The sequence below is a fragment of the Electrophorus electricus genome, chromosome 6 (genome assembly GCF_013358815.1).
Source record: "Electrophorus electricus isolate fEleEle1 chromosome 6, fEleEle1.pri, whole genome shotgun sequence".
NCBI lineage: Eukaryota > Metazoa > Chordata > Actinopteri > Gymnotiformes > Gymnotidae > Electrophorus > Electrophorus electricus.
This window is the reverse complement of record NC_049540.1, coordinates 11156490-11226494: the sequence shown is the minus strand read 5'-3', so window position 1 is coordinate 11226494 and position 70005 is coordinate 11156490. Positions and strand designations below refer to the sequence as shown.

Sequence of the window (70005 nt, the reverse complement as noted above, 5' to 3'; positions counted from 1 at the left end):
CACACACAAACACAAGTAACACACACACAAACACAAATAACACATGTTTATTTAGATTTTGTTTTAATCAAATGAGTAATATTAAAAGATACAAGGAGTTTTCTTCCCATGACTAACTTAAAGTGTTTATTCACTTATTATTAGACTCAAATACTCACTCATCCACCCACAGACAGGCTCAAACACGCACAAACACACATACTCATACCCGTCTCCTCTGCATATTAAATGTCAGTTCAGTTGTCCTTGGATGTCACCCATCTCTGACTGACTGTTCCACTTCCCTGTAACTCTAAACCAAAATTTATCTCTTGCATTCTTTCTGACCAAAAGGCAGAACCATGAGTCATCCAGCTCTCGCACCATTCCCACCTAACATTTGCAAGCCACAACTTGTTGTTTATCTATCTATCTATCTATCTATCTATCTATCTATCTATCTGAAGGTCCGCCTATCTATATTTCCATCCAACTATCTCTTTATCTTTTTATCTTTCTTACCCTTCTCTTTTCCACTGACTCTCTCACTCTCTCCCTCCCTACTTCACTCTTTCCCATCCTCTGAGTATGACCTGCCTCATCTAAAATATTCTATATTTCTCCATAGCTACCAGTTCAAGCCACAGTCTGCGTCCTCTTGTTCCCCTGGTTGCCGTCGGCGTCGGCGTCACACTCCTGATACATACACGCGTCTCTGTGCTCTTTTCCTAACACTCACTGAACCACGGCCACGCGGAGGAGATGGGAGAGGCGGCAACAAATACATTTTAAAATACGAGGGAGGTAAAGAGACAGTGACAGAGAGAGAAGAGGAGTGTATTCAATCACCGCACACTGCAGTCCAAAGAAGGGATACCCATCCCAGCAATTTCCGCCGTCTGCAGAGCACTACGATCGAACACCCCGACGCGTGGGAGTCTGCATGGATGCAGTCACAAAAAGAAAGACCGAAAAACGAGATTTCATCCTACAGTTTGTAAAATAGGTCCACCTTTGAGACGATCGTCCCAAAGAACCTTGCGGTTAACAGTGGCATGTGGTCAGTTACTTCACATGGGAACATGCGCAGCCAAAAAACAGTCAACCTGACATATTAGCAATAGAAAACCAGCTACCGAATATCATACATCTTAATAAGAGAATAAGAGACTAGCGACTTCAGTTTAGTAGTTTATGAACATTCTGTTAAACTCCATGTTGTGGAAGGTCATATTATGATGGGTGGTTAAAAATTATCAGTGCCAGCAATTATGTGTAATTCATTGTGTTTTTTAAATTGCTCCCTACTCTAATATTCACTTTGCCTTTTTGATGATTATTTAACTTCCCTCTTCCCAACAATGAAGTATTGTTCAGATTAATCTTGGTTCTACATTGAATATATGATGTATTTGGTGTGTTTTAAGTATTTGGAAATGCCACTGATGAGTGACAGATGGATGAAAGATTTCTGTAGACTACCTTTTGCAGACTACTATTTCAGAATCCTCAAATCCTCACGCCCCATAAACACAAGGAAATACAAAATCAACACAGGTATTTTGGATGTTCTCAAGCAGCCTGTTTTACATGGTTAGTAATTAAACTTGTATTGCCCATCTTTTTAAGTGAAGGTGATTCTATTAAATGCACTGTATGTAATACCCAGTAGTTTGGAAATATGACAATTTACCGGGATGCAGGAATGAGTGAATAATTTAAATGGATATGCAATTTAGCATTGACATATCAGAAGACCTGACCTGATGATGTGGAACTACAAAGGGAATGCTTGTAACCAGATGCATGGACACTGTACAAAGTATAGGTCTCCTGTACAATGGTAACGGTAACTTACATGCCAGATTAATGATTAATAACGAAAAGAGAAGCGTCTATACCATCCTTTAACGAGGATGTCTTAGGCTACTGTAGAATTTTTTTAATCGCATTTGTTTGAGAATAAAGAGAGCTCTTCACATCGACTAGCCACTTTGATTCTATTCAGTGAGCTTAGTTAGAAGTATTGCGTGCCAAAAATATATCACTCGCAATCATTGTGTGTGCGTGCGCGCGTTTCTGTGCGTGTGTGCGGGGGTTTGAAACGTCCGCGCCTACGTGTGTGTGTGTGTGTGTGTGTGTGTGTGTGTGTGTGTGTGTGTGTGAGAGAGAGAGAGAGAGAGAGAGAGAGAGCGTTTGAAACGTGCGCGCCTACGTGTGTGTGTGTGTGTGTGTGTGTGTGTGTGTGTGTGTGTGTGTGTGTGTGTGTGTGTGAGAGAGAGAGAGAGAGAGAGAGAGAGAGAGAGAGAGAGAGAGAGAGAGAGAGAGAGAGAGAGATCCACGTCGCTAAGGCGACCGCTTGGTAGGCGGTTCCTTAAATCCGGCTTAAAAAACGAAAATACCCAAGCTTGACGTTCCCATGGTATTCACTTCTGACAACTCTAGCAGCTTCGTGTGAAACTGAACAACCCTTACAATGAAATTTCTTGATTTTTCCGGAAAGACTAAACGTTAATGAAAATTCGTGAACATTCTGGTTAACGGGAAGATGAACTGGAACTCCACTGGTAAGAAAGAGTCTTTGAGCTATGCAGAGAGCTGAACTACTGCAGGATTAGCTGCGGCTGGCTGTAGGCATAAAGTGTGACATAACCGATTTATTTCCTCTAGCCAATAAGCTAACCTAGCTAGTATAATTAGCTAGCAACTTATTCTCAGCACATTTCAGCGCTAGTCAACTAGCGTTCGTAATATGAAAAAAAATAGCGAACTGCCTACCAAATCGGCTATGTCAGCTAACTTCCAAGCCAAATCAATGTTTATAGCAACGGCAGCCTTTAACTGTAGCTGGCTGTATGGTCAGAGGTTGTGTTTGGAAGTGTACAGAGGTTGCTGAGATTGGCGCTTCTTGTTGGCTCGCTCTGCTGGAATGACAGAGCACTAAGAAAACGTAGCAACGTTGTAGTCTTCCACCATAGCATTCGCTTTCTGTGAATTTTTCATTTCCTTCAGTGAAGTTAACTTGAACTTACATTAGAATGTAAGGATTTTCCTCACACATACATACGTGCACAAATTCTTTGTATGTAATGATGATGCATCTCTGCCTCTGAGTATCCGGGCGAGTTCCATATGATCGGTGGCAGCTAACGTTAGTTACCTGAAATGATAGGATACTTTTAGTAAGAGAGACAACTAACACTTGTAAATGTGTAGCTATGAAAGAATCTGTGTAAGAAAGAAAGAGGCCACTGCCTCGTAAGTGTGCCTTATAATAAGATGTTTTATGATAATTGTAATGTTTATTTCATAGAGAAAAGTCCAAAGTTTGGTGTTCTGAGTCGCTAGAGATCAATATGTCCACCCCATTTGTGTGTTCTGCTTCTAACAGTCTGGGTCTCTCTGCTGTGCGGCTGACTCGCTGTTTGCTCAACCTTGTCTACATCATGTCTCCAGTTTACTCATCTCCCAAATACACTACCGGCTCCACCCTGCTCAGCCCTTTCCGGCCCTATGAGCCGTACGACCCCACCCTGAGCTACATATCCCGAGGACAGCCCCAGCACTCCAGATACTCCCTCTCCACCTCCCGCTACATGACGCCCACCCCCTTTATCGCCCGTCCTGCCGTCTCCCTCCCCCAGGAGCCTGAGCGTGGGCGGCCCATCCCCCGTGGTGACCCTCGCTCTGCCCGACGCAGTGAGAGCTCCAATAGGATGCAGGTCAGAGGTCAAGCTACCTGGGTGAGTGGGGTGAGAGGTCGCTCACCCTCGAATGCTGGGCTCCCCACCACCTTACCCCTGTTTGGGTGGCGCCGGTCAGTCAGCCAATCGGATCTGGCACAGGAACTGGCCTCCTTGGAAGTCTGTGAGCAAGGGGAGGAGGAGAGAGGAGGATACCCTGGAAGAGAGAGCATCAGCAGGGCACACGGCAGCTGTTCAGGGCCGTTCTACTGGACCTCAGAGGTGAGGCTGGTCTGAGTCGCTTAAATTATAATTTAAATCTAATTATTGTAACTATACCAATACTTTGTCATGCTCATGCTCAATCACACAAACGGACACACACAAACACTTTTTCTCTCAATTTTGAAGGATTAATTGCACTGTGCTCTATAAAACATTCTGTAGAAGTGGACAATATCGCAAAAATATAATATGATGTATATCATGATATTTTGTTTTTTGGGGGGTTGTTGAATAGCAGTTGGAAGACACAATACTTCAGCCAAACAGGAGTGCCACATTTAAAAATGGCCAGGCAAAAAAATGTCTTTTTCCAACATTTAGAAAAAAAACTGTAAGAAGGAGCTGGAGAAAAATGTAAACAGTTGGTTGAAACTGAGTAAAGTAAGATAAAAAACTCACTTTTGGGCATTCAGACATTTGTATTTAATATTAATCCGATAGTGTGTCACCACTGTTTGTTAGCAACAGACTCACTATAGTTAATTTCCATTTCTGAAGTGAAATATACAGTCAGGCCTACTAACAGTATGAGCAGTAAAGAATATTGTGTCATTACTTATCGTGATAAAGATAGCATATTATATTGCCCACCTGTATTGTTTATTGCAGTGTAAGGAGAATGGGATAAACATATTTTTATCTCAAGGAGAGTTCTTCCTTTGTGGTGAGCATCACCTTATACAGTTAAAACTTAATTTAACTTGGCTCTTTATAGCATAAAAGTTATTGTACATTGTGTTTTACATACATGCATTCATATTTACATCTTTACTTTGTTTATGTGTTTTGAAAGAGTTTTAGAATAGAAACACAGCACAGCTAAATTAAGAGCAAGCTGACACTTGCAGCTGAAAAGCCACAGACACCTGCACATTTCACACTTACGGTTAACACATTTAAGCAAGTACACTTGGGGTTAAACCGTAATTAACACTCAGTGCCCTCAGGCTGTTTTCTGCATATTCAGTACAAAAACCCACAAACAAACACACGGGCACATTTTGAGTATAATAATATGATCTCATGCACTTGAATACGTTTTAATCTCTTATTACAATAAAGGAACATTTTTGTTGGTGCAAGGTGCAACCAAGGTTTTGATCAGGGTAACTGAATCTTGAACCTTGTAATGCTGGATTTTATCACTAGAGGGTGCCATTTCTTTATGAATTGTGGATTGAGTTGGTCTCGCAGCGCATTGTTGAATTACACCAGTTAAAACACACAAAAAAACTATTCTTCTGTATTTCTGCATGCTAAATCCAAATATGTCTTCATTATTTCTCTATTGCCCATAGTTTTTGGGTTTTTTTGTTACAGTATACTTATATGTCATTATGTACAGGAAGGAAATAGAAAGGAATGAAAAGGAAAGTGGAAAAGAAATTGGAGCCTCTCTGTGGTAGACACTACTGCTGGACACTGAAGAGGGATGTTCCTAATGCCAAAAATAGCCAAAAACCAAACACCAGTACATTTAAAAGTTTGTACATGTATATTTTAAGTGTAATAACAGCCTTATTTGTAAATAATATAAACCTTTTAAAAGTTGCGTCTCTGTCACTTAAAAAGATGCCTCATAAAATAATATATAGATTCAAATTTTCAAATTCATTATAAAACGTATTATAAGGTCCACCTGTTTTAGTTTGTGAGGCCAAAAAAAAATTTGTTTCCTAGTGTTAAGCGGCTGAGTACAACATGATGTGAGGGGAAGGGACTATGTGAGGGGAGATAACTATGTGAGGGAAGGGGACTATACAAGAGGAGGGGACAATGCGAGTGGAGGGAACTGGGTTGAACCCCCCTGCATGAAACGATTTGGGCAGCTTTGGCAGTTTTCAGTGCCAGGAGCTGTGCCCAACAGAATAAGCCCTCAGCGGGGCTAGGTCAGGGACACCACCCTTGAGATCAGTAGCTGGGAGTGCTCCCTTTAACCCTTCATTGTCTTTGCAAGCAATATTGTATTGGAGCATCCTTGTATTAATGCTCATTACCATTACCATTCTGCCTTTAAGCAGTACTTGCGCAGTATTGTAGCCTAACCACACAAATAGGTTCTCCCTTTAAAGCATAATACAATTGCTGTTACCTTGTAATCTATCCCTAATGTGGAGGTTAGTAAGAGGTCATGGCATTCTCACAAGACAGCTTGCCCAACTGTCACTGCATCATGGGGTACTAGCATGTTTTTACCTCACTATCACAGCTTAATTAGGTTTGCAGTTTGTTCACTTTGTTCTGTAGGCATTGGTTATGTAATCTGTTGAGGTGGTTCTGAAAACGTGGCTCTTATTGCCTTAATCATTTCACAAGTCAACATCAAACTTCAAAAGCAGAGTCAGCACTTCTTAGAATGGTGTCATTTTTAAATATGTTTTTTTGCTGGGTAATTTTGAACCTTCATCTGCTTAGACAAGATAATATAAGAAATGTCAATAAGCTCTGGCCCAAACCAGTCCTTGTACCTTCTACCATAATAGCCTCAGGAATGTGTAACTTTTGGCTTATGAAAGCAAGCTAGCAAACAAGCCCCCCCAAAACCAATCATTCAATGAATGGTAAAATACCGATGCATTCTGTAGGATCAGTAGAATTAGAGTTCATAGGTGAAAGCCTGTTAAGAGATGAGTTTTGGGTATTGTGCTACCATTTGTACTTCAGTGTTCCATCATTTTCATCTTTGTTTTGAAGCTTCTTGATGTTCATTTCTCTCAATAGGAATATTCTGCAATTTTTAACATTTACACTACGCTAAAATGGATTTTTGAACATTTACAGTAAACTGCAGTGGATTTTTGAACATTTGAACCTTTACAGTAATGGGACATTCCATATTGGTCCAAATTTCCTTTTGCACATACATAAGAGTCTTAGTCTGAGCCCTCCTGAACCTTACAGAAATCCCCAATGTAATTCTGGCCCAGAGAGGAAGTGATTTTTCCCCCAGAATCTCAGATTTTCAGGTTTACACCTGTGTGAGATTTCCTCATTCTGTGCTGTTTTTCTAGAGCTAAATCTTGAAGCATACTGTCAGCCTGAGATTTATTCTGGGTAGTAAACAAGGAACCCACTTTGATCTCATTCAAAAATATTACACTTGGACTTTATGGGATGTAAGTTAAAATATATCCAGTATCACCTTTCTATCGTGAAATGTTGGTCTAATTTTGTCAAGCTTTTGAAGGCTGTATTTTAGGTTGGCCTATTGTGTAGTTTTTAATGTTCTAATGTTTAAATATTTAATGTTGTATATAATATATCTTATTAACATTAATAGTATATATTTTTCACTTATAGTGATTAATATGTTAGGCTACACCTACCAGTTTGAAATGTTCAAACATTTTCATTTATATAATAATGCACAAAAATGGGCAAAATTATGTAAAATGTTCCCTAAAGTTTCACTGGGAAATATGGCATTTGAATATTAAAACATTGAATATTATTTTAATAGAAAGTAAGTGATGCACCAGCTTGAATAATGTGTGGTTCAACTCCCCTTACAATCATGACCATGGCTTAGAACATCCACAGTCCTGACCGTAATTAGAAAGGGCAGCAGTACCAGCTCCTCCAGGGCCTAAAATAAGGGTCGAAGTCCAAGCGCAATTTGTCAATGTTGAACCTTAAAATCAGCAAGACAGAATAGCGGTTTTACAGCTCTACACACACGTTCATTCCAACACTCACCCTTATAACAGGCACTTATTTACTTTACATTGTTTGAGGACTTCAGTGTGAGATACATGGCATAATTGGGTATAGTCAACGTTTTCATTTTCTTGCTCCTTTTTTTGTTTGTTTGGGGATTTTTTTACTTATTACACCTCCTCACTTGACATGGCCTTGGGAGCGTTGTGAAGAAGTGTCTGCTTTCGCTATGCCCGTGCTGTCTGCAAAGTTATGTTGTGTACACCCTGTTAACAGTCACTGTCCGTTCATTTTGTTCTGTCTGCGTTGATTATGTAATCCACACGTGTACCACAAAGCAATCCTGAGTAACTTTAGTCGACAGCTAGTAAAAACTGCTGCAAAAGACAGCTGTTACTATAAATCTGCATGTACCCTGCTCCAGGAATGTGATAGGGCTGGATACAGCTTTAGCAATGGGTTTGGCTATTTTTATTTAAAGGACGGGACTTTATGTACAACAGATGCCGTGTTGAGTGTTAAGAGCTATCACATTCATATAGCATAGAGTAGCATGTCCTCTCTTATAATGGCTCATCCTTAATCTGTTCCAAAAGGGTAATACAAGAAATGCAAATTAGCTCTGGTTCAAACAAGTCCTTCTACCTTGCAACATAATATCTTAAAGTGTATGAAACTTTAGCCTATGGAAAGCAAGCTAGCAAATTAGCATTTCCCAAATTATTCTTCATATAGTGAAATCTATACAGTTACCCAAGAAAAATGCCAGGAAGCCAGATTCCACAGGTGAAAGTCCATTAAGAGTTCTTGGTACCCTGTTACACTTTGTACACTCTGTACTTTACTGTTACATCATTATTTTTTTTTTATCTTTGTTTCAGAGCTGCTTGGCCTTATTTGTGGTTCTTTGGGCTGTGCAGTCCTTGTCTCCTGGCTTTTAGCAACTCCAGCATATCTGAAATGTCCAAAAAAAAAGCACATAGGATGCCTTAGCCATGGGTTATATGCTGTGGTCGTCTGTCCTTTGTCATTTAGTGTGCTGATACGATAGAGCTCCCACCTCGGGGCTCACTGGCAGAGTGTCAAAGGTCTGACCACCAGATCCTGAAGGCAGTGTACAGAGCAGGGCTTGGAGAAGCACGATGCCCAAGAAGGCATTGTAAGGACGAACACTCGGACAGGAAGTCAGGTGGGAAGCATGAGTCATCTTCAGGTTTATATTATCATGTTTGGTTGCTATTAGTAGCCGTAACATTGCTAATGAAATATCTTTAGAGAATGCAGTAAGACAGCCTACGTTGTGTTCTATTCCTCATAAATTAGCAGACTTGTGAGTCAGTAAACTTAAGCATACTGTAAAATTAGAGAAAAAGATATGGGTAGTAGAACCCTGTTATTTTGGTTTCTGCGTGTGTGTGTGTGTGTATGTACACAGAGAATGTGCACATTACTACATACCAGACTTGTTTTATACCTTAATCCAAAACATTAAGCAGTCTCACATATCTAGATATACAGTCCAGCCAAAAGAAATTATAGAGACTCATATCCAGGGGCCCAACTGCTCCCTTATTGTCAGGTCAAAATGTTTAAGGAGAGCTGACTCCGTTCTCCATTGTAAAAGTTTAGACACGCCAGAAGGTATTCTTTCCTCAGGATCCTCTGGGAATCACTTGGGGTAAACTAACAAGTTACTATGCCAACCAGCACATGTCCACACAAGCCAGCTGGCTGACTCAGACATATTTCTGAACTATAAGGGCTATTACTTCATATTGACAGCTGAGTATGTCATTCTTGGGAATGTAGGTGATCTGTCACTTATGATGTGGCGTGGCATTGCACCTTGCCCTGTCCATTATTGTGTAAATGTAGATGGGTGAAGTTCATGAAACTAATAAATCATTCATAGCAAAACCATGGACTGAGCTGCACAATTGTCTTGTCGAACATTCCAACCTCAGAACTCTATTCATGATGGAATTTGTTTAATCGATCTAAGTGCTTATAGGCTAATTGAGAGGCTGAAGGTCTAATACAGTGTAATTGTCCTGGCTCAGCTCTCCTTCAGTTCAGCACAGTTAGATCTCCAGGGATCACTGAGGCCCATGACAACTGCACCTGTATTGGTTGTAAACTTTACAGACCTTGCACCTGATTGGTGGAGGTTGGGGCCATAAAACTTTACAGTTCAAGAGACGGTGAGACCATAAAGGTTAAGGGCGCATTCTTGAAGGCTGAGATAAGATGGTTATCTTGGCTTAGGGACAGCCTATTCTGTGTCAAGGCTGATTGACGTGCTCCACCCCATGCTAAGAGCAGGCCTGAGGCCTGCCGAGCGTCGGAGGAGTGACCGGCTGTTTGAAGTGTAGGGTTCAGGGATTTCCTAGACAGCTTCCAGAGGCCACGCACCTCCATAGAGACTGCCCAGGCCAGAGGGCGACTGTGGCCCTAAACACGTATCTCGAATTAGGCGCCAGAGACACAAGTGCAGTGCTGCAACAGGACCAGAGAAAATGAAACAAGGATGCAAGACAAGGAAACCATGGAAACAGACCCCAGGGAGGGGCCAACTGTGACAATTATCAATCAAAGTCGATAAAAAGCCAACTGATAATGTCAACTATTGATGATGGAATTCATGACTGCAGTAACATCAGCCCACCACTGGTACCGGCCTCATCTATCATATTCTCATTGCTTCACTCCAATGGACAGTCCATTAAAGCAGAGCAGAATCAGCCCATGACCCAGCAGACTTCTCTTATGTCAATGCCAGTAGAAGATCCCCCTTCGTAGCTAATCTTAGACCCATGCTGGAGTATCCCCCAGATCAAGCCTTTCACAAGCAGGAGCTAGTAATAATCAGTCCTGAACATAAGGTTCTAACTGTTCTAATGGCTTTAGTTGGCTAAGCTGTAGCGTGAGTGCAGGGTGTGACGGGTATGACAAGGTAGTCAGGAGACTTCATAGCGTGTAAATGCCATTCTACTTCTCCCTTTCTCCAACATTCCATGCATACTTTTTGCAGTGGCGAGCTCTCTGGCCATCTGACGTTCATCAGCCATGGTTCAAGATGGAAGATTCCTGATGCTCGCATGCTCTTCAGCATGCTCGCATGCTCTTCAGTACATGTGGCTGATATTGATCTTATCATCATGCTGGCAGCTATTCAAGAACATCTCCAGGTTTATCTAACCCTAGTCCTTCTTTATTTTACGTCATGGCTGGTCTTTTCTGCTATTCAGTATGTGTAAAGCAATACATGTATGTTGAAACATGACACTGACATTGTGTAAAGTGAGAAAACAAAACATAAACATTATATGTGCATAACACAATAATAATGTTGTATGCACCCCACTAATGACATCTGGCTCGGGGCCCGATATACAAAAGCATGGTGCAAAATAAATGACCAGCCACTTTGGTATTCTTCTGTCACTAACTGAGGAGCAGAAATTCCATTTGCAAATTATGAATGTCCCATCCAAAGAGAAATATCTTGTTGCATGAGGCTGAAACAGTGTGGCTTATCTCTACTGAATGATCGTGCGGTCTCCTCTTTTAACCTATTGCATATCTTTTATAATGATGGTGAAACGTCTCATTGACCTATTTTATTGTCTCTTGCGTATGATCGCCCATTCATGACATTTGCACCCTTCTCCAGGTCATTATACATGCACGCTCAAGTGCCCTTGTATCCAGTTTCGTAGTGCTCTATGAGGTAGGAGAGAATCACCATGAGGCCACTGACTAATTAGTCCCTTTGAGTGCACACTTCCAATGAGTAAGCACAGGGGTGAGGGAGCCTTGGCTTGAGGGAGTGTACTCAAACTCTTCATTTATTTGGAAAAAAAGTGACTGCCTTAGGCCTGACCTCTTGAATAAATTGCAGTTTGCATCAGTGATCTCTGAGCCTTGGGTTCTTTCTCCAAGGAAATAAGAACATAGTTATGCAACAATCTGAGCTTCAGAAGCCAGAGTCTTTCTGATAACAACAGTACACAGTTCCTGTGATTCCTGTGCTCTTCTCTAAACCAAAACATTGACCACATTTACATCCATAACAATGTTAAGCTACCTGGAATGGTTCAGTATTCCTGGAAGGGCAAATGATATAAGGATGTGAATATCCCAGCTCATACAGTGAGGCCACGCTCCGTGTTAGCCATTCTAACATGCTGTCTTTAAGTGTTTAACTCTGCTATGCGGGCTTTGTCACGTTACAGGAACTTCATGGATTCCCATTTTTCATTAATAACATCAAAAAAAAACATTTTTTTTTTAAAGTTAATAAAAGTTAAATAAATGTTTAAAAAATGATAATAGAAATTATAATATATATTATACATCATATAATATAGTAAAAAATTAATAAAGTTAGATAAAGTTAATAAAGATGTTACCCTTAGCTGCAAGGTAATATTCATTGGTAGTAGACACATGCTGAGGGTGTGACTAGCTAGCTAGCAAGGTCTGGAGTCAACGCATGGTCCTTCTGAGAGTGGATACAGCTGGCCACATGTATAGGACAGTCTGGTGCTCCTTGGGGTTTGTGGGCTACTTAATTTTTTAGATACCTGTTCACATGTTTCTGTGCTGATGGAGTCTACAATTATTTAGGAGATAAATCAGAAGCTGGCAGCTGACATGTCTATAGGTATTTTTGCACATCCTGTGCCATCCTAAAAAAATAATTTCTGAAATTGCTGTTCTACACTCCTATAAATTACCTATATATTTTTTAAATGGCAGCGTCTTAATCATCAGAATACTGTCCTTATTGTGGATTATATTTGGCCTGATACATGTTCAAAAGACGAGAAGCGAAGGTGTTTCACCACCAGCGACCAATTTGTAAGAATACACACAGTACTAAGAATGAGCTTCAGGTGTGTTGTCACACCTCGTAACCCTTATTTTTTAGTCTCCCTGGAGGTTGTCACGAATGTGCCATCACCATCATCACATGCTTACCAGACGAGGGTGGAAGAAGCCACTGGGGTGAGCCAGAGTGGGCAAACAGGTTGCTTTTTCCTTTCTAGTCCCTCACATCACCCCACATGCCCTGCTGCGCTGCAGGGTATCCAGTGGGTGGGGTCCATCAGGGGACCGTACGTCCTGTCTGCTTGGTCGGTCTGTCTGTCTGCCTGTCCCTGTTTTGGTGCCTTGATGTCTAGAGATGCCACTGTGAAGGGACAGTTCGTATTTTTGGATTTGTATGTCTCACTGCTGTCCTCTATCTGACTCTCTTTTCTCTCGCTCTTTTATCTTTGTTCTGTTTCTCTCTCACACGTATACACAATATGCTCTGTAATCTCTGTACTAACAGCAACTCCAGCTGTCACTGTAATACCTCTGACCCTTATGAAATACACATACACACAGTCCAAGAATGGTGTAGAACACACTTCTTTAAGCCTGGATAAGGACAGCTCATCACAGCACCAATGGAACAGACAGACTCCTCTACGTGCTAATAATAGATGTTGCTGTTTGTTCAGGGCAGATGAGGAGTTCTCTACACTGTCTGTGGTCTGGTTATTCTCTGCCTCTGTGTGTGTGTGTGTGTGTGTGTGTGTGTGTGTGTGTGTGTGTGTGTGTGTGTGTGTGTGTGTGTGTGTGTGTGTGTTCGTGTTCATCATCAGGGTGACACAACCCACAGTAAGGTTGCTGACAGAGGGAAAAGGAAAGGTGTTGACTTTGGTTGTTTTTTTTTTTTCCTGAATCCACTGGCTCACCAGTTTTGAAAATCTTCATATCTACACTTTCAAGCCACTTGCCTGCTTCCTGCTCTTCTTCCTTGTCTTTGACAGACACTTATACTGCACACACACTAGAAATACACACAGGCTTCTGCGCAGAAGCAGATGTGGAGTCGGTTTCTGTTCCATTCATTCATTTGAAGCATTTAATCACAGGATACTGACTGATGTTATGCATCGCTGAACAGCTCGCGGCTGGACTTCTATCAGCACAGCTGAGGCTAAAGTACTCAAGGATTTCCACTTGCAGTGCTACCGCGAAATAGCTGATCATGTGACTGACACCATCAGCCTTGTGCATGCCACCTGGAGAACTTTTCCAGCTCTTCTGCACACTCTAATGCATTTTTGACTCAGGCTGTTTTTGCTTTTGTATGTTGGAACTCAAGCATGTTATGTGCATGTGTGCGTGTGTGTATGCATGCGCGTATGTGTGTGTGTGCGCGTATGTGTATGCGCGTCTGTGTGCTACGCTCGTGTGTGTGTGTGTGTGTGTGTGTGTGTGTGTGTGTGTGTGTGTGTGTGTGTGTGTGTATGGTTGTGTGTTTCAGACAACACTAGCATGATCAAGCTTTGGCACACTCTGTCCTGAAAAACTATAATGTGGCTTGTCAGAAGAGAAGCAGAGGGTTTTCCTAGAACCTGGATGCTATAGATTCTCAACTTGTCACATTTGGGTAACCTTATTTTTTCTTTTACCTTGACAACTGCTAGATGAAATCACCACACAAGACCATAGAGTCAGGTCCACAAAAAACCCCACAAAAAAACTGTTACCAGTAGCACTAGACCAAGCTAATATCATATTTCATACAGAATTAATGTGCAACTTCAATGACTGTAACTCTCTACATATATGGTTTTGGGGGTTTTTTTAGGTTTTTTTTTACATTTTTAGGCAATCTTATCTTTTTTTTTTTTTACTTTCTTCACCAGCTTGTGTAAATGCTGAACAAAATGCAACCCAATAAAAGCCACAGCAGTTTGTAAAGTTTACATTATCTATATATGGCACAAAGCAGAAGAATACCAAATACACCAAACAACAGCCCACCGATGTGTGCCTATGGACTAATGCTGTAACTTCAAGGGACTGTTTGCAGCAGCCAACAGCTCTGACTGCTCCGATTGCACTTTTGCATTCTGTTATTTGAGTACTTTGTGTACACATAAATCCTCTCTCCAGGTCTTTGTCTACCTGTATTTTAGTCTGTGCCTCTCTGTCTTTACCAGCTGTCAGATGACCTAGCAAGATAAATGAATTGAGTAGGTCAGGTTACACACAGTGCAAGTGCTGTCTGCTCAGGAATGTACAGAACAACCCCCTACCTTAAGAACCTCACTCTCCTTCCACCTCTTGGCAAAGCAAACAAACTTATTCCTTTGATGAAAGCTGTGAGTGTTGTTTTGTCATTTGATTGATTGTTTGTTTGTTTCAGGGAAAATAAGGACCTGTAAATGTTCACGAACGATAATTTAAGTCACAGTAATCAGGAATCTTACAAATTACTCCTAGCATGACATATCAGGTGTCTTTTCAAGTCTACCTGCATCACAAATTCCCCACAAGATTCAGTTATCTCAGCATTTGTACCTCTGTGGACTTCGATAAGCTAGTACAAATTGCTTTGTACATGCATAGAATTTGCCAGCTTTGCCAACTTGGTAGAGTACTGTCCTCACTGGATTTTTATGAGGCACAGTATTGAACATGGTTGTGCTATCCAACGGTAGTTTTAGGTAACATTGTTCCTGAAAATGCAAATTAATATTTTAAAACTGTAAAATTTAAGAAGCTGGGTTGCTTATAATATAACATTTGGTCATATTATTTATTTGAAAACAAACCTTGTCACTATTGGGCTATTAGTCATTTAGAATTTTGTTTTTAATTTGTTTAACTGCTTTTTGATAGACCTAATTGCAATGGTTAAAATATAACAGGTGTGCTGAAATTATAATATATAATATAACAGGTGTGCTAAAGCACACATTAACAAGTGTGAAAGTGTTAAGTAACTTATTGCAGACTACTCCACAAATACCATTTTGTCATTTTACCTCCACTCCTATTGAAGGGTTAGAGCGGAGTCCACCAGATCTTGGCCTCCGACAAAAAGCACATCTTAGCCTGTGGGAACATTTCACTGCAGGCTAAGATCTGCATGACACAGTGTGCATAACCCCACTCTTACAGAACATTAAAGGGAACAGTGAGATTCCAACTACCACTAAAGAACATTCAGAGCCAGCTTCTATAAAAGTCCCTAAAGGAGTCCTTTTTAAAACTGCGACCATTAAACAGTTTATTAGGCGCGCTTACCTTGAACTGACACTAGCTGGTTACTTTATTACAAACACTGAGTACTGACCGTGTACCTGTAAAAAGAAACTTTATAGGTATACAGTTATAGGTTGTAGTCCATGCGATTGCATGCAATTAACATATCTATTATCCTCATTCTTCACTTTCTGTCTACAGGGATGCTATTATTTAGTTTGAATGGAGGAACATAACTATATTCCTACAAGTAGGATGGTATAGCAATTTTTTAATTCATTTTGTGTACAGACAAACATTGGGTTTCTCTGTCCTATTATTTGTGGTGGCTTAAAATAAAGTGAGTATGTGCTAAACTTTCCAAATATTTATTAATGAGTATTTAAATTATTATAGTCACTACATCATTGCAAATCCAAAGTGCTTCAGAACAAAGAAAAAGTAAAGAGTGCTGTTATTCAAACATTCGCGGGTAAGGTTATTATGGTGTCACGGTTTCATGCTTAGTCACAGTGTATGACTGGACGATTCTTCTCCATCGAGGAGCTGACGTCAAACCACTGTGCGTGTGATCTTGGATGCTGGATAATTGCTTGGAGGCCTTGTCACATTTGCACGGTCACACTAATTGTGTCTGTAAAACACTGTCAGGGAGCAAGGCAGGCTGTGGTCCAGGTACGTGACTAGATACATGCACATGAAAAAAATCAACAATTCTATTTAAATTCCCAGTATGAATAGGGTTTTTCTTACTGTATTTAAGACCAATTAAAGAAATTAGATAAAGGTGTTTACATGACTTTTTGTGTATTGGTTTAATAGTCAGACTATTAAACCAATACAGTACAGTATTAATTACAGTACAGTATAATTACAGTATTAATACCAATACAGTATTAAGCTTGGGGTAAGATTTGTGTATTAGTGCATGGGTCCATGTACTTAGTGTCTCCACAGACACAGAACAGTCCTACATGTGTTCTACTAGCTAGCGCAGATCACACAGATCACATGTTGTATCACATGTTGTATCGGCTTTGTGTTCATTTTTTTCAGAAGGCCCAGCTGTACATCTGTAGCACAGGTCATTTACTTCAGCAGCTGTTGACTTATGTGTTGATTTTGGCACATAGTCAACCCCTTAGTTCACCACAGTCGGTACTGTAAAGTTATACACTAGAGAAATGTTGTAAAAAAACATTGTTATAAAGCAATTGATTTTCATTAAAGTACATCTAGAGTAAAAAGGCCAAAGATTTAAAGTCAGCAAGGATGACATTGCATTGTTTTATGTGATGTGTTGTGCTACTGCATATTGTGTATTTATAGGCCATGTTAGCCCAAGCAAGGCTACTGAATTTAGCTCTGAGCCATAATTGAGCTCTGCCCTATGGCTAAGGCGGCATAGGCTAAAAACAGTATGCTCAGAATTCGATAAGATAATACTGCCACAGATGATCTGAAACCTCAATATTCAGCTGTACAAGTAAAATCATCATTTTGTACTTCATAATTACTTTAACAAAATGGAATTGAAAACAATTCTCTCAATACCATAAATGTTTCAGTTAAAATGACCAATTACATTGCTGTCCTTTGCAGTATTAAAGGTGTAGGTACTCTTCTGTTTCAGGTGGGATCTCATAACCTTAGCCAGTATCTATAAGAATGTTGTTTCCAGTGGGGGGTGGGGGGTGTCTCTACCCTGTCGCTTTGCATGACATGCCACGGGGCTCAGTGCCAAGTGTGGGACACTGTGTTACATCACTGGAAGTGACTGAAATATTTGGCTCACTGCGTGATAGCCTGTGTAGGTGCGGGTGGCTGTTGTTGTTGTTTTGTGTGCTCCGCGACATGGGGTGGAGACACTGACATCGTGTTGATGCCGTGCAGGTATGCAGGTTGTTGTACAGCACACATTGAGAGGCTTCGCAGAGTCCTTTGGAGGTCAGCGTGATGTCACGCATCTATTTTGGACTGATGCGGCCAGACTGAGTCACTGCAGTGGTCCTGGTGACATCACTGCGTCTCTACCCGGGCTTAGAATAGATTGCGGACTCCTCACACACATACTCACACTCATTCTCACACTCATTCTCTCTCTTACTGTGTATTTGTTTGTTTTGTTGGGGTTTTTTTTGTTTGTGTGTGTGTGTGTGCGTTTTACATTGGCAGCATACAGGTGAAGAGACACTCTGCGTTTATGCCTAAATAAGGCATCCCCCTCTCACACTCACACTCCCTCTCTCCTTATGAATGGAGCAGCCCACACTTCCGAAGCCTAGTCAAGTAATGTAGCTGCTCCCTTACATAACACTTAATGGCACATGAAGCACAAAAGACCTCTGTGCCTGCAGAGACCAGCCTCTGCTTTGGAACAGCTGTTGCACTGAGAAGCCTGTGCAGAAACCAGCTCTCCCTCCCTTCTGCTCACCTGCATGCTGACTCAGCACTCATTTACCAACCCGACTGGGGTCGGTCAGCTATTACTGGGTTATAAAGGCTAAGTGAGATGTCATTTAGGACCCCCGCCCCCGCCCCCCCGCCTGTACCGGAGAAGGCCAAGATGCCCGATTTGCACACCGAGATTAATGAGTAGTAGTCCGCAAATCCCACAGAGGAAGTATGTTGTGAAACCTCCTGTGGCCCGGCATATAGATTAGCCCATTACATAAACTGGTCACACGGTTCCGCACTTCCTTTGGGAATAAATACTCGTGCGATACTCTAGCACTCCTGTAGAGGGAGAAAAATAGTTTTTTTTTCTCCTCTCATTCTGGTTTGTCCTTCTGTGTTTTCTCCTTCAAAGGGTCAGTAGATCGTTAGACGTAGGGAGGGCCGGATGGGAGGGAATCAGATGGTACTGCTCCGTCTTTTCTCCGCGGGGCCCTGGAGAACGTAACCTAGACAGTCAACAAGTGTACGAGCGACGACGGAGCTCAGTTATTCAACGCACAATTCGCTCTTGCGCTCTCGCTCCTTGTCTCTCACATGTCTTAGTAATCGCTGCGTGGTGTTTCGACGCGTCCATCACCAGTGAGGAGAGTATGGCTGCCGTTATCGTCAGGTTGATGGTCTTGACAGGCCTTACAAAAGCTTGATCCATAGCGAGGTTCTATAAAATTGATGCAATTATTCGGGACGCAGTTACCACTTCTCATGCTTCGTCTGTAATGAGGTGGTAGAGAACGCGATGGACTGAGCAAATGCTCTAGCATGACATTAACTAGGCTTTATAATGTAGATACGGTAGCACGGATCCCTTTTTGCTCGTTTTTCTATGTTGAACTTTACCATTTGGGACAGGATTAAATAGTTTATGAATTTTAGTTTTAAAATTCAGATATTCATAGGCACTATTTAGCAAACCACAAAAGCTTGGTAACAGCTGTAATATGTTTTTCCACACAGAGTGCCAGTGTATCTCAGGCACCTCTTAGTATCTGAAATACCTGAAACCCAGACAACCACCTCATAAATTTTGTCTCCTGGCCCAGCAAGGAGCAAATCGGCTTCTGATGTAGGCGCAATCACCGTGTCATTCATTATTCGCGCAGGTGACGCGAGATAGCTAAGAGTAAGACATAAGAGGACTAAATGTAATGAACCCTCTAGCTGATGCACTCAGATTCGAGTCATCATTTCAGATTTCTTGCCCGCAAGAGAGCAGTGGGCGCACTCTCCTCGACAGCCCTGAACAGTAATGGAGTTTAAGAAGCCCCTTAGTTTAGAGGCCATATAGATTACTTTAGCAGCCGTGCGGAAAAGTTCACCGCCGGCATTAAATCTTAGCCCACATTTCAGATTCTTCCCACGAATTATGGAAAGGATATGGATGTTATGTGTTGGGGATGACCTAGACCAAGAGTGGTGGTTAAAATCACTGCAAGGTTTTATGAGTAAAGGTGCGAATGGTGTCCTAAAACACAACATTAATTTCAGGGCTGCAAAAAAATGCAAAGAACCTAGAAAACTGGATTTTTCTTAAATTGTTGCATTTTAATCTGCTCTTATGATATGCGACTAGCAATTCTGTAAATTCTCTATAATTGTGAAGTAGAATCTTGGGAGTGTTACTTGTTACTTGTGTACCTCCTTAAAGACAGCGCACTCTTCAGTTTCATTCACAATTTAAATTAAAAAGAAGGCACATGATTCCTGTCCGACGACGGCGAGATGAGAGCATGTCGGTGCGCAGGAGAGAACGAGAACAGCGCGTTGCCATTTGAGGGCGTAGGCACTATGATGCACGAATATGAATTCGGGTAAATGCATACCCATTAAAATATAATATGCCCTCCTGTCAGCCGCACTAGTCTTCGAGGTGAATGTGAGAAGGGCTAGTCCTGCGCCGGCTGACGTCTGGGCGAGCGTCAGGCATTGCGTGACGTCTGTCCCAAGTGGAGGGGGCGTGTGCACGCAGTAGTAAAACCAAAATGAGCGTCGACTTTTCCGTTATTGCTAGACTGCTGCCCGGTAGCTGTGTATCGGCTTCTGAGCAGCGCTAGCGTTAGGCTGTTCTAAACCAGATCATAAGCTGTCCGGTATACTTGCTCAAGGACTGTTTCATAGTTAATCTCCGCTAGTGATATTTCGTGTCTTTTTTTACGTTATTTATTTTTTCATGCATTCGGCGTGATCGAGTCGCATGTTTGTTCGCCAATGTTAAACTGCCTCTGGATCAAGGACATTTACCGATCGCGGAAAGTAACTGAAGCGTCGTTATAGGAAACAACGACGGACTGCATCTACCTGAAACAGTGCCACGAGCAGAAGACATTTACCAAAACAGTAACAACGGGAATAGTGTTGACCTGCCGGCCTGACGAAGTTAATAGCATATCTTAAAAGAGGCGACGCGCTTTTTATTACTGTTTACATTTATCTGGTTGGGCATTCCCTCGTCGTTATGCCGAGTCTGCGACAGTCGTACACAGTTACCGTACCCGAGGACCCCCCGACGGCTGCTTTCCCCTTCATCAAGCAGGATGCGCGCAGGAAAAGTCCGCCGTTGTCGCGGTCTATGCTTGTATCTACGTTTTTAGGACTTCTCATCAACCAAGCGAAGGTGAGCCTCAACCGAACGACTTAGTGACTACAAATCTAAGAGTGAAAACTGATGGATTGTCATAGTAATGGCTGTACATTGTCTACTGGATAACAAGCGCAGTGTGCGTTTTCTCTCATCAACAGATACATGTTTACATCGAAGTCTGTTAATTTCTTTTCTCCTAGTGCATGTGTTGCTGAAATGTTGGCTACAACTCAAATCTGCAAAGTGCTTTTTGAGAGTTGCGCGTACAGAAATTGCACACAATTTTCGTGTAGCCAACTTTTCTGTCATTGAATATTTTCAGTGAAACGTTCGGTAGTAAATAAGATATTTACTGGGTAAAAGACCCGTTTGAATTGATGTATGGTTGACTTGTACTAGAGATGGTAAGATTGTGGGGAACACTGTACCATAACTTCACACTTTCGCCTCGTGCGGCTGACGCCATCTAGCGCATCCATCGGTGGTAATACAGAACATTCACAAAGTTGTTCCAGAAGTGCAAACCGTGTTCATTACATTGGCAAATGACGCACAACCTTAAAATGGACGTTCAGTATTTCTTCTCATTTCTACACCAGGTTATAAATTGAGTGACTAATGAATAATTACTGGATAGTTGTGATTTTTGTTTTGATCCTCTAAGCACCAAGGAGGGTTAGTTCTTGGTACATGCTCATTGACTATTCCGCAACGAAATCAGGTTTTACAGCAAATTTCACCTCAAGTGTTCCGTAGTATATCAGATACACCTGGCTAACATCCATATACCCATTAGAGCCAAAGGTCATTTCAGCGAGCTCGTGACCGGGATTTAATCTGCGCTACTTGGTCGCGGGGCTTTATCAAGCTTCGTTTTAGTTTGGTCTCTGACTGGAAGCTTAATATCAGTATCGGCACGGCAATCAGTCGGCTTTCCTTTGAGTGTGTAGTTATAAAAACGTTTAAAGTAACACAAAAGGTTACTGCACTTTCCCATGGGTCTGGAACAAAAAGCTTAGTGTGTTACATAATCTAGACCCCATCTGCAGGAATGTGCTTTATCAGTGTGTTGTGTGATAAGAGTCAGGTGGCAAGAATTGCTGAGGACTATTTTCTGCAGGACTTTCATGAACACTCCACCTCTCTTTATGCATCTTTATGCGAACTAAGGATTGTGCTTTGTCAATTTTGAAGCTTTTTTCCTCATGGATGACTATGTACATGTGTGTTTTTGTATGGGAGTGTGAGAATACATTACAGTATGTATTAATTATTTTAATTATACTACATAGTATTGTTTATTTATTTATTTCTTTTACTTTTTCCTCAGAAGAAAGAAAGTGTGTGTGAGTGAGAGAGAGAGAGAGAGAGAGAGAGAGAGAGAATACATTATTCTGTTATTCTTCAGTTGAGGTAAAGTGCTGGGCATAGCAGGTATACACGGTGTGATGAGCACTTCGGCAATCTTCACAGTGTGTGTGCATGTGATGGGGGGGGGGAGCGAGAGTATGTGTGTGTGTGTGTGTGTGTGTGTGTGTGTGTGTGCAGAAGAAGGAGACTGAGAGTGTGTGAAGCCTGCTAGCACCATAAACCCTCTTTTGCTTGTGCCTGAGCCTGTGGCATGTTCCAGAATCTAAGGTTAAGCACACAGTGTTCCTCCTTGCTTTCTTTCAACTCCTGCCAACCACTGCGCTTCTAGGATTCTGCCAATCAGACGTGCCACCGCTCTTACTCTTATGGCTTATACTCCCACCCACTTGCACTCACCGGCCAATGTCACAGCATAGCCAGATCTGTTTCAACGGTGGGCGTGAGAACTGGCGAGTGACCTGACAGGGGGAGGAGTGGCCCACACACACGCCCTGGGGTGACAAATGGCAAAATGCTCCCTGGCTCACCCTAATGGAGTTTGCGTATGAGAGTGAGTGTGACTTCAGTCGTGAGGCATCTGATTACTGCGTAGGTGTGAGGGCCTCGAGCCTTGCCTGTTGATTGTATGGAGTGACTCAGACGCAGGACCACACACTAGATTCACTCATTGGTAGCGGATTAACTCCTACAGGGCCGAATGGAATTTCAGTAGGAGTATATTTAACTCTGGCATCACGCCAGTTAATCTAACACGTGATTTTACTGGAGCAGGCTAGCCTGTCTGAAAGGTACAACTTCATTACAAGTTAATCGCTTTCTGTCCTGTGTAATGTTAATCTCTCTGGCTAAGAACTCACTGGCTGGTGTGTGTTCATGTATGTGCATGTGCCTGGGAGTGTGTGTGAGAACAATTGCCCACATTTGAGTCATTTGTTTCAACAGGTTACAAATGTGCTTTTGTGATCATTAGTCATTAATGGGTGGCCAGTGGCCTTCTTTCAGGATGGCCAATGTGCTGGATGAGACCCTGGCCCTGGATGGGGACGGTGTGCTGGATCTGACCCTGGCCCTGGATGGGGACGGTGTGCTTGGTCCAGTGTGCTGGATCAGACCCTGGCCTGCCACCCAAGATGCCCTGCCTCCCATCCAGTCACATCTGAACCTGACCCTGTTACTTTGCACTGACCTACAGTGCTCCATTGTTGCCAGGTGCAAGTTGTCCTAGATCTCATTGACAGGCACACATGCCGTGACTGGCATGCAGTCTGTGTCTGTCACCGACACCGCCATGATGTCATGGCGTGACAGTTGACACATGAGGGTTTATTTCTAAGAAGTAACAGTGTAGCAGTGCCATGGTTTAGGGGGAAGGGTGTGCATGCGTGCATGCGCGTGTGTGTGTGTGCGTGCATGTGTGTGTGTGTGTGTGTGTGTGTGCGTGCGTGCATGTGTATGTACGCATAAGAGTGACAAGAAAAGCTTGCCTGCTTTGTGTCTCTGTTTCGTGCTTTGCTCAAGTGACCAGTCACGGTCTTGCCCTCCCCCGAGTAAACGTTGGGAGCTTCACCACTTTGGACCGCATGTGCGGCAGGCCCTGCTTTAATAACAGCCGTGCTGTTGTTTTGTCATCACGCCCATTTGCCATGGCAGATGGAGCCCGTTTGCTTAGGTGCCATTCTGAGCAGCGGGGGTCTCTCTTCAAGTCTACCCACGTGCTGTTCAGAGAAAACCGAGCTCAGGCAAACCTTCCTCATAAATACCCATCACCATGACACCCACTGCTGCCCATGCAGTGATGCCCATACAGCACTGCTCTTTCAATATCTGCAGAATTGTCTTCACTGAACTATTTTATATCTGTATCCTTTGACTTGCACCCATTTATACGGTTTGATTTATGCAATATTATACATTATATTTACATTGAGATTTGCCTAACATCTTTGTTTTGTTTATTAACTGAGCAACACATTTTGTGTATATATTTGTCTACACATGTGAGTTCTCCCTATATAGTTCCTCAGAGTGATGCGGACACGCTGAATTTGGTACAACACCGGTTGTCCACTGCTGCCAAGGCATTTGAAAGTAGGTTGGTGTTTATCTCTTTCCTACCTACTAAACACTCTCTGTCTCTCTCTCCCTCCCAGAACTCTAAGAACACTCAGGGCCTGGTGGGTCTCAGGAACCTAGGCAACACCGTGAGTATCCACCACTCCAACGCCCTCATCATTGGTGATGTTGTTTATGCATGGCGTGGGCCACTCACAGCAGCTCACTCTTCCCACAGTGCTTCATGAACTCCATCCTTCAGTGCCTCAGCAACACACATGATCTGCGCGACTACTGCCTGCGCAACACACACCGCATTGATCTGAACAACAACTGCCGGGCTAAGGCAGCACTCATGGAGGGTAAGGCGCTCTCCTTTCCCATGGGGAGGGGGCAGGGCTGGGGGCGGGGCAGGCCGGGGAAGGGTGGGACAATCACCTTCTCCTATCAACTCGGTTTGGCATTTCATGTTTCAGAGTTCGCCAAGCTTACACAGACCCTGTGGACGACGGCAAGCAACGAAGCTGTGAGCCCCTCTGACTTCAAAACGCAGGTCCAGAAGTACGCGCCCCGCTTCATGGGCTACAAGTGAGTCCCAGCAGGTCCCCCTAATCAGATTCACTCTGCTCACCATGGCTCTGCCAAAATTAATCATTAACTGTCTAAACATTAGGTGCTCTCTCTCTCTCGCTCTCTCCATCTCTCTCCTCCAGTCAACAGGATGCCCAGGAATTCCTTCGCTTCCTCCTTGATGGACTCCATAATGAAGTTAACCGGGGCTCATTGAGGGCCAGAACACCTGTTGAGGATTTTGATCACCTTTCGTAAGCACATGCATCTCCCTACTCTGCAAGCACACTGTAAACACGCAATAAACACATCATAGACACATGACAAATATGCCACAAACATGGCACAACAAATCTGAGCGCCACACCCTGTCTGAAGCCTCACAGCAGTTTGTGTGTGTGCTTTCAGGGACGACGAGAAAGCTAAGAGAATGTGGAACAAGTACCTGGAGAGAGAAGACAGTAAAGTAGTTGGTGAGTTACCCTTCTATATTAACACGGGCTTGTGTGTGTGTTTGTGTGTGCAGGTGTATGCATGTGTGTGCCTATGCGTGTTTGTATACAGTCATGTATCTTTGTGTATGTGTGTGTGTATGTGTGAATATGTGTGTATGTACATATGTGTGTATGTGCGTACATGCAAGTGCATCTGCGTGTGCATGTGTATATGTGTTTATATGTGTATAGTTGGCTGTGAGGGTGGGTGTATTGGTGTGTGTGAGTGTAAGTAGCTCACTAAGCCTGTGTGCTTGTTTGGTCCCACAGATCTGTTTGTGGGGCAGCTGAAAAGTTCTCTGACGTGCAGCGAGTGTGGCTTTTGCTCGACCGTCTTTGATCCATTCTGGGACCTGTCTCTGCCCATCGCCAAGGTGCACACACACACACACACACACACACACACACACAAAATCCTCCAGTACTGTATGTTTTGAGGCTAAGTTGTAACTGCAGCGTTTTACCCCTGCAGAGCTCAGGAGAGGTAACTCTGAATGACTGCCTTCGGCTTTTTACTAAGGAAGATGTACTGGACGGGAATGAGAAACCAGTAGGTGCTTTAGCTTGTGTTTGTGTGCGTGCGTGTGTGTGTGCATGCACGTGTGTACAGTTCTATTACATATATGTATGTATTACACATACATGTATTCTTGTTGTAATATATTTCTCTCTCTCTCTGACCTTCTCATTTCGCAGACATGCCAAAGATGTAAAGCCAAGCGTAAATGCACGAAGAAATTCACCATCCAAAAATTCCCCAAAGTGCTTGTGCTTCGTATCCTTTCTGACATGACTCCGCTATCCAGGCCAAACCTCTTGGCCTACCAGTAGTTCCTCAACATTATAACATAAAACAGCACTGAAGACTCAGAGCTGGTTCAGTGTGTGTGTGTGTGTGTGTGTGTGTGTAAAACCAAGGTGTCGGAGCTTAGATCTGCATAAGCTTAGGGGTGTGTGTGTGTGTGTATGTTTGTGTGTAGGTGTGTGTGTGTGTGTGTGTGTGTGTGTGTGTGTGTTTATGTATGTGTGTCATTTGTTTGTATCTGCCCTTGACTCTTCCTCTGGCTCAGATCTGAAACGTTTCTCAGAGGCTCGTGTAAAGACCGCCAAACTGTCCACCTTCGTCAACTTCCCCATCAAAGAGCTGGACCTGCGCCAGTTCGCCTCAGACAACAGTGGTGAGAAGCACCTGGCCGCCTTCCAGCTCAGAGCTTCATCAGCCATAACTGCCCGGGACAGAATATGTTGTCACCGGGCTATAACAAAACCTTCATTAGGACAAGGCATTTGGTTCAGGGTGGATAATGAAGTGTTACTCTACATACTAACTCTCTCTCTCTCTCTTGCTCTTATTTCCTTCCCCTGTGTAGTGAACGCCATCTATAACCTTTACGCCGTGTCCAACCACACAGGCACCACTCTGGGCGGTCACTACACGGCATACTGTCGCAACCCTTCCTCGGGAGAATGGTACACCTACAACGATTCCCGGTAAGCGGCGCAAGAAGAAAAGTGGTGACATCTTCACCTGCACAGCAGGTGTCTTTGCAAGGAGAGTGTGTCATAGTCAAATTGCTGCTGTGTAGTGTCTCGTGTGAAAGAAGCTTCAATGTTGTAGTCCATGCTCACCCATATGCAGAAGGTCAGAAATGATCATTACACATTTTTTTTTTACATGTGTATTAGCCCTTTCTTATACAGTAGCATTCTTTATGCAGTTTTGACTTTATATTTGATGCATGCAGATCTTATACTGTATATGCTTTTGTAGGACAGACAACCATGTTAAGGAAGTGTTGCAGTTTTTGTGTGAAGTGTACATTCTTGCTCTACACCACATATTTATGTTTACCTATAGCACATATGGTTCTTATAGGGTTTCACAGACCTTTTGCATATGGGTAAGCCAGCAAGCATAAACATGCTGTATTGTAAGCACTTCTACAGCTGCAAGTCACTCACCTCCCCTCCTTCTCTCTCTCTCTCTCTCAGGGTGAGCCCCATGTCATCCAGCCAGGTGCGGAGCAGTGATGCCTACGTGCTGTTCTACGAGCTCACCAACTGCTCGCGCATGTGAATGGGCCCTGCCTCGACCTGCGCAAGGACACTGACACTTGGGACTCGACTACAGCCGCTGGCTGCTATAGGACACTAGAGCCCTGAGGGCTGTCGCCAGGTCCTGGGCCTGTGGATGTCTGCTCACAGGCCACGTCCTGGGACTAAGTTTCAGTGGAGGCCTATGCTCTGAGCCCCATACTGCGATTGTTTCAAACGCAAGGTCCTGGAGAAATGGCCCAACACAGTCGGATTAAGGCTTAGGCTTGCTAATTTCTTAGAAGCCTGGGACTTGATTTTGAGACACAGCCCAGAGTGAGCTTCCATATAAGGGCTTCCCCATCCTATATTCTGCCAGAGGGAGATTGCTGCTGTTCAAGAGATGGGGATAGACAGAAAGACAAACTGGAACACTACCTCTCATAACTGAGTGGGACTGTGCGAGTGTACGTGTGGGTGCTGCTTGTTTGCACGTGAGCGTGCAGACAGATTTAGAAAATCTCTATGCACTATTGACCTGGAGCTCTCCTCTGTAGGCAGTCACCATGACAACACTTGCATTAATTTATTATTATTCATAGGGTTTTATGTTTTACATGTGGGTTGTGAATAGGAGTCATAGTGTGATCTCAAAACCACCATGACCAAGAAAATATTCTACAGTCACCCATGGTGGAGAGTTGACACTAAATGCAGCTTTGCAGGCACTAAGAACTGACAGACTCATCTGTTTTTTTCCACTGGATTTTTTTTTTTACCACAGCATTCAGCTTAATTTGGAAAAGAGCTTTCACAGCACAATAACCCACCTGGTGTGTGTGTGTGTATGTATGTATGTGTGTGTGTGTGTGTGTGTGTAAGACAGACAGTGTATTTTTATTATTTATGAAGCACGAATAACGAATGTATGAACCCAAGGCAGCCAGGTCTGTTTCTATGGAGAGCTTTCAGAGGAGTGCATGGAAAGTCATGTGATTCATACCAGAGAATCGTGACACTCATACAGGCGTATAATCCCCTTCATGGGGATCTGCATAAGTACTTTTTGACTTTGTAAAAAGTCAGAGAGTTACATGTAAATAAATGAACTAACAAACTACACCAGCTTGTTGGCATCTCTCTCCATTTTTTATTGCTTTTATTTTCCCAGTTTGTATACAGATCCTAATTCTGATCGTTGTGTAGTATAGGACTAATAGCTACCACAAGAGGGAGCTATTGCATCCTCAGGGACTTAGATAAGGGGCAACACACTAGGTGTTTATCCCGAGGCATCACTTTTAGATATACCTTTTCTAGAGCTATAGATTACAAAAACATTTTCAGTTTTGTGTACTCTGATGTTAGCCGATTACTAGTTTGGTATACAAATGCTGCACGTTTCCAATGACTTCCTTCATAAAAACCTTTCTGAAAACAGGGCAGGTGATATTTAGGTGTTTTTAGGTATTGTGTATGCACAAGTAAAAGAAACAGTGTATTTAGTGCAAGTGCACAAGTGTATTATTTATTTATAAAGGTACATGTTAAGCATCCAGCTAACACCACCTCTTTGATAAAACCAGATCAGTCATGGAAGTGGCCAATAAAGGTTAACAGTTAAACAGGTTAACAGGAGTACTGACTTCGGAGTACAAGTAGTGCCAGTAGCATTATTGAATTACAACCAAAGGCCTTATGCCTATAGAACGAGGGGGTTCCCCTTGATTTTTTTAAATTTTTTTTTTAAATATTTTAAGCTTGATTTTGTTTATGGTATTGATTATTCATTCATTTGTATCACATGATTGCATTGCAAATACAGCATAGTTTATGTAGATGTCATTTCCTAAATGTTTTAAAAGTTGAAAGAGGAATTTCCCCCAGTGTAATGACAAATTATGAATAATATCTTCATTGGGGCATTATTTCTAATTGTCTCAACCACTGAAAATAAAAGATTGCAATATTATGATCCCTCTAAGGGGCAGCCCCCTCTATTTGAGCTCCATGGTCACTGGTGATGTAAGCTTGCATACTCCCTTCACTCCATTGGTGGACATACCAGGATGAGGTTAAATGTTAGCAAGATAAAAATTACACAACAGTGAAATTAAGATAAATCACCCATAATGAGATAATAGCTGAGGTATAAGGAGGATAAAGTCCTTTGAGGTATCCGGTTATACAGAATTAATGGACTTGGCAGAGGATCTCCACACCACTGTCATGTCGAGCAGTTCTTTGTCTCCACCTTGTTGTTACATTTTTCCACTCCATTCCCTCGCTATGGTGTAGTCTTCTAGTCAAGCCTATGAATAACCATTGTATGCTGTTTGCTTATGTCTCTTTATGGCCCATTAGATTTATAAATTCCTTTCACGTTGGTTTTCCAGCTAGGCTAAGCCCAATAAAGTATAGCGGTGGGCTGTATTGGAGAGCTGGGTGAATGGCAGCCATGACCTTGGTATTGCTAGCACCCTGCTCTACCTGCTCTGCCATGTCAGCTACAGGAGCCTGCACACTTATCTGGATGCAGGAATAGAGAATCCCAAATGTGACCCCAGAGGGAGCAAGAATTAAGGAGAGAATCTGTGCAAACGTGGCAGTGCTCACTTATGTCGTCCCAGAGCTTTGTGCTTAGAGGCAGGAAACCAGCTTTAGGGCTATGCGCATAAGCATCTGTGCATGCATGTATGTGAGTACGCTTAGTGACTGCAGATTATGTTACCAGGCGAGGACAGATGATCTGTTCGTGAGGAGAGGATGGAGAGAGCTGGCCTCCACTGGGCCAACTGCCTGGAGCAGCAGTAACCCAAACCTCCATGCAGCTCCAATTCTCCCTGTCTGCAGAGCTGCTCCATTGCTCTTCTTCCCACCAGCGGTATTGACCTCAATCTCCACCAGCCACACAGTAGCCAGTGTTGTATGGCACAGTATTCAAGGTGATGCTCACTCATATTACCCTGGTCTTTTGCATTAAATAGGTTAAAGATTCTATTCATAAAGAATATTTAAGAATGTGGTGGTAACTGGGGATTAATGGGAGGCTGAATATATAATTCATACATTTTCTGCTCTCTTACTGTTTAGAAACCTGCTCTACAAGGATAGCGATAAATATTTGATGGACTGAGGAGAGATTTTATATCTATCTATCTATGGGTTCTATTTTTTCTTTGTCCTTACATAAGACCAAACTCATGACAGACACACGTTCTCTGTAATGTGTCCTGTTCCCACAGACTATACAATGCCAATGGTAATGCTTTCAATTAGTTTATCATTAACAACTTCTGCTTTTCTGACATCCAGTATAGGACAACCCATTTGGAATTAACCTACAGACAGCCCTCAAAAACTGGGCAAAAACAATAATATAAATAAAATAAATAGGACAATGATACAAATATTCTTCAAAAATGTTTGGACAAATTACTTACCAGATAGTGTAATGTTGAGCAGTAAGGAGGTGGACGCATTTGCTGAGAGGAGCAAGATTTAATAGGGGCAAATCCAAAATCAGGGTCATTAAGGCAGTCCAGGGTCACAGAGCAGACACAGAGAGTACTGGGAAACATTACAAAACAAACACACATGAAGGCTAACTATGGAAGCAGGCTAGGGAACACTCAGGACTAGGGAACACAAAGGCTAAGATAAACACAAAGAAACAACTCTCAAACATTAAATCAAACCATGACCAAGGCACACAACATGGTTTAAATACATGAACTCGAAACAAGGGATAGGTGTATGCAATCAAACATGTGAGGACAAAACGAAACTATGGAATGGAACTACACATGACAGGGAAAACACGGAACATGGAAAGGACTGAATGTGACAGATAGAAATAATAATAGTAGAAATCATTCCTATTAGAGAAAGAATACGGTACTCTTAACCCATGGAAAAACTTTATATCATGGGGCAAAATGATTAGCTTTCTTAAAGAATATTTCACATAAAGCCAAAGAAATTTGCATCTGTGGGGAACAATGTTTTTATTGCTCCTAGTCTCCAAAAACTCCATTGTTGTTTATGACCATTTTGCCATTTTCTAGTTCCCTGTTTTATTAAAATGAGGTTACACACATGTAAAACTCCTTGGTCATCCATCAGCATGGAGAAAACCAAAGAACTTGTGAAAATGCACAGATTAGGAAACTGTTAGAACAACAATTAGTAGTCAGGTGGCATCATCATTAAGCAAATCAGGATGAAAGGTGTAGATCATTTGAAACTTTTGCCAGGACAATGACACATAAGCATGCTGCCGCTGAGTCCCAGGAGGAGAATCAGAAGAGAGGCCGAGCAGAACCCAAAGGCTACAGCTTCAGAACTGCACTGTAAAGTTAGGGAATTTCAAAATCCACTGTCAATTGACACCTCCATGACCAGAAATGTTCTGAAAGAGTTTATAAAAGAAGCCTTTCATAAGACCAAGCCACAAAACACAGCACCTAAACTTTGCACAAATGGAATAATATGTTGTAGTCAGATGGGACAAAAACTGAACTGTTTGGTCATGCACAATCGTCATCATGACAAAAAGGGACTGCACAGAAAGACCTGCTCCTGATACACTTTCAAATATGATGCTGTGGTCTAGAAGGAGCACTGGTCCTATATACTACTGCATGTATCCTCCAGCAGCACTGTTAAGCACAGTTAAGCAAGAACAGAAAGCTATGCATCTATTTAATATATATGGAATATTTAAATGACCACTGACCCTGCTCCTATGTTGACTAACTGAAACTAGTACTTATTTTAGGGTATTGTTTACTACACTGATGTTGACTGCTCCTTTGTTGACTAACAAACTCTAGTACTCTAGTACAATAACAAATACTGCCAATATTTTTAAGCCTGTTTTTTTTCAAGAAAGTTTAAAAAAAAAGAAAATTATGTTACTAAGGAAAACCTTTTTGTTTCAAAAATGTGTGATTTATTTAATATATTTATTTGCAACTCATTTTCATAAAACATGCCAATAGGTCTGCAATTGACTGTCCAACAAATACACAATATACTTTTGCATAAGATTAAAATAAATCCAAACAATTTACAAACATTGAAATACATGTGCAGGGATATTTAAAATGTACTTTTACAACATTTAAAACAAACTTTTACACTTTTTAAACTTTTGAATTTATGTAAAGTATGTAAAGAATGTAAGCCTATATCTCAAGTATGTAAGCATATATCTCATCTCATTTATTCTTTTATCATTTACAGCAGATCTGACAAACTTCAATGATTAATATTAAAACTGAAATTAAAGGCATATGACATCTGACAGAATAAGCATTGTTCCCTGTACTTTGTGTAATACCAAAGAACAGGCATGACTCCATCATATTTCTGTGCAAAATCCAATCTATGGACATTCTAGAAGGTGATTAATGCACTGCCAAAGTTATAAGGCTAGCCCAGCTTCCCAGTGAACTTCAAACCAGCAAATATCCCTCCACCTTGAGGGAGAGAGATGGAGAGTCAGGTTTTTTAAAATATCTGCTTAGTGGCTTGTATAAGACTGCTTTGTTATCTCATAAATATGGTCAGTAAAATTTTATGCACAAGACAACAAACTAGTAAAGGGCTTTTTTTCCTTTAAGCTCTCAACTGGAGATGAAGAGCAAAGCAACTGCATATTTGGATATTGTGCTACTTTATTGCAGTCATAAAGCCTTGGTTTATGAGCTACTGATATTTCTTTGTGTTGGACACTACCCTCTTATTTCAACCTCCCTTTATTTTAAACATGTTCATCTGTGTGTGTGAGCGTCCACTTCAGTGAATCTTCTGTGCGCGAGAAGGAGTGTGGACATTATCAGTAAGTCGTGCATGTGTGTGTGTGTGTGTGTGTGTGTGTGTGTGTGTGTGTGTGTGTCTGTGGCTCGACGACTCACCCAGTATGGCAACTCCAGCAATGGTCCCCACTGCCACCCCAGCGGTCTCAGCTAGGCTCAAGCCCTCATTCACCGGCTCCTTCTTGTCACCGCTAAGAGTGCTCTGCTTGTCGGTGAAGGACGTCTGGCCTGTCTCTGTACTCACTGTCCCCTCTGTGGGAGTACAGTATATATCCAGAAACATGGAGTCTGGGTCTGTGGTAGTGGGCAGTGGTAGCACAGTGGTTAAGGTACTTGACTAATAATCAGTAGGTTGCCAGTTCATTCCCCACCACTGCTAGGTTGGCACTGTTGGGTCCCTGAGCAAAATCCTTAATCCTCAATTGCTCAAGCTGTGTTCAGTCAGAATTGTAAGTTGCTATTGATAAAAGCATCAGCTAAATGCTGTAAATGTAATAGCAACTGCACCACTGGGCGGAGAGGGAGTAGTCTGTAAACTCCCGGGTGTGGTGTCCAACATGCTGGTGGGACTGAACACTGCACAGTGACACAAAACTAAAGAGCAAAGAGAGTACAAGAAAACCACCACAAACTGAGTCTTCCACAGCTCAGAAAACATCCAGGATGGCATTTTATAAGTGTGCATTCATAGAATTTAGAATTTAAAATGCTTGTGAATTTAACCCTATTGATTTTTTGTGCTGAGAGAGCACATTGCAATGTGTTTGGGTTTTCAATAAGGCTGTTGCTAAAAGAAGTAATGAGCACTGCCAGTCTTGTCTATCGATAGGGAAATGCTGGAAACAGCATCTAATACCTTGTTGTTCTTACACACTAATAGGCTTATACATTGATTAAGGAAATACAAACATGGAGTGCCATCTAAATGTCATTCCTTAAAGGAAGAGAGAGCCAGGTCATACCTGCTAAAAGCAGAAATAGAAAGATGTGCAGGTTTCCTGACATAGCTAACACACACAAAGGGTCCTGGGGTGTATATCCAAAACAAGAAAAGAATTAGACAAGAACATTTAGACAATTAAACAAGAACAATTATGATTTACTCTCACAACAACAAACGTTCCAAAAAATACAACAATCCACAAGATTTGACAACATACTAATGTGATTCAATAAAGCACCCACTTCAGTATCATCCTTCTACAGAAATAGGTTTTTAAAAATCAAGAAAAATGTTGATAAATTAATGCACAAGAAACTCTATTCAAGGAAGCATAAACAATGTAGAAATTCAAATAATTGAATGTAATTAAGTAATTGTACCCATAACATTTTCAGACAGACAAATTTGTACACTCACCTGTTATAGCAGGAGTCTATTTGACTGCCTTTGATTCAAACTCTGGTATGAAGTTTGGTCTCTTCCCTCCACTGGTTTTTATACCCCCTCTCCATGTGAAACATTGCCTTGTGTGTGCCATCACCATGGCAAACATGCAAAAATAGTGTGGCACATGTATGAAATAGAAACATGTTTATGATAGAGTTGTCATAAAAGGCTATATCTGTGTTTGTCTCCATGTAGCATAATTATTAACACAGAGCATATGAAATGATTATTGTACTCATATTGCAGTTGATTTGTTGAGAAACAACATAAAGGGGATGTTCTTTAGATTTTAGCCTGTGGTAGATCCATGTTAGAGGTGAATTCTAGCCAGAAGACTTCTTCAAGGGTATAGAGTATGTGTGTAGATTTCTTACTCTGATATCAGAATATTATGACCACTCCTGGTTTGAAAATAACTTGGACCGGAACGTCACGGATGCCACGTGACAGGATTTGCTCCACGATTAAATGAGCTAGCACACCCATCAGTTGTAGCAGAGTGTAAAATAATCATTATTGGCAAAGGACACGATTTGACTGATGTCCAAAAGAGAATGATAATAGATGCAAAGGCTGGTAGCATTTCGAAAACCACTAACTTCTAGAGTTCTAGAGCTACTACAGTGAAGGTATACCGAGAATGGACTTCTCGCACATTGAGTGTCTCCCAAGAGCATAACAGTGGTACCCTACAAGCCTTTGAGGGGAATGATGGTACATAACAATCGACACATCACAGTGGGCCAGTTAACCTCTGTAATGAACACAGAAACAAAGAAATTGTCAGGGATCACCACTGAATGAACCACTAAATGAACCATTGAATGAATGCTGCTACGTCTGGGTCTGCAAAGCAGACGCATTGTTAGGGCATTAATGTTAACCAAGCTTCATCGTCAACGTCACCTCCAGTTTGCATGGGAGTACCACAATTGCACAATGGAGGATTGGAAAAATGATGCCTTCTTGGATGAATTCAAGTTCAAGCTGCATAAAGTGTCGGATGGTAGCATATACACATGAGAATCGCCTCCAAAAGAAAACTGTGGGCCGTGTACAGGTCTGGGGGATGTTTTCTTGGCATGATCTTGAACCACTAATACCACTGCATGAATCTATGAAAGCCACTGGGTACTTTGCAATTCTAGCAGATCATGTGCACCCCTACATGTTGCACCTATCAATAAGTAATGCCCCACCTCACTGGACAAGAGGGTGCATGAGTGGTTTCAGAAGCATAACAGTGACTTTGGTGTCCTTTCATGACCTGCTAACTCACCCAATCTAATGTGGAGCACATCTGGGAACACTTGGATTGCCAGGTTCACCATGCTGATTCACAACCACACAATCTGAGGGACTTCATTGCTCTGCTGCAGTTGGAATAGACACAAGTGCCTCCGGATACCTTCCGTCACATAATGCAGTCCATGCCACGACATCTCACTAGTGTCAACCGAGCTAAGGGTGGTTATTCATAATATTAGGTAGATGGTCGTAATATTCTGATACGACTGTGTACGTTTACATAACAATGGATGTCTAGCTAATGATTACTTGTATCCAACTGCCTTTAACTGTTTATCATTTTTATATGTATTATTTAATAAACTACTGTACAGCTAAATATAATGATATACAGTTACATTAATCACAGAACAGGGGGCTTTTGCCCAAACATATAAAAAATAAGAGATTATTTTGTGTATAAAAACATAGCTTTTTTTTCCCCTCAAAGAAAGTAAACAATTTTTTTCCTAAGTTAATAAATCATTTATTAAGAGCTACCTTTTATTACATTATACAGAATGTTTTCATAATGATAAGTTATTGTGGAGGGAAAATTGTTAAAAAGTGAATATCAAAAAAATGTAATATAATTTCTGAGGGAAAACATTGATAAAATAAGTATTTTATATTTCTACCTGAATATTTCTACCTGAAAAAGCTAAGTAGCACCCTTGGGTGTGTGTTTTTTATTTTAAAAACATGGTAGCAGTTGGAGGTGTTTAAACCCATTGTTCCCTACTGTAACCTAGTTAACCTACCAATGTACACCTATGAAGTGGTGTTGCTATTCTACAAACAAATATTTTAGAAAAGAAAAAAGGGAATGAATTTAAAATATGGTAAATTAATTTATTTAAAATTATAATTTAGAATATAAATTGGAAAACACTAAAAACTGTCTTATGATACGTTGGACTGCACTTCAGTTGTATGCGAGAGTATGGCGTGAATTCTTAACATTTTGTTGGTCATGGGAACGATAGAAACCATTAAAAGGTCGTCAGAATGCACGTTTAAATGGTTCCATAGAGAGGGCCTCAGGCCTGCACTACTGATTGGGACTGCTAACGCTGTTTACGTTGCCAACTGGCGCTGATTTGGGATCCGTTTATACTTTGATTTGTGATGACTTATTTAGGGTCCGTGAAGAGTAAACTGGCTCTGGGTCAGTGTATAAAGGGAGTTAGGCAGTAGGCTACTGGTGTATGCCTTGTGATGTATACTTAGATGGCGCTATCGAGTCAAATGAGCGGTGGCAGAATCGCCCAAACCGCTACAATTCTCCAGTCTGCGTAGGACAAAACAGGAATGAACAACGCTTGCCGAGTGACCGATCACTGCCGTGTTCACTGAACTTTTTATCGGCTACGGCGTCTGTGTGTGGAAAACAAGTTGTTGCACAGCCTACTGAAGTCAAGGTTTAAGCAAATTGTAGCTACTCTGCCGGGACGTCATTGCTTCCCCCCGAAATGACATGTATTAAGTTATTATACTAAGCTGCTTGCTGGGCACCGGTTTTAGGCAGGAGTGAAGACCAATCAATCCCCGGATACCTCCTTCTCTAGTTTACGTTTACAACGGCGTGCTACTGAAACAAGGCGAAAAGAGCGCGGTGTGCACCGGTGTCCGAGTCTGGTGGTGAAAGCCCTCATGCACTCAAGTAATCGGTAATAGATAACCACCCCCTCCGACTAAATTACACTTAGTAAGGGTTTTCGATAGGGAGAATTGTAAAGGGAAAAACGATGTGGCAAGTGCTGGTAAGCGGTGTCGTGGTGTTCCCGGGTCTGTTTTTTGCTTTTCGGAAAGTACTCCCGTCTGTTTTCAGCCGATGGACCGATGCCGATGTCGTTCTGGTCAGTGAGAGGTAAGTTTTAAAAGTATAAAAAGTAAGTTGCTTAGACTCGTGTTGTTTAAACTACCTTTCTTGATTTAATAGGCCACATTATTTCGTTTATGTGCACTTTTCTCAGACGTCATATCAAAACCTGTAACGGTGACTGATACGTTGTAACATTCTGCGGTGACTTCATAAATTTATAATAAGCAACAGTTGATACAACAAAGTTAGGCTAGTTATGACTTATCTATATAGCCCTCCAAGGATATAGTGACATCTAATTATATTATTCCTATTGTTGTGGATATGTAAGTGCTGCCATATTTTTCTCTCTCTCTCTCTCGCTCTCTCACACACACAACAGTATTTGTTTAGGAAACCTGAAAACGTTTGAAGAATTCCATGCAGTACAAATTGACTACTTAATTGCTATTAGTAGTCACACACAGTCAGTATTTTTGTTTGTTATTGACTACTTGGTGGGTTATTTATCTAGAAAACTGCATTTTTTAAATAGTCGCATTACCGTAACTGTAGTACAGCCTCACTCACTCACGTATTCAGCGCCCATCTAACACCCTGCGACCTCATTGGCCAAAAGTAGTCGAATGACCCGCGAGGCGTAACCTAATCGTGCTGGGGTGTATCGTCGCGTGGAGGGTGGGGGGCGTCACAACTGGGTGGTCAATCATGTGAACTGACCCGAATCCTTGTCTCATTAAATGTGCAGTTATAACTGCATGAGCTCAGTTATCTTACACCTTTAGCCTTGGATGGAACCATAAACGAGGTGTTTGGGGACATACAGCGCCTGTTTGCTATAAGATCGATAGAGCCCTTATCAGTCGTCTTCCGTGCAGCTGCTCAGACCTGTGTGTACAGATAGAGGTTGTGTTTAGTTATGAGCAGCTGCGATATGTAACCGAATGATAAGCTAATGCTGACACATACAAACATATACATACTCTTACGATGGTTCCGTCTGGAACTTTGACGAAGCAACCAACCACTATGGGCATCTGTCAGCTTTATTGTACTTTATAAGCATGCGCTTGGCTTTGGAGCCCAAACAGGATGGCCCTCCGTGACTATTAAACTAATCACCGCATCATCTATTTAATTCCCAGCTACACAGCGCAATTCAGTGAAGCGCTTCGGATCGGGATTTGATGACGGTCACGACTCGGCCTAACGAAGCTATCCGTAAACCTGCGTGCACTGACTTCGCCGTTTCAGCCCGGCGCATCTGCCCCGCGGCTTTTCTCCACGCGGTTTTTAACAGGACGACTCAGCGTTCCGTGATGAGCCGGAGTCCGCTGACATCGATCAAATTACACGAGCTGCTTGAGTGGCAGGAGTGCCAGATTGAAAGCCCAGAGTGAACAAAGTTGAAAAAAGCAGGATTCAGTATGGTTGTGTAGGATAAAAAAAGGTTTTCATGACGTTTATGTAGAATTTTAAACGTGATCCCTGTTGAAAAGAAATGCGGTGTAGCATTGGTGCATATAATAAATATCTGCTTTGCTGTCCTGTGATTCCAAAAATGGTGAAATTAGTCTCGCTCCTTTGTGCCTTTATATCCCCTGCTGTACCCTTTCCTCTACTTCCTTCTTGTTGTTTCTGTTTGGCATAGCCACAGGTTTTTTCCCCGATTAGGGTGGCTGCCCCGCTACTCAGACCGATCCGGTCGGCACTGGAAAATTACCATGGGTACTGCGTTGAGTGCTTCGTCCTGTATGCACAGCAACGCTGCACGCTAGCATCCGCCTTTGCGTCAGGCCCACTGTTATCTTGGGCTAATACTGCTAACTCAAACAGCAAGTCGTCTGTCCGTAATCCACAACTACTTACTTGCTGCAAAAACATGGGTTTTGATTATTTTTATCAGATGTTTTTCTGCATTTTTGTGCTTTTGTGTCTACACCACATATGTGTTTGTATTGCAAAATTCCGTGTGCCAATATATTTTTTTTTTCAGAGAATCTGTCATTAACTAGATCACATGGCCCGGTAAGATGACAAGCTCAGAGAAGTGCAAAGACTTTTGCCTTGTCCACTCCTGTGGAGTAGACTCAGTTCCATCACTCTCTCCTGTCATTCCTGCAGTCTTTTTTTAGATTAATTTGAACCAGTTTCTACTGAGATTCCCTAATTTCTCCAGTTAAAACAAGTACAGTGCCTTTGTAGGTTTCTTCATACAGCAACAACCACCACAAGAGCCAACTTCTGCACCCTAGAGTTGGGCTGAGATTGAGAAGAGGGCAGGGCAAGGAACTGAAACAACTAGGGTACATAAGCATAAAGAGAAATGATCGTCTACAGACCACGGCTGCAAGTGGATTACAAAAACAGTAGAGCATCAAATCCCACCTAATCATTAGGCATGTACCATGGATCCCATGCTAAGGATGGAAAAAAAATCGGATGACCTTTGACCTGGAAGTAGAGCCAATCCTGGCGCTTAGGCCTCATTGTGTCTGATTTTAAGTTTTGAATAACTCAGACAGAATTAGGTTTTATAGACTAGACTTGGGTTCTCCAACATTAGAGTTTCTAATATTAACTCTGTATGCAGCATTCCCTATGGTTTTTGTGCCTCTCTGAACATGACTGTACTGTAGCAGGGTCAGAGGAAGGCTGTGCTTTCCTCAGGGTGCAAAAAACAGGAACAGGACTATTGTGGAAGTGTTAATAAAGATACACACACACAGTCTGGACATTGACAGTGAAGTGTTGTCTTGGCCAGAGAGAGAGAAAATGCAGCCATATTTTGAGAACCCTGTCTGAATTTTGTGTGCATGTGCATTGAGTGTCTGAGTGCTCCTTACCGTTGGTCCACACAGAGAAGCAGAGTGAGTGTTCAAACATGCCCCGACAGCAGAAGGAAGAAAAACATTCAGAACATGGAAGTGTTAAAGTAAATCAAATTTTTCAGAGAGAGGGACAGAGTCTAAAAAATGGCAGAATGGAAGTGTTAGAAAGCAGGACATTTGTAGAGAGAGATGAGTGAAAGAGACTCTGGTGTCAGGACTTCTGTCTCCCCCCTTCATTTCCTGACAGGAGGATGAAAGAAAGGCCAGACAGACAACCAACCCAGAGCACAGGGCACCTTTTCCTCTCAGCCCCACCCCCTCTGCTCTACCAGAGACGCACAAAGAGTGGATTGTGGAAATCCGGGTCTCATGACAATGTTCAGCCTGCAAATCTCCATGGACTGGGGGTTGTGGGAGATCTGTGTGTTTGTGCTGCGCCTGTGTGTATGCAAGAGGAAAGCACCGTTCATCTAGTGGCCGCTCAAGCATAAGTGGGCAGGCCCAAGTCACATGGCTGCGTTGTCATGGCAAACGAGTGTCACTGTCTCTGGGCACACTCTCTCGCCTACTGCACTGCACACTACTGCTCCCCCACTGCCACTGTCATTCTGTTCCTCTGTAATCATGCTGTTAGAGGAATGTACAGCACCCTCATGTGGATCCCATATCCTTTATTCATTTATTCACTCTGTCCTTTATTTGTGGATGACTGAATTTAACTCACTTTCTTGAAATTAAGGATTTTGAAGTAATACGTAAAGTTTCAAAACACACTATTCACAGTTCACACTGTTGACATATGAAATCTAAGATGTAAAACAGCCTGTTTTGAAATCACTGTTTGTCACAAGAAAAAATCTCTGCCTATTCAATCTACAGCTGTTTAGCCCTGATCACTTGCATTGCAATTCTCAGGTGCATTGTAGTTTCAGCTCTTAGTGCTTTCTGAATGAGGCACAATACAGGACGGCCAGAGATCATTTGTCTTATATATTGTCTCATGACACATTAACAGCCTGTTTTAATTCTAAAAGATAAACAGATTGGAAAATGGCCACATAAATTTTAATTATGGCTTTTTAGAACATAAATTGTTAGTGGACATAAATATGCTACATTTTTATTTAATATTTTTCCCTTTAAGTAATTTGTTCACACAATGTCTGATGGGTTTTATTTTATTTTTTTGCTGTTGCATTTGGACACCTTGCTGGCATATACATGTCTTCTGGGCTTTCTATTCCTGATGTGCCTTTCAGGCATAACTGACACTGATATGGCAATGGAATATGTAGAGGGTGAGGTAAAAATTTAGAAAATGGATTTACCAGAGCTGTTGCTAGTCTGAGCTTCACCGCCCTGCCCGATCCTCCAACACACACACACACACACACACAGAGAGAGAGAGAGAGAGAGACAGACAGAGAGAGAGACACTGTCCTTTTGCAGCCATGGCATGAGAAAGGGCTTTAAACCATGTCTGACTCTCCCATCTAACCCAGTTATCCTGGCAGGCACTTGGCGCATTCGATTGGCTTCTGGGCCCTCTACTGTTTACACTGGCATCAGTAGTGGAGGGGATCTGTTCTCGTGTGTGTGTGTGTATTCTGTTTGAATATACTGATTCTGGTTTGTGTAAATTGATGAGTTAACCAATAGTGTTGTGCCTAAATTATGTAGTAATTATAGCACATACTGGTTTTGGAATAAATTATTTTGTAGTAATTATAGTGCAAATGTGAGTATAAAAATGGTTTTTACGTGCATGAGTGTATAGCAGATTGTAATTATCAATGACATCCTCCCCATAGGCTGATCTCCTCCATTCATGCCATTATGGCCACCGTGGCTGGAGTCATTGTCGTGTCCTCATGCAGCAGAAATGTGATAACAGACAGGTAAGCTGTCCAATCATGTACTGTCCAGTCATGTGCTATGTCCAAATGAGCCAGTTACTGGCTTTGCCATGCTAGAGAGCGGCCCCCATGGTGGCTTAATTCCTGGTTCAGAAGCATGGGTAACCATAACTGCACACGTGTATGCGTGCATGTGCGTGTGTGTGTGCGTGTTTATCACCAGAGGAGCTTTAGTTTGTGCATAATATATGAGGGTTACTGTTGAACATCCATGTGTATATAAGCAGCCTACACACCCCCAATGTGTTTTGCAGCAGGTCAGCATGTTTGGGACTGTTCAAGCCCACGGAGCCAACTATAAGCTCATGCTGTAGTCATTAAATAGATCATGACTTACCCCTAATGGTGTGTGTGTGTGTGTCTGGATGAGTGGTTGCCTGTGTGACATTTAGTTTCTGCATAGTATATTAGGGCTTTTGTTGAACATCCATGTGCATATAAGCAGCCTATACAATCTGCTCACCTGCAGTGTGTGTGTGTGCGCGCGCGTGTGTTTGTGCACGCAGGCCAGCGTGTGTGGGATTTTCAAGTCACCCTGTAATCATTAAACAGATCACCACTTCACACTAATGTGTGGGTGGGTGTGTGTGCACGTTAATTTGAAAGTATACCCCTGAGGAGGAATAGTACATATAAATATGGAAGCTCAAACATTCAGGTGTGGTGTGTGTCTGTATCTGGTGTCTGGTGGTGTTTGTGTTGAGGATCTGTCTATAGAGTTCACTGGCACAATCAGCTTTTATTACTGTGTGCTGTGCTCATGACCAAGGGCATTATTTATTATGTAAGTCTCCCATTAAGCCCTCACTGTGTGTGTCCATGTGCATTTGTTTAAATTTGACCCAGAATGAGCAGTCCTGTGAGGAGTACTGTGTGAAGCAGTACTGTGTATTATTATTATTTTTGAATATGTATATTTATGCAAGAGAGACAGCTGCAACTAAAACTGGCCTAATACCAAGTTTTAAAAGAGCTGCCATTTACATGATGGAGCATATTACTGCATGGTTTTCATGATTTCATTATTTAGTATTATTAATTAATGGTTTAATTAATTAATCAATAATTTTATATTAATTAATTAATATGGTAATATTAATTTATTAATGGTTAATTTATAGTTTTATTTTGGATTGTAATCTCTACCTTCTGCTGGGCTCTTTTTCAGGCACTGGCTGGCCACCTACTTTGTCATTTGGTATGGGGTGCCCTACATGTCATATGACATTTTTGCCATGTACCTCAGCCACTACTACCGCTTCCGGGTCAAAGGCCGTGAGGACTACCAGGAGCACTCTCTGAGGACAGTCAGCTCATTCGTTCAGAAGGAGTTCCCGTTGGTCCTTCATCACATTGCACTCCTCACCCTCCTCTTCCCTTTCACAATGGTGAGAGAGAAGGATCCAAGGAATTGGCTGACATTAAACAGCCGTTATTTCATTATTTTACAGAAAGCTGGGTTTTTTTTTCTATTAGATTAGTATCTGGAGTTTCTAGGTCATCAATTAGAACACACATTACATGCATCACTGAAAAATACTCACAATGCTCTTTTTTCTTTTTTTTAAAAGTTCATCATGTCATTGGCAATTTGGTTAAAAAGTTAAACTGGCCATGATACATAATTCAACTGCAGTGTTAAACAAGTGCAAGGAAATGTGGCCTGCCCTTCAGACTCCATCCCAAAAGTTCATTCCCAGACAGAGATGAGAGAGGCTAGGCAGGTGCCTGCTCATTCTCCCATCAGGACCTGATCACAGTGACAGCTGTCCCACTGCCTGTTCTGATGGACACAGACACGCACACCCATGCCTGCAGATCCGTGTAATGTTGCAGCGGGAGCACACCAATGTAGAGGAGACATGTGCTTTTGTTTGGGACTGCTCTGCTGTCATACGAGACACTTAACCCATGGTTCCATTATTTACCTGCAGCTGATGATCTTAGACACAAAAGGAGAAATACATACCTTTCTCTGCTGACTTGCTAAACTTAAATGCACTAACCTACACACACTTCAGATATATTTGCACATAAACTCAAGAAATCTGAAACCTTTTACTGTTGGTCCAACTCGACTTTACATGTGCAAACATCCAAAGACCAGTGTGTGGTCTTTTAAAGGCGTTAGACCTACTTTACCCAGAATGCACATTTTCAGGCATTTCAACTAATTGGTTAAACCAATGGCCTCCCTCTTCTGTCTGACCTTCAGTAATGAACCTTCTTAATTTCGTATGGGTTAAAAAAAAGTTTACGGAAGCATTGTTCAAATATGGTTAAGGTCTGGGTATATTGTAAGTATATTCTTCTTGCCAAGAGTATCTCTGTCTTGCATACACAGTGCAGTCGAGCATGGTGGTCTAGTCTTACACTGAGAGTGGTCACTGTCCGTGTGCTGCTCCAGCTGCTCTTTTATTCATCACCTTGCCTTTTCTGTACGCACACACAGACACACGATCTGGCCACAGATGACTTCTTAACTTCATAGGTTCTGTTAATGTGCTGCTGCATGTTATGGGTGTTGGGTGCACATTGATTGCTCCTGCCTGGGCTGAGGGTGTTTTCTGCATGGAGGCTCTTGGCGTGTAGCTCATAACAACCTCGCTGCTACACTGTACATGAAGTGTCCCTACTCCGCTCAACCTTTCCATGCTGTCATCGCATTTCAGCTGCCAAAGGTTTTAGGGGGCCAAGATCTCGATGTGCTAGGTGCTGTTCTTTTAAGGATGTATGCTTATATCAGTACCAGGGTTTGTGCTCTGTCTGATATTGGGTGTGTGTGTCTGTGTGTCTGTGTTTGTGTTGGCTCTGTCTCAGTTCCTCAGGAATGACCAGGGTGATTACTTTATTGGCTGCCTCTTCCTTACAGAGATTAGCACACCTTTTGTTTCACTAGGAAAGATCCTCATTCAGGTAACACGCACAAACACTCACGCACACACACGTAATAATAAGTTGCATTCAGATTTTTGATGATTGGTCACTCTAACCTCACTCAGCTCAACATTACTTGTTAACTGATCCCTGTTCTTACAAAGAGTGTTCTCACACACACACACACACACACACACACATACATACATACATGCACGCGCGCACTATAGTGCAGTGTGTGTGTTTGGCAAGATCTGTGTACATAATTAACCTGAGCAGTCAACCTGAGAGTCATTCTTAAAGTGTTTTTTGCTCAGCAGTCTGCCAGAATGCTGCCTCTGCACTCGCCTGAAAGAGGTGCTGGCTATCAGGTTTTTTGTGGCCTGTTTTAAGGCTTGCGTGCGTGCGTGTAATGCCAAATACTCAAGCATAGATTAAACCTATGGCTGTTCATTCCCTTTGTGCTGTCATATATGGCCTCTGCTATATTTCTTTTCACTCATACACCTCTTTTTTCTCTTTACTTTTTCCTCTCTACAGTTCTCTTCATAACTCTCTGTATTTCCCACACGCTTTCTCTTGGCTTTGTGACCAAAGGGAAATTTCTTAGGAACATGGCAATATAGTAATGTCCACATCCACACATGGTGCCCTCTTGTGGCTCAGTGTGATACTGCCTTCTAAATTTCATCTTCATCATTACTACTATTTTATACTATTTCATTCATACCATAGCTCTCTCTCCCTCTTTTTTCTCCCTCCCTCCCTCTCTCTCTACCATAGCTGGGTAAGCAGGACTGCTGGCTACACAAGGTCAACGGCATCATGGTGTTGCTGAGCTTCTTCATGTGCCGCATCGTGCTCTTCCCCTTCATGTACTGGGCATATGGCGCTCACTACGGCCTGCCCCTCTACGCTGTGCCCCTGCACGTCTCACTAGCGGCCAACCTGGGCAACCTGTGCATCCTCAGCCCTCAGGTCTACTGGTTCGTTCTGCTGTGCCTCAAAGGCTATCGGCTGTACAAGCGCAGCGGGAAGAGCCGTGGCATGCTCCAGGCCGAGCCACTTTCAGACCACACCAAGGAGGAATAGGGGTGGAGGGCAGGGGTTGGGGAGCTCTGGCTGAAGCGAACACCCCCATGTTGCCACCGGCAGCTAGGACACTCCAGCACTGCTAGTAGCCAGACTGCTTTTGTTATTACTTAACATATAAAGGGACTGCTCATGTTTCTCTCTCTGACCTGCATTATGTATACACAAGCAAACACATGCACTTATGACTGTTACAGTGCTGCTCCGCTACTCTTGATTGGAGCATATACATGAGTTGACCTCTCTGAAGCTGGCCTCTCTACATCTTGTGGGTGTGGTCATACTTAATCTCTGCCTCTTGTCTTTGTTTATGTTTATGATGAGCAGATATGGGGGTGAGGGTTTGGAGGCAACAGGTCAATAGATAAAAAAATAAACTTTGGTCGGGGGGGGGGGGGGTCCAGCTGAAAACTTTATAGGTCAAAGGGCATAACCTTCTCCCAGCTGTTTCGGTACTGGAAGATTGTTCAGTTTGTTATAAGGTCACTGGAATTCTATTTTGACTTACTACTTTTGTTCTTGCAACCCCTTAGATGGTGGTATGCCTTCTGCCCTCAGGGGTTCCTCAGTGATGTAAGCTGTGTATTTTGGAAGTTTGGGTGTACAGGGTGAACTGAAATTCAGACAACTCGTAGTGACCATCACTTCAACCTTTCCTAATCTCTCTGCACCAGCTCTCCTTTCCAGACTCTTATGTGTGAATCTTTAATTGCATTATATTCATCTTCCTTTAATATTGCTTGGTCTCATCATCATCTTAAGGCCACGTTGATTTCCAGTGGCAACAGTATCCATAGCTACAGCTCTGCTGTTTTCTTGGGTGTTTCCACAGTTTGTTCTGCTGTGATTGTTCAACTCTTCTTCCATTCTTCACTTCAGCCATTTTATACTATTTACCCCTACTGTAAAGGGCTTTCTGAAAACTCGAGTCCTCTTGTCCACAAGGGGGCCTCACATTTACCAACTGCATAGGACTTTAGGAGTCCAGAGCCATATTAGAGCTGTGCTCAGTTGCTGTGATTGTACTGACCAAGGAGGGGGCTTTTGTGGGTTAGACGCGTAATGTGAATGTAGTCCTCAGCAGATCACATCAGGGTTGGTGGTGGGAATTTCAGGGCAAGAGATAAAGTAATAACAATAAGCTATGATAGAATGACCATCTTGTATATATTCTGTTTTCTGGCGTATAAGTGATTTCAGGGTCATTTACTATCTCTGAGGCAAAAACTAAAGCTAGGCTGCAGGTCCAACTGGTGCTCTGGATGCCCTCCTTGTCCTGTTCTGGACAACACATAGCCATCAGCTGAGCCTCCCAGTTGGCACTGTGATTCACACTTGGAGGCACAATAAGAAACGACCAATTTTCTCTACAGGCAATTCTGTGGGAATAAGCTTTGGTACCTTCAAAGGGACTCAGTGTTCGCTGAAAATATTTTTTCTAAAATTTTGAGCAAATGTAGATTATTACCCTATACAGACTACACTATATTTTATTACAATATCTTCTAGACTCTTTACAGCTCTTTCAGCACCAACATATTAAATGTTTCTTAAGTAGAACAGCTTTCACACGTCATATTATTTAAATACATTTCTAAGATCGCTGCTGTTATCTTTCCCATATAGGAATGCTTTGGCACCTAGAATATGACCTGCAACCATAATCTGGAGCTCGTTTGATTGTCTTTCTTGGACTGGCCAAGGATTACATTGATATAGTTTTGCTCAGCCTTTTTCTAACTTTGGTTAAGCCTGTTTTCCACAGTCAAATGAGAACAAGCTGTTTTCTTGTCTCATTCGCTATCGCTCCTTCTGTTATGAGTGACCAGACTCCCTGTCAGTTCTCTCTTCATCATTGCCTCATATCTAGGGCTAGTTTACTGAGCACATAAGACTAGTCCTCATGTAAAATAGACAGCCAGTGTGGAATACTCAGGTGGTCCTCATCAGGGACAAGATGTAGTCTGGGAAAACTGGCCCTTCTATATACTTCAATTTGCTGTGCATAGTAACAGGAGACACAGTAAAATTCAAATTACATTCTTTGAAATGAACCTGCATAGAAATGAACCCCAGACAAGAGAGTGAGGACCTTGCGTGTTCTTGTTCTTACTGTCTTATAGAAGGTCCTTTGCGGTTCTCTTTCGTTTGACCTTTAGTTAGGTCATTGTGTCACTGAAGGACAAAATGTGTGCATACCTTGTTAATATGCTGCAATTCACAAATCATACACAACGGAGCATTTAATGTGCGCATATGTCCATGAAGTCTGTGTCCCTGGACGCATAACCTCAAGGATGGCTGTGAGCTAGTTTGCTGTTAGCCGACTTTCTGCCATTTGCCATTTCTGGCCTTTGGAAGGTCAAAGGGAGTCTAACACTTCGCTCAGCAATATGACTGCAAACCAAGCTGGACCTGAAGCACAACCCTGCAGCACAACCTTTTTTGATCTGCACATGCTGGTCATGCACCATTATCAATGAGATGGTCTAAAAGCAACCAGTGTCTTCCACAGTATTCTCATTGTACCTCTTCATTCCTACTATCTGCAATATGAGTGAAACACTGGTACCTCTCTGACGGTTTCCCCTGTTCCACTGCTTCCTTCTGGAGTTCAGAGTTCTGTGATGTTCTTTTTTAGTGCACATGTGGTCTGGAGGTTTCCTCTATGTGCCAGTAACCTCGTGGTACTGTATATACATTTTTGTCAGCATTAGAAAGCTTGGTTGAGACAATGTAAAGACAACAGTGAGGTACGCTTTCAGGGACTGAGTAAAATAATGGGAGGAAAAATTCTCCTTAGACAGATGCTGTGGTTACACGCTTATCCACACTAGACTGGTCTCCATCATATCTTTGGTGGGAAGGGTAAGTCCATTTTGAAATCCTTCACTTGAGGCAGTTTGATTTGATTGATTGACAGGGCACAGGGTGTATGCATCTCATTTGGTTTAGAAAAATTTAAAAATATGCTAATCTAAGAACTTGTACTGTCCTAGCAACATCTTATTTTACTTTCGAATGCCTGTTATCCAAACTTAAAATTCTAGATTCGCATCTCAAACTGAAAGTGCCTTGAATTAAATCTGTGCACAGTATCTACGCAAACCTTGTATAACCCCTGCTCAGTGTTCACAGGTTACAAAATCACATTTGCGCATAAAGTGAAAGTTAACCACACTTTCATAATTTTTAATTTCTCTTGGATGAAGGCAAGAAAAAAATGTGTTTGTGGATATGTTAAAATTCTAGAGGCAAAGTCAGATGCTTAACCTGATCCAAGCTGAATATAGTGAAGTTTTCTAAAAACAGGTGAACCTTTTCTTTACAGAATGAATGTATCAATTAAAAAATAAATAAATATATATATATATATTTTATCTTGAGCTAGCCCACATCAGTCTTACTAATTTTTTTAAACAAAAATAGATTTGACTAAATTTAAACCCTTTTCAAACATGTATCTCAGTTTACTAAACTGTGTTCCTGTTCATTGTGGCAATATGCAAAACGATTACGACTGGGTTATCTATGCAGCCAGTTTCTTAATGACTGAATATATCAGCAATGCATGAAGGTTGAAATAGACTTTGCCATCCTACTTGAACTATAGTGCAAATGCTTCCTGCTATGCAAGATGAAAACTACATGACCATTCAGTGCAATTCATGTGCAGGTCCCATTAAACTATACTCAGTATCTTAGAAACAACTATGAACGGGAATAAATAGAAGGACCTGTGCAAAGAGAAGGGGGGGCACAAATACAATATGCTAGATTATTTTTTATTTCTTAATTCCTAGTATGGATTCACTTCGTCTTTCACTTCATATTAGACTATAATTTTCACACACAGATCCTCTAATCAACAACCCTTTAAACACTCCCTGTCTCCTACTTATTTTGATAACATTATGATTTTTAAAATATATTTATATAGCAGATTTGATATATGCATAAAGGTTTTTGTTTGTAGTGTGTGAATTTATTAAGAAATGTATTGTTTGAAAGAGACTGGGCAACTGCATGAAACTAAACTACAGCTAAATAGGATTAATTTATTTTTTCAATCTTGTAAATCAGGACACCCCTTTCAGACCAGTAAATATTATTTGCTGAAGTTTTGAGTGGCGGCTTGATGCTTTTTTTTCTTTGGTACAAATGCATTAGAATGAAAATTGCCAAGCATGGCCATGGACACATTATGTGATACTACACTGGGCCTCGTTTCCTAAAGCATCCTGAAGGCTAAATGAGTGGGAGCATGTTCAGTGTGAAACGTTACCATTTAGCAATGATCTTTTTGTTATATTACCAGCTCCTTCCTCTTGTGTCTATCACAAAATTATATTATTCGTTCATATTTTCCAGTGGATCTTATTCTATAATGCCTGAGCATACAGATCTACCCATTTATTAGTTTTTTTTACCGATGATTTTCTTCATTAGTTTATTTACAGATCTATCCATGTATGAGTTGTATGATTTTATACATAAAACATCTGAAGGATGAAGAGCAACCCTTAATGACAAATCTTACTTTTATGCAAATCAGGCAGCATCAACTCAAGAATAATCACCATGGAAAAACATGATGCAAGGTCATAGTTGGTTTGTGTATCACATGTATATCAGCATTGTTAAGCCAAGGGGCAGTCACTAGTGCAATACTAACCCCTACAGGCTGGATATGTCCACAACTTTTAAACACATGTAATACAAGCACACATCCAACTGGTCCACTCAGGAAGTTCTCACATTGATATGACCACTCAGTGACATGAGCATCCCAGTAGAATCCCCAGCTAAATAGCAGCCAATCTGTCAGGAAGTCCTGAAGGAGACATTCATCGTAGATAGTACTCAATGGCAGCTGAGAAAGCAGCGAAACCACCACAGCCCAGAATCCCAGCCTTCAGTCCAGCTATGAGGAATGCACTGATTGTAATTAAAAACAAACAGACTGCACCTAACATAAGATTATATTTAAAAAGAGTTTTATGGCAAATAACAACAAACTGATTCATACCTCTAAATCCAATAGCACCTCCAGTAATACAACCGCTATATACTGCATTCTTCCAGTCGGATTTTCCACGGTGCTGACACAGAAATTACATCCACATATTAAAATGCATGAGAACCACTAGATAGGCACATTTGCTATCCTAGCATCACGATAATACAAGATGATTTATAAAGCACAGGTTTACTCAAATTTTAAAAGTAGCTATGTAAAATCCGAAAGTGGACATAAAATTGGAATGATGTAATAACAGCCTAAGACATGCTTGAAGCTACATATGCATTTGTGTAACAAACAGCATAAAATGGGGAGACGCAAATGAGAGGAGAGCAAAAATAATAACACTAAAAAAACAGCGTATCACTTACTGATTCTATGATGCACTCTGTACACGAAAACATGGCTCCTACAATAGCAAAGTTTTTGGCATAGGACATTCCTCTCTGCCCCATGTCTCTCAAGACTTCTCTCGCTGTTGGAGTCTTAAGTGGGTCTTTCGGATCAAACCCAACATTGGTGTCAATACCAGCTGTGAAGACTCCAAAAGCACCTCCCAACACAAAACCTAGCAGGAATAAACAAAAGTAATTATATAGCACAAGTAATTGCAACGAATACAAATTAAGCAGCTCTTTATAAAAAAAATAATAATAAAAATTTACTGCATGCGTTTTTGATATGAAAAATATACAATGACAGCTACGCTAGTGTTCATTTGCTCATACCAGTCCAAGCCGTGCACATCTCCACTCTGACCGTAGCCAAATTATTTAGCTAGGTTAGCTAACCAGCGTGTTTCTCTACCATTTCGAATTTCAAAGGCAACTATTAATTCACCTCCATCTGCAGTTTAATATCACGTTATCATTCCTAATTACCTCCAATACACGCCAGTGCTGCTTTGAAAGCACAACTTTCCATTCCCCGTTCAATCATCTTCTGCTCATCTGTTTTGTGGGGATTCGATAGGCCACCCATAATGCCCGGGTTCAGGTCTTTGATCTGTCTCTTGTCGCCGATAAGGTGCTGCAAAAGAACACTATACTGTAGATGGACATTTTCAGCTCTAGACACCACAGTCGACTGATCAGAACAACTGGAAATAGCGGCATTGCTGCTACCCACGGGCGCCGCCATGGTGAAGGTGTGTGTCGACAGTCTGGTAAATCTAACAAAATGATATATTTCTTGATTCGACGAAGCATCCAGTAAACGTAATAAAACCAATAAAACTTACATAAATCCTGTGTGACATGGTAAAACTGATACGGTGCTACGGTGTATCATTTTATTTATGGTTTTGTTTATGATGTTTGTTTTTTACTAAAATCAATTTGTAACCGCCGCAGATTCGACACTCTGGAAGTATTCACCTTGTGCGTTCCACTTTAGTGACTTTTATGATATGATATAATGATAATTTGGTGCTTTAAAAATAATAAAAATCTTAATTAAAAATAGCTAAAATGTATAAGATTTACAACAGCATAAAATTTGAGAACCCAAACACCACACGTATACGCACATTTAAGCAGTAAGGACGTTATAGACGTTCACATCTATAAATGGTTTGTGTAGTTGTGCGAAAAACAAATAAGATAAATGAGTGGACAAATTAGAATGTAAATTATTTATTTTACAGACTGTGCGCAAAAACAAGGAATATTGCAGCCTTTATTTTACAGTACTGTGACGTTTTCACTTGACAATACAATGTGGCACCGTGATAAGCGCCTCCAGACGGTGCGTGGCAGTTACTGCAGTGGCTACCTGACGAGGGGCATCCAGTTGCAGCCCCTGCGTAGGACCCCTGGTTGTGCAAAAAATAATGGGTTTAACATTATGTGAATTTGGCATATTACCTAAATAGACTAGACTACTAGACTGCGAATTAAAACATGGTACTGGTTTTGGTTGTGGGTATGTTCATTTTTGACAGCAGATCCAGGGAATAGATCCAGTCCTTCAGCCTGTCCAGTAAAGGGGGTGTTGTGTACAAGTGTTCATATGAAGCATAAATGTTTTTAATCTCAGCCTATGTACAGTAACACAGATAATTAATTACTTATGCATTAATTTCCACATTACTAAACATTTATCACTTTATTTATTTTTACATTACCCTATAAGCAATTTAACCAAGAGTACTACCTTTTCCAGGTCAAGTTCTGGCTCAGGAGTGAAATTACTTGGGACAGTAGCTTGTAGTAATGTTATGGTTTGTCTTGATGGCATGAGTTGCTATAATAATATAATAATGTATTACAGAAGTAATACATAGCTACAAAAGTAGCATGCATGTTAGGTGGGCTAGCTCACTTTTTCACGAATAGAGTTACACAAATTAAACTCTCAGTATACTGCTCTTTATGGTTTAATTTGACAGGTACATTAGCTATCTTACCTAGCTAATGCTAGCTAATCTACCGAAGTGTAAGGTAAGTGTGAAATGAAATGCTAAACTTAAAACACATATGAACGTGCCTTGCTTATAAATAATCACTCCCTTCTCCTTGTAGTGCATTCAAAAGCTGCATAGTGTTGTGGTATTTTAAAATCAAAAGTGTATGCTTTTCCCCATCCAACCACGTCGCTATCGGCTGTCTGGACCCGTCAGGCACGGGCTAAACATTAGCATTTGGTCCCCTTTTTCTGGGCCACATCTTCTTTGCCATCTGCTCTTGAGCTCTTTGTTGCAGCTCTTTGTTGTTCATCCAACTCAGCAGTCTCATCTAATTTCTGACATCAGTGTAGCATCAGCACCAACGAAGAGTCAGGGAATGCCTTTTTTTGCTCATGAACAGCTGTTTTGTTGTTGTTGTTGTGTTTGTTTGTTTGTTTTTTGCAAAGGTGACAACTTTAATAATACAGCAACAACAGGCAGACAAAGACCTAATGGGGGAAAGTAACCAAAAATAAAACAACACAAAGTTGCAGAGATGGTAGAACATTCTTTTTTTTAAACTGAACTCAGACTAAAATAACACAATTAAAGGTAAACAAGACAGAAAATAACTACACTACAAACAAGATTTAGAACATTAAATTTACACTACTGTACAGGAGGTGGGGAAGTGCATCCCCTCTGGCAGTGGCAGCCACCACAATATAAATGTGCAGTCGTCCCTAAAGGCTTCAAACTACTCAGCTAATCAGCATGTTGTGTTAGCTTTTGTTAAGTAGTAATTAAGGTTTTATCAGTAGTAAGTAAACTTCCAAAAGGAATTCTCTGAAAGAATGTAGCTGGTTGTCCTTTATTAAAGCTGTGGTCACATTTAGTTTACATGTCTCCTAAAGTAAAATAAAACATTCTCACTATGTGTGACTTCAGTAGCTCTGCATGACAGTAAAAATCCCAGAATAGTCTATTTAGAGTCAAATGTAGCTGTAGATACTGTCTTTCCTGAGGCTAATTCCTGAGGCCTTGGCCTTAGGTGTGAATTGAGGGACGGACTCAGCACTTATTGAACTGAGTTAAATTCAGACGACTCTAACTTCAGATTTTATTGTGCTTTGGTTTTTCTCTGGGATCATCCTCTGGGTGGTTAAAGTAAGCTCTGAGATTACTTATTTTTGCCTTAGATTCTCTTAAATTCAAGGCTTCTCGTCTGAACCTAGTTGCGTATTAGCTGTAATTACCAAGTTCTCACTGGATGTAACATCTGTAAAGTCACTACTACATAGAAAAATTCAAATCATCAGCATTTGATCTATATGAGCTCTTCACTATTTTTTCTTCTCTCCTTAGTCCTGCCCCTCCCCCTCCTTCCTCATCTCTTACTCCTGAAGATTTCATCACCTTCTTTGAGGAGAAGTCCAGTCCTTTTCCTCTGTTCCCACTCTTCCAACCAGTGTGGATGACCAAACATCCAACTCTCTGACTTCTTGTTCTCCTCTCTCTTCAGACAAAATTCTTCAGCTCCTAACTTCCAGTAATCTGACTACATGTCCACTGGATCCAATTCCTTCCACTCTGTTCCACACAATCTCAAGAGATCTGCTTCCTTTAATCTCTGTCATCAACATCTCTTTATATTCTTGACCAACTGCATTCAAAACTGCCAGGGTGATACCAATCCTCCAGAAGGCCACACTCGATGGCTTCAATGTTACCAATTACAGACTGGTATCACTTCTCTCTTTCCTCTCAAAAGCCATTGAATGAGCAGTTTACAATCAATTGTCTGTTTTCCTCATGCAGAACTAGCTGTATGATCCCAGTCAGTCTGGCTACAAACCGGCACATTCAAGACGGAGAAACTTCATGCAGCTAAAGCTGCCAAACAATCATCTGTTTTGATTCTTCTAGACCTTTCAGAAGCCTTTGAAACAGTAAACCACAACATTCTCCTCTCTGTTCTCTCCAGGCCTGGTGTGACTGGCTTTGCATGGAAATGGTTTCAGTCTTACCTGGAGGGACGGTCCTATCATCCAAACCATGTAGCATCCAAACCATGTGGACTCTCCACCGGTGTTCCACAGGGCTCAGTATTAGGCTCTCTTCTCTATTCTTTGTATATTCATTCTCTTGGTGATATAATATCTTCTCATGGTTTCTCCTACCACTGCTATGCTGATGACACTAAATTATTTATTTCTTTTCCACCCCTGACAGGTAGGTCTCCAGACGTATCTCAGCACAGTTGGATGACAGCCCACCACTCGAAGCTCAACCCCAGTAAAACCAAGCTTCTGTACATCCCAGGTACTCCCAACCCTTACCATGACCTCACAGTTTCCTCCGAGAACTCCCTGGTTTTGTTATCTAAAGCTGCCTGTAGCCTGGGCATAACTTTGGACAACCAGTAGTTGTTCTCATCTCATGTTTCAAATTTAACCCGGTCTTGCAGATTTCTCCTTTGTAACATACAAAGAATTTGGCCCTTTGTCTCACAGGAAGCTATCCAGGTGCTTGTGCAGTCTCTTGTAATCTCAAAGCTAGACTACTGCAAGTTGCTACTTGCTGGTCTTCCTCTAAGAGCCATCAGATCTCTACAACTTGTCCAGAATGCAGCAGCACAACTAGTCTTCAATCTGATGATGTTCACACATGTTGCTCCACTGCTGCACTCCCTTCATTGGCTTCTAGTAGCTGCACACATCAGATTTAAAACCTTGATGCTTGCCTACAAAGCCAAAAATGGACCAGCCCCTCAATACATGAGGTCAGTGGTCAAAGCCTGAGCCGTACCTCAAGTACTTTGAACCTCAAGTACGGCTCAGCTTGAAATACTATGCTTTAAGTCTCGTGGAAGACAAGATTCTCTGTCCTGGCTCCAAGTTGGTGGAATGAATTGCAAGCCCCTTGCAGTCTTCAAGACTGAAGACCCATCTATTCTTATAATATTTAAATGACCACTGACCCTGCTCCTATATTGACTTATTAAAACTAGTATTTATTGTAGGGTATTGTTTATTACACATGTTGTCTAACAACCTCTAGTACTTGTTGTTTATTGCACTTATCATTGTCTTAGACCTTATGTATTTTTTACTTCTAGGCATCAGCACTGATCCCTGTATTTCTAGAGTATTCTAGATCATTGGTATAATGGACTCTAACCTGCTCTACTGGCTAGGATGTATTCTATGAGTAAATGACAAAGCACTTTGTAAATCGCTCTGGATAAGAACGTCTGCTAAATGACGTAAATGTAAATGATTTCCACAGTTTAGTGCATATTCCACCTATTAACACTGAATAGAGTTTACTCAGTTACTCATACACTGTCAAGAGAATTATCAACCTTAAATCATATTTAAGATAAGTCATGAAGCTGAATGTTTCTCATCTTCTATGTCTGCAGAACAGGTTTGAGCTGGTTTAGTGGTATGAGAGATGTCTCATTTTCAATCTGGGCTTTGGTTTTCTGGCTGAGGCACTACATGATGTGCTTTGCTTGTCTTTACCTACTAAATGAAAATATTGCTCTCCCTGTATCCCACCCCACTCCTTCCCCTGATCCATTTACTGCCTGCCTTTGTGTGTTGGTACTTTGAATAACTGCCCATGGTTCTTGGCCTACTGTGTGTGCTTAGAACATAAACTGTACAAATATTTAAGTAGCATGTGACATGGTGCATTTTAGCAACTTTGTTCTCCAAGTAACATTCAAGCGAGAGACTGAATTTGCACAAAGGTAGAAGTCTACTTTAAGTTCTAGGTCCTCAGGGACCCCCTGTTGGTCTACATTTTTACACTATCCTAGCTCCCTACAAAAACAGGAGCAAAAAACATTTTACCTAGTTCAGGCACATTGTGAGCTGTGATAGAGTAAAATTGTGGAAACAATGGTGTGTTTACATTTATATTAGCCACTGGATGGCAGTGTTGCATGAACCCTCTGTAAAAAAAAAAAAAAGAAAGACAGGCCCATCCTAAAATTGGTTATTGGGTAAACTTTTATTATGTGTCTTATATAGTCAAAATCCTTATCTCAATACAAAATGCATAGGACTACCTAAACAACAGTGTGTGCAAAAGGTGCAATATATTATACTTGTATATGCTATGGAAGATATTTAATTCATATTGATTCAAAGGAGATTTAGTTATTAGTGAACAGAATTACAAAGGGTCCTACAGAGCCCATATACAGCTTCCTTAAAACAGTGAGGTGAACACAATTAAAAACAAAAAACAAAAACAAAGAACAAAGATGATGTAAATGGAGGTGCGTAGGTTTTGACTTTTGTTAAAGGCACATGGTTATGTACAATAACACCCAAACCTGTTAAAAATGGCTGTCAACACCATTTAAGTTTGCACTGTCAGCATGAGAATGGATGAGAGTAGTTCACAGCATTTGTTATGCTTGGACTGTAATTACATATACATGCCATCTGGTACCTTGAGTTTGAGAACAATACCCAAAGGTTCTTCTGGATTTTCTTTTTGTTTATTTTGTTTTCTTCTCTTTCTTTGAGTGGGAGACAGTAAGAGAAAATAATTAGGCAAATGCTGTATACAACCTTTGGGCCCGGGTGGTCCACCTGGCTGGAAACTGGCTCACTCTTTCTCTGCGTGCTTTCCCTTTCATGTTCTCACAAATTCCTCACCTTTTGAAGAACTAAATTATAACAGACCATATTGACAGTTGTGTCTGGAACCTGGCACTCGAACACATAAATGTGGATGCCACAAACATGTACTAACACATGCAGTGCCCTGAGGAAGCTGAGAATGCAGGTCAGTGCCTGCGCCGTGCCAGCACAGCTCCTGGAGTTCACAGGCAATCTCAGACCTACGCACTTCCTTTCACATTAATTTGCAGTGGTAATATTGCTTCTACCGCTTTGCTTACCACAAACTTCCCCTGAGCTATCAACAGGGGTGTAATGATAAAGTTATATAGAACAACTGCTGAGATCATATGCAAGATATCTGCAATTAGGGTTGCAGCATTGGCCCATTCAGTGATGCTGCAATATTCAGCAATCTGCATGAACAATTTAAGTCACAGAGATCTGCTATTGCATGACACGTGAATGCATTGCCCACTATGTAAAATTTTGCATTAATTTTAAAATCTGTCAAATCAATTTATATGAAAATCTAATAAGTATTCACTATTGTGTTCCATCATAGCTGGAGTAATTGTAATTGCTGTTCTGAATTGTCATTCATTTCATACAAGGAGCTTCCCAATTAGTATTTCAAAGTCCGTGAGATTAATTAAAATGTGAATTCCAAGTCATATATGTGCCAAGGTGTACCATCTTTCTCTTGCCTTCTCTATTTCTTTTAGCTGTTGCATAACTCAGTGGAATGTTGGTATGCAGTGCTCCACTGTTTGTGAATTGGTTTTAGTCCAATCAGGACATTATCTAACACCAAAGGAGTACTTTTAAAAAACTATTTAACACAGACAGACATACACACACACACACATACACAGAGAGAGAGAGAGAGAGAGAGAGAGAGAGTGCCTGAGAGCATGGATAATATCTTTAATATAAAAACATTCATTTTCATGCATACATTTGATAATATCATAGCTAGAGAAGTAACATAATTAAAAATAATCTTTATAATTTAATATGCAAATATTCTCTTCAAAATACCACCCTAAAATACTAGAGACTTATCATTCCTTTACTAAACGGTGGTAGTATTAAAAGAAGCCAGAACCTCTCAACCTAATAATTATATTGCAGTCCAGCACAATTGTCAGACTTACTTGTTTGTTCCACTTTTCCATTCAGTATATAGTTTGTCATTCTGTTCATAGCAAAATTCGCCCAAACTCACAACTCTGCCAAGAGGCTTGTAACGGCAGAGAGAATTAGGAGTGCAAGAGACAGAGTGCAGCCAGTGTTTGTTGCAAAAGCTTTACTTATCACTGCATCTCACTTGGCTGAAGACAGAAGGATCAGCGGTGACAGACCTTTCTGTTGAGGAGTGGCAACCTTTGCAGAACAGCCTTGTTGTCTATAAAATGACCTTTAATTTGTACACTTGAAATGAAGAAAATAGTGGCATGGCTGCTTTGTAAACAGGAGGTAATGGAGGTGCTAGTGCTGCAATGTTCAAACCTCTAACCCAATATCTATACCCTTCATTTGAATCCTAACACTTCGGCTTGGCCTACTGGTGAAATGTTTATATTTGTGTTCCTTACAATCAGTCATCGAGGCATCATGACCCTCTAGGAAACTGGGTAAAGGCTATAACCAATGAACAGTTATGGTGATGCGCGTCCTGGACATTGTCATGCATAGGAGGCCATGGCAACAAGTATCTGTATCACCATGGAGATGCAGGGCAACTGGGCGATGGTGTACGCCAGCGACCGTGTCGGTGCTTTCAGGGCCAACAGATACGCCACGCTGTGGACAATGCGGGCCACAAAGAAGATCAGGAAGTGACCTCGTGCTGCCACCAGGGATGGCTCAGTGAAGGAGTAGATGGACCCCAGGAACAGGAAGGGGAAGATGTTCTCCATGTCATTGAGATGAGCCCTGAAACACAAGTACAGTACCCGTGATTACATGTGGAGACGCAGTTATGCGAAGTCCAAAATGACATAAGCCTTCCTTGAAAAGGGCAGATGGAAAATTGCTCATGCTGCCCTTCAAATGAAGATTTACACTACACGTGGATTCATGCACTCACTTTAGCATGCAATACGCTCAAGAAAGTCATCACATCTGGCTTAGATCAGGGGGCTGAGGTATGAATTGTCTGAATCTGCGTTTTGGCACTGTTCCCAGATGTTAAAGCCAGCCAACCTCACCTACAGATAGACTAAACTTTTGCTCAACTCAGATATATTTACTTTATGCAGTCATTTGTACGTCACTTTCACTACAAGTGCTTATCACCCTTCCTCACTGGCCATAGTGCTCAAGTGTGATGCTGTTTTTGCTGGATTTAGTTTGCCTGACATCTCCAAGGGGAATTTCATAAGATTTCCTTCAAACTACAAAGTGGGTCAATGCCATAAAAACCAATATTATGTAACTCCCTGTGCTCAGTAGCCCCACTGTGGTTCTACATGAATCAGTTCCTTCTACCACCCTCCTCTCACTTTCATGAAAGGAAATGCCTCTTATTCATTTCCTTTACCCTTTTAAAAGACCTCAGGGAGCTCAAACTCTAGTTCATTACATCAACACAATTTCGTAGTCCTTGCTCTTATTTCAAAAGGATGGAAATATGCTTATTATGACATTTATTATTTACTAATTTGCTGTTTTATTATTTACTCATATCCTGCTCATTATTTACCCATCTACCATTTCTCTAGGCCCACATATAAACACCTGATGTATGCAGGTGTTCTGGGCCCTCTTACTGTTAACAGGCTGTGACAATGCTTTTCTGGACAGGCTCCTGCAAGGTCTAAGGTACCTACTCCTAATTTTGTGGAAGGTTCCAAACTGCCTACTTTCTAAAGAGTTCCTGTGCGAAGCATAAGTGATGGAAGGCTCAAATTCCATAATAAGTAACTCCGACAGGTCATGTGACATCAGAGCTTCCACCTCCCCTTCTAACCAATGACATGTGACAGCCTGAAAAATAAATTCTTAAAAGCAGTACATTTCCAAAGATCTTGTGAGCCACATTGGTTGTAAGAAACATTTTTGGAGAGCTGCAGATCCAGTCTTTCTGAACTCTTGTAAATGCATTCATAAACCAACAAAAAGGGAGCGGATAAAACTTATTATAGATAATGATTATAATTTGATTATGGATATTGTCATTACATTTAGAAGACTCACCAACTGTTTGCTTTGTAAAAGATATTTAGACCAATGATCAAGAATCTTTTAACAACCAATAGTGTCAAATTAAGGTTCATAATAGCCAAGAGTTGACTGGTTTTTAGCTCATTAACAGTATTTTTTTCATAAAAAGATGTTCCCAATTAGTATTTCAAAATCAGTGAGATTAATTAAAGCATGAATTCTAGATGATGTATGTGCCAAGGTGTACCATCTTTCTCCTGCCTTTTCTTACAGTGATTTAAAATAAAAATCATAGTACTTCATTTTTAATGCTTTTTAAAATGTGACACTGCTATTTTGCTGGTGCATTTGTTTGTTCCAACTTGTCAGCAACATCCAAGAAATTGTATTTTGTAACAAGATGTATTTGCTATTAAGTTTAGGGTTAGCATTACAGTTAGGTTCAGAGATAAAGTTAAGCTAAGATTGATCTTATGGACAATGTCCTAGTATAGCCTACAATCTACATTTCTACATTTGTAATATCTACATCTAATATCTACAGTGAACGTTGGATGTCAACCTTGCTCTGTTCAACTGACCTTATGGAAAAGGTTGAACTTTGAATGACAAAAGGTGTCAGCTGTAATGTGCAATCAAACTTTTATTTTTCATAGTAGAACTATTGTATCATGCTGAGCTGCATCATGCTGAAGCCCATTTTAGATTTGTTTCATATACAGGTATGCGGACATAGTTCACAACCATTATTTTTTATGTATTTATTCTTAAAAAAACAAAAAGGAGGTTTTAGGCTATACAAGAGCACAAGTTGGTGTGGGAACATGGCTGGTAAATATTCTTTAGACTGCCATGGGGAAATTAAGTGGCTAAGTGATAATAGAAGTGAATAATAGAAAAATGATGAATAGGGCCTTCCAACATCTGCTCAAATCCACTGTAATTGTGTAAGGAAAGGTCTGGTTTAACCTATTCAGATTTACTGAGGTGTTTTCGATTAAGTCTCTATTAAAAGTCAACAGAAACATTAGGCTTTGTTTAGATAAGTACTGTAAACATTTTTAATTCATCTGTTATTTCTTGGTACTAATTTCTTGGTGCATCTATCACTAATCTTTCTTTTGAATTCAAGTAGGATAATGTATTTAGCCTATCAGTTTGGTTCATTGAGTGAAATAGCACATTATCACCATGCCAGTAGTGTATTAATCCTCCCAACACCATCACCAATGGATCACAGAAAAATTCCTAGTGTGGAATTAACGCCTGCAGCATTCATGTAAGCATAGCTGATTCAACACTGGAGATTTTGCTGTAATTAGATATCAGATCTGGTGTTCCTCCAGATAAGCCCATAAAAACAGAAAGAGCACATTCAACATGTAAGATTTTGCTGTGTACGCTTCCTTCCAAGCTTTCAACTTTAGTCTCATAATATTGTTTTTGGACCTGTGGGCCTACATTCTTCCAAGTATGCAGACATATTCCCTCTGTCTCTCTTTCCATCCCCCGTTCTCATGCACACTCTCATTCTCTCTCTCTCTCTCTCTCTCTCTCTCTCTCTCTCTCTCTCTCTCTCTCTCTTTCTTTCTCTCTCTCTCTCTCTCTCTCTCACACACACACACACACACTGTTTTGAAAGCAGCTAAATCTGACAAATAAATAAAGCTGGCTTGTGAAATTTACACACATCATTATGGCATATATGCACAAAAACTGCAAATGTGTCACCCAATTGACATAACATACAGATGTTCACTTGCTCTCCAAGGTCTGAGCTCACATATTTACAATTTTCTAACAGCCCGTAATAAAGCTGCTTCTGTCAAGGTGCTACATAAAATATAGTTAAGTTTTTGACATCTGGAAATCAGAGTTATTTGGAATAGGTTGAAAGGTTTTAGTGCATGTAACGTTTTTAGAGCTATATGCATCATTACACGGAAAGTTTAAATAGCGACCAATTTAGCAGGCTAAGTTAAGATTCTTCAAAATAAGCAAAACTTGGAGTTTCTTTATCTCTCGGGTTGACTAGTAGGCTACACATCGTGAGACAATTGAATCTGTTTATTGCGTAAAACGAGATCGCGCCAAGATATGTATAATTACGCTCCTGAAACGACCGGCGCAGAATAATTTAAAACTTTTCGACCTTCACTGTTAACCTTATCACGTTTATAAGTTCTCACGAATTATTAGATATGTGGTTCCCTTACTGCGTGGACTACATTTTAAGTATCGCTTATGCATTTTCGTGCGCTGTATAAGATATAACTAAAGGAATTTCTAAAAGTGTGTTTGTTTCACATACAAGCAATGACTGATGAGCATCGATTTAAATATGTTTGCTTGCTTACCTTCTACACCGCTCCACGTCCGGATCGTTTCTGCAGAACCGATCTCCTCCATGCCTTGCAGCGTCCTCAGGGTTAACGAAAGCCTGTCCCGAGATCGCAGAGGTTTCATGTGATTTAAAAATTCGAATAGAATTCTTTTAAAATCCCTTTTGTATATGGAATTATTAGCGGAACACTGCAATTACTTATGAATAAGAGGTATACGTGTTTCGCAGGGCACATAACTGAATTTGCTATCAACTAATAGTTTCCATATTATGGTCATATTGCGGGTTTTTTTTTTTTTTTTTTTTTTTTTTTGGTTTTTTTTTTTTTTTTTTTTTTTTATAATTTCTGTGCTTACCTTTTTTCGCAGCCTCAATTGTCCCGTGATGATGGCAAGGATGTACATCTTCAGAATTAAAAGCGTGCTGTAGAATGCGAAGCACGAGAAGACGGGATTCCAAAGCATGGTGTTCTTACTGTAATCTGTGTTTATGAAATGCGAATGATTCCGTCGCCGTTTTATAAGCAAACTCTTTCTGGGGTGTACTGACTCACCATTGTTACTTAGCAAAAGCCTACACGTAGCGGGTCTCTACAACTTGCGCTGACGAGCTTCCGTCTCCCCCCCTCCCCTCTTCCCTCTCGTATTATAGTGGTCTTCCCGTTTCCACATCTTAGTCTAAGGTTACTCAAGATGGAAACTTGGAAAGTTCCTGAACCATTATGCAATAGAAATATTTAGCCACACCAGTTTAAAGTATTGAGCTTAGTTTCAAGCAGTTCCAAGATATTTGTATCTGGACCGTATTTTAGATATTAAAAACGTTGCACAATAAAAGATGCTTCTGCAAATAATAAATTAATAACACGTTTAACAGTGTAACGTTTACAGCATTGGTGTATGCCGTTCGCTGCGGGCTCCGAAAATTGCTGGCATGTTGTCCTCGCAGGTCGACAGAGTACACAAATCCTGTCCTAATGTTTTTAAAGGGTAGAACCTGTCTATCATTAGAGCGTTAGACGACTTCCAAGATGTCGCGTAAAACACGGTGCATATGAATAGATTTAAGTTATTAGGTTACATAGAAGACATATGAGTAGTAGACGGATTAGGCCATGCTCTTAGTCAACGTTACAATTTATTATCTGTTTGATTAGGTTTTCGCATTTAGATATTAAGAAGTATTTTTCCTTATTTGTTAGTCTTGGGTTAAATTGTTTTAAGAGCAACTAGTGTGGCGAAAATGGTTACCAAATCATTGAGAGAGATTTTGTGGTAGTGAAATATTATGGGTTTAATCCGGTTGCCTATAGCCTTCCGAAAGACAGGATCTAAGCAATCCTGAACCTTGGGCACGGTTGCAACATTCTTCAGCAAGACATATTATGTAATATTATTGAATTTATAAATTTATCCTCTGCTAGGTTGCCAGAGTCTGCCTCTCAGATGTGGGCTGGCACCAGCTCTAACAGGTACATATTTCTATCCTTGATGACTAAACTGACAGACAATGCTGACATATTCCTGTTTTACATATCGACATGGATTATAATCATAATTCATCATGCATAGCTGTTTGCAAGATTTTTCAGATAATCCATTACTAATTTCCTGTAGCAATGCTATGGTGACCCCAATAGTATGCATTATGTGTCCTGGGAAGACATCTTATACTACCAAGTTTTGTTAATCAGCGCCATTATTTTATTCAATTATTGAATCAAATTCATGATGGCATATAGGAGCCTTCAGTATGTTTTGGATTCAAACTTGTAGCCACGTGGCCTGCAGAGTTCAGCAATGAAAGAGAAGGAGCACTTTTTAGGAAAGGGTAATGAGTGTATATGTGGACTGGCAGTGCAAATAATAGTTAGGGCACCAAGGGAATTCACGTGCGTGTTAAACGTTTATATATCATGCTTATAAAGAAATGACATTGTCTTCCATTGCACGTTCCTTAATAAAGTATGTCTTAAATAAAGTAGATCCCTTTTCTACAGAAAATCTAAGTATATGCATCCATATCTACACGGGACAGAAAATATGCTGCAAAATTACAGGCGTCAGTCGTCTATTCCGAAATAGTCCGAGGAGGAGGAGCTCGTGCTTGTTACGTCGTCACAGCCGTCGTCTATATCCGAGAGATATGAGGTGTAGTGCGGGCCGGCCAGTCTGTGGTAGTCCTGCGGTGGGACTTCAGCAAAGCCAGCCAGCTCCATGGCTCTCGGAGCAGCCTGTGAGGCGGACGTGCTCCACCCGCCTGTCAGCCGCGTGCATATCGCACAGCCCATCGTTGCGTTATGTGTCGAACCCGATGTGATGGTCACATAGGCTCTCCACACATCACAGACAAATAATCTACTTGTACTGGCTCTCTGACACTGAACAGCTCTTCACACCATAGATTTGAAAACAATATCAATGTGTACTGGCACGCATTTAATGATGAGGCCATATACATCACACCTCAGTACACATATAAATGGCTGCTTCTTACTCTCAAAAGTACTGATTCATACCTGTAAACCATTTATTGTTAGAACCATTAGCCTTACAAATGCATTACTTGGATTCTGACAATGGCATATGTCTAACATTGCTGAAGTGTTTGTGTGAGCAACAGCAGCTCCCACAGACATAACGAATGAGCCTGCGAGTGTGTTCAAGGCAGAGAGAAACCTCCTTTGGAATGTGTTGGTGTGTCTGTTTGTTAGCTACCTGACAAACCCTCGCCTGGGGTGAGTGACTATAATATTGTACAGAAAGTAAAACAGAGGAAGAAGAATGTAAGTGAGGGAGGGAGTTACACAGCCATTGTCTGTGTCTCAGGTGTCTGCGAAAGGTTTCATGTGCTGTAGGGTCATGATACCACTCCCAGTTCAGCTTTGCACTGCAGAGAGTGTCAAATATAAATACAAGGCCCGTTAATCTCTCTTTAACCTGAAAGGGCAGACTAAGGTCTTTTTAACAGTTCTTGCTAGTCAACCTTTCTTTCTGAACAAGATCAGCAAAACAAAGGCAAAGCTTTCCTTTGACCCACACCATAGAGGAGGAACCGTTTTAGCAAAAAGAATCTGCCTTTAAAGGTTCTCCAAGGCTACTCAGCCACTATGTACAGGCTTGCTTTTAGCTTCACTTATTACACAACAGAGATGAGATGAGTGAAAATAGTTATAACAGCCATCTGAGTTGTCACTGCTATGGAAGATCCATGAAGAAATGTCTTGCTCTCTGCTGCAGTCCTGTCTTGTCCTGTCCATGCATAAGCTGCTTGAACATGTTGCTGTGAGCTCTAAGGTGCCATCAGCTGTCCTGCATGTGGAGAGAAAGATGATACAGAGCTCAGTCTCTGATTCTCAGGTTGGTACAGTACAACTCAAAATTAGAGGTGTAATAGAGTCAAAAAGACAATTCAGCAAACACTTTATAATCGGAACCTGCATTTTAGATTGTAGCTTCCTGTCATGTATCATTTAATTTATGGTCTAATTTCCCTGAATAAATCAGTACTTCTAAAATACTTATCAGTTCCTACTGATATTTAAACATAGGTACAGTAGAAGGAAACAAAATGAGGAAAAAGATAGTTGAGGAACTTTAAATGCAACTTTCATTTTACATTTACCATTTAATCTCAGCAGAAGGTTAAGTACACAGTTTCTAGACGAACAGAATGGTTCAGACAGCTTGGACAACTAATGAAGGACCTCTGCCCAAAACATTTTGTTTCTCTGGAAACGTGTACTTCAATGCAGTTTTGAATTTCTGTCTTTCTATATATGTATATATGAAGTGCAAAAAAACAACTGCTTTTGATCTTTGCTTATGGCACTTGTGACAATCATTTTTATGCATGATTGTCCAGCAAGTTTCACCCACCTGGACTTCACCCAGGGATTTATTATGGTTATTACTATGCCTGGGATCGCATTATTATTTTGAATAAGAACATGTCTTGAAATGGCTTAATACTTTTGAAAATTTGCTCTTAGCAGGCACGTTCGTCTCACACTGCAGCACTTGTAATGGCAGTCTGGAGTAGATGGAAAACTTACCTATCTCAGACTCACAGTTAAAGAAAGCTTATATTGCCATCCAGTATGAAAAACGTAATACAGTAAAGTAATACTATGTTTTTATAGATTTAATTACACAGTAATAAGGCATGCAGGGATTTATAAAAAGGTTTTTAGTCATTAATTACACAGAGATCACAAGGTAAGTGCTAATGTTCCATTTTTATTCTGTAAGTATTTAATCTGTAAATACACAGAAATAACAGAGTTGGTTGTATTGTGAAGTTTCCACTGTTCTTCCATTCTTACTGTATAATTACAGAGCAACAACAAATGCTCACTGTCAAACAGGACCTATGCCCATCTGATGTTATAATAAAGGGCCCAAGACTAGCTCTTTGTTTCCATTAACCTTTCATGTTACAAACACCATGCAACAGGAACTTCTGAACAGACAGTAAGAAAAGTTAATAGCAATAAGTAGAAGATTAAACAATACTGATATAAGATTCTTTTTCATTCTTAATAAAACAATCACCACAACAAAAATTAACATTAAACTTTACTTTAAAGGTAACATTTTAGGGCACTGTTTAGGGCACTGTTTAGCAAACTATATGAAACCTATATAAACCTTTCATGACAACTGATTTAAGCACAAGGTGAAGTTTGGTATAGTAGGACATTTTTGGAAATTTCTTTTTCATTTTTTACTATAATCTTAATGGCATATATCACAACATAATTTCAAAAAGCTTAGGTTATCTTTTACGCAATTAAAAAATGTAAATAAATAGATACAGAATAGATGAAATGACACTTCTCCAAAGCTCAACTGACCCCAAATCTTTTTAGTGGTGAAGTGGGACACCCATACTGTCAAATTATCAAACCCTGTCAAATCCTCCCAGCAGCATACAGTTAAGGCTTGATAAATCATCAATTATCTTCTGCTCATGTCTGATAGAACCATCCTTCATATCTCTCACATTTCACCCACCCTTGTCTTCTTGGGATCCTCGGCCACTCTGTATCTAAACTTGCAAACTTTACAGATGTCATCCCCCTCTTTTCTTGCACTTGGCTCAGTACCAAATGTGTTTGACTTTTTTTTCTCAAATTTCTTTCTGTCTTTTTGCCTGCAGGGACTCCAAGTTGTACACATGACTGACATGGCTGTTCAGTAGCAGCATGTGTTGACTAGGGTCCTCTTCGTTAAGCATTCTCCCTAACTGCTTGCCCCAATCCAGAAGAAGCTCAGCCGAGATACACACAAAATAGTGTTGGGGGAATGTTGTAAAGCCATTTGCTTTTCACCTTTGCCTTGAAAATGATCAACAGTGGCCCCACAGTTCCCAGCAGCATTGAAGCATGCAAGGGCCGCAGTGGTCTCACCTTTCTATCCTGATATGATCTTATCACAATGTTTACTCACCTCCATAATAACCTCTAAGGACAAAGAGTGGTCTTGCACTCCAGTCTTGTCCAAATTCAAAATATGACCAAATGAAAGAAGAAGGCTCTCATAAACCTCAACCAACTTTCTCATTGTTACTGAATTCACACAAGCTGCCCTTGCAAAAGGACAGGGCCTGTGGCATCCTAAAACCAATGTCTGCATGCCTAAGACTGAAACTGTCTATCCAATACTGGCTAGCTTGATTTGTTGCCTAAGAGAAGCAGAGGAGGCATTTGCCTCAGCAAACTCATTCACAAGTTTCTGTATATCTTTGTAGGTAACTACTGGTCAGGGTTTGATCACTGCCACCAGTTCCTCCTCATTCTTTCAGGACTCTCCCTCTCTGGCTCTTTATTTTTTGTTTTGTCTTTGGACTCTGAAATATTTTTCACACACTTAACTACAGATAATGCTGATAACACAATACCATACCTAGCCAGTGGCCTAGGCAAAATACTTCACCCTTAATATGATCAGGTCCTTTTTTTTTGGTAACACTATTTTGAATCTGTCATGGGACGATCTCCGGAGTCCCTTCCCTTCAGTGGACTTGCCAGCGAGACTGGAAGGGTCTGCCCAAAGCCTCGGAGGCAAACCGCCTCTGGGACGCTCCTAGAGCGGCAGGTATTAAGGAGGACCATTCAGGGGAGGAGCACGACCGGAACCAGGGCGGACGTGCGCCCCCGCGTGTCCGCTCACATTGTTAAACGTTACTGTA

General features: G+C 41.2%; 6 protein-coding genes and 2 long non-coding RNA genes across 12 annotated transcripts in view; 4 read left to right on the top strand and 4 right to left on the bottom strand.

Annotated features, from left to right (window-relative positions):
* Positions 1-1924, top strand: part of tecta (tectorin alpha) — a 15754-nt gene extending 13830 nt beyond the window's left edge. Inside the window, exon 25 of the mRNA XM_035527090.1 lies at positions 608-1924. Coding sequence (XP_035382983.1) covers positions 608-711 — 104 coding nt within the window. The 3' untranslated portion in view covers positions 712-1924. The remainder of the gene's footprint in view (positions 1-607) is intronic.
* A 441-nt stretch (positions 1925-2365) lies between these two features.
* Positions 2366-11464, top strand: LOC113570245. Its single transcript, XM_026998559.2, has 4 exons — positions 2366-2546; positions 3371-3944; positions 8640-8793; positions 10636-11464. Exons 2-4 carry the CDS (start codon positions 3426-3428, stop codon positions 10656-10658), a joined length of 696 nt encoding a protein of 231 aa, XP_026854360.2. The 5' UTR covers positions 2366-2546; positions 3371-3425; the 3' UTR covers positions 10659-11464.
* An 8656-nt stretch (positions 11465-20120) lies between these two features.
* LOC113570243 (ubiquitin carboxyl-terminal hydrolase 2-like) lies at positions 20121-28337 on the top strand. The gene is made up of 12 exons (XM_026998555.2): positions 20121-20724; positions 24213-24263; positions 24353-24476; positions 24591-24702; positions 24828-24938; positions 25093-25157; positions 25449-25552; positions 25651-25728; positions 25875-25953; positions 26249-26356; positions 26549-26669; positions 27171-28337. The coding sequence occupies exons 1-12, from the start codon at positions 20566-20568 to the stop codon at positions 27253-27255; spliced, it is 1197 nt and encodes a 398-aa protein (XP_026854356.1). The 5' UTR covers positions 20121-20565; the 3' UTR covers positions 27256-28337.
* Positions 28338-32189: 3852 nt separating this feature from the next.
* Positions 32190-38158, bottom strand: LOC113570247. Of its 2 annotated transcripts, none has more exons than XR_003409875.2 (5): positions 38081-38158; positions 34395-34501; positions 33997-34060; positions 33134-33328; positions 32190-32695 (listed from the first exon to the last, which is right to left on the bottom strand). It is a non-coding gene; the product is annotated as an uncharacterized LOC113570247 (long non-coding RNA). The 2 variants fall into 2 exon arrangements; XR_003409876.2 differs by having other exon boundaries at positions 33134-33286.
* tlcd3a (TLC domain containing 3A) lies at positions 36628-50372 on the top strand. 4 transcript variants are annotated; one of them, XM_035527184.1, is made up of 6 exons: positions 37495-37581; positions 40615-41965; positions 42179-42265; positions 43452-43671; positions 45104-45199; positions 45944-50372. In XM_035527184.1, the coding sequence occupies exons 3-6, from the start codon at positions 42204-42206 to the stop codon at positions 46250-46252; spliced, it is 687 nt and encodes a 228-aa protein (XP_035383077.1). In that variant the 5' UTR covers positions 37495-37581; positions 40615-41965; positions 42179-42203; the 3' UTR covers positions 46253-50372. The 4 variants fall into 4 exon arrangements, with proteins under 4 accessions (XP_035383075.1, XP_026854358.2, XP_026854357.2 ...); XM_035527182.1 differs by lacking the exons at positions 37495-37581; positions 40615-41965 and adding an exon at positions 36628-37381; XM_026998556.2 differs by lacking the exon at positions 40615-41965 and having other exon boundaries at positions 36632-37581.
* Positions 50373-50775: 403 nt separating this feature from the next.
* On the bottom strand, positions 50776-52428 carry timm22 (translocase of inner mitochondrial membrane 22 homolog (yeast)). Its single transcript, XM_026998560.2, has 4 exons — positions 52157-52428; positions 51647-51843; positions 51282-51354; positions 50776-51176 (listed from the first exon to the last, which is right to left on the bottom strand). Exons 1-4 carry the CDS (start codon positions 52413-52415, stop codon positions 51100-51102), a joined length of 606 nt encoding a protein of 201 aa, XP_026854361.1. The 5' UTR covers positions 52416-52428; the 3' UTR covers positions 50776-51099.
* Positions 52429-59208: 6780 nt separating this feature from the next.
* On the bottom strand, positions 59209-64433 carry ptges (prostaglandin E synthase). Its single transcript, XM_026998401.2, has 3 exons — positions 64170-64433; positions 63827-63909; positions 59209-60239 (listed from the first exon to the last, which is right to left on the bottom strand). Exons 1-3 carry the CDS (start codon positions 64275-64277, stop codon positions 59990-59992), a joined length of 441 nt encoding a protein of 146 aa, XP_026854202.1. The 5' UTR covers positions 64278-64433; the 3' UTR covers positions 59209-59989.
* Positions 64434-66230: 1797 nt separating this feature from the next.
* Positions 66231-70005, bottom strand: part of LOC118241568 — a 10461-nt gene continuing 6686 nt past the window's right edge. The window contains exon 2 of the long non-coding RNA XR_004776197.1: positions 66231-67124. This is a non-coding gene — a long non-coding RNA (uncharacterized LOC118241568). The remainder of the gene's footprint in view (positions 67125-70005) is intronic.

What these genes read in the sequence shown, in the direction of transcription:
- LOC113570245 (XM_026998559.2), top strand. Translation starts at nt 3,426, where the DNA reads ATGTCTCCAGTTTACTCATCTCCCAAATACACTACCGGCTCCACCCTG. An exon ending in CGTTCTACTGGACCTCAGAG is followed by an intron (nt 3,945 to 8,639) that starts GTGAGGCTGGTC and finishes TTTGTCATTTAG; the next exon opens with TGTGCTGATACGATAGAGCT. An exon ending in ACACTCGGACAGGAAGTCAG is followed by an intron (nt 8,794 to 10,635) that starts GTGGGAAGCATG and finishes TACTTTTTGCAG; the next exon opens with TGGCGAGCTCTCTGGCCATC.
- LOC113570243 (XM_026998555.2), top strand. Translation starts at nt 20,566, where the DNA reads ATGCCGAGTCTGCGACAGTCGTACACAGTTACCGTACCCGAGGACCCC. An exon ending in CCCCGCTTCATGGGCTACAA is followed by an intron (nt 24,703 to 24,827) that starts GTGAGTCCCAGC and finishes TCTCTCCTCCAG; the next exon opens with TCAACAGGATGCCCAGGAAT. An exon ending in TGGACGGGAATGAGAAACCA is followed by an intron (nt 25,729 to 25,874) that starts GTAGGTGCTTTA and finishes CTCATTTCGCAG; the next exon opens with ACATGCCAAAGATGTAAAGC.
- tlcd3a (XM_026998556.2), top strand. Translation starts at nt 37,460, where the DNA reads ATGTGGCAAGTGCTGGTAAGCGGTGTCGTGGTGTTCCCGGGTCTGTTT. An exon ending in AGAAATGTGATAACAGACAG is followed by an intron (nt 42,266 to 43,451) that starts GTAAGCTGTCCA and finishes GCTCTTTTTCAG; the next exon opens with GCACTGGCTGGCCACCTACT. An exon ending in TAGGAAAGATCCTCATTCAG is followed by an intron (nt 45,200 to 45,943) that starts GTAACACGCACA and finishes TCTCTACCATAG; the next exon opens with CTGGGTAAGCAGGACTGCTG.
- timm22 (XM_026998560.2), bottom strand. Translation starts at nt 52,415, where the DNA reads ATGGCGGCGCCCGTGGGTAGCAGCAATGCCGCTATTTCCAGTTGTTCT. An exon ending in AGCACTGGCGTGTATTGGAG is followed by an intron (nt 51,844 to 52,156) that starts GTAATTAGGAAT and finishes TATTCCTGCTAG; the next exon opens with GTTTTGTGTTGGGAGGTGCT. An exon ending in CAGAGTGCATCATAGAATCA is followed by an intron (nt 51,355 to 51,646) that starts GTAAGTGATACG and finishes TTTCTGTGTCAG; the next exon opens with CACCGTGGAAAATCCGACTG.
- ptges (XM_026998401.2), bottom strand. Translation starts at nt 64,277, where the DNA reads ATGCTTTGGAATCCCGTCTTCTCGTGCTTCGCATTCTACAGCACGCTT. An exon ending in AATTGAGGCTGCGAAAAAAG is followed by an intron (nt 63,910 to 64,169) that starts GTAAGCACAGAA and finishes ATCTCGGGACAG; the next exon opens with GCTTTCGTTAACCCTGAGGA. An exon ending in GACGTGGAGCGGTGTAGAAG is followed by an intron (nt 60,240 to 63,826) that starts GTAAGCAAGCAA and finishes CTTGTGTTTCAG; the next exon opens with GGCTCATCTCAATGACATGG.